The sequence below is a fragment of the Malania oleifera genome, chromosome 1 (genome assembly GCF_029873635.1).
Source record: "Malania oleifera isolate guangnan ecotype guangnan chromosome 1, ASM2987363v1, whole genome shotgun sequence".
NCBI lineage: Eukaryota > Viridiplantae > Streptophyta > Magnoliopsida > Santalales > Ximeniaceae > Malania > Malania oleifera.
In genome coordinates, this window is record NC_080417.1 from 46233309 (window position 1) to 46305397 (window position 72089).

Here is a 72089-nt window from a genome sequence, read left to right on the forward strand (position 1 = left end):
AGCCTAGTATGGAATCGCAGAGTTCCGTCATTAGATATGCTGAACTCCTCACCCTAACCATCACATACTCTAGCCATCACTGCTGACAACTCTGTGTCATCACCCTGAGCTGCTTTAATTCTCTCGTATAGTGTAGGATGAACCACTAGACTGGCAATAACTGCCTGAGGACTCTCCTCCACTAATTCTATACTGAGCCTCTCCAAATCTACCAGAATTGAGTGCTGAATCTCCATAGTTGCCAGTACGGATCCCCTCGATTTCCTACTCAGAGCATCTACCACTACATTTGCTTTTCCTGGGTGGTAATTAATCGTGCAATCGTAATCTTTAATAAGTTCTGGCCACCTTCTTTGCCTCATTTTCAACTCTTTCTGAGTAAAGAAATATTTCAAACTCTTATGATCCGTGAAAATCTCGCACTTTGCACCATATAAATAATGCCTCCTGATTTTGAGAGCATACACCACTGCAGCAAGCTCTAAATCATGGATAGGATAATTCTTCTCATATTCTTTAAGTTGCCTAGATGCATATGCGATAACACTGCCATGCTGCATCAACACGCATCCAAGACCCTTCAAAGAGGCATCACTGTATATTACAAAACCATCCTCCCCTGATGGAATAGCCAGTACTAGAGCTGAAACTAACCGATGCTTTAACTCTTGGAAACTTTGCTCACAATCATCAGTTCATTCAAATTTTATATTTTTCCTCGTAAGTCGTGTTAATGGACCTAATAGCCTGGAGAAACCATCCACAAAATGTCAATAATAACCTACTAATCCCAGACAACTCCTGACTTCCTGAACATTTCCCGGCCTCTCCCAATTCACAACTGCCGCTATTTTACTTGGATCAACTGATACTCCTGCTTCTAAGATCACATGCCCGAGAAAAGTAACCTGCCTTAACCAGAATTCTCATTTCTTGAATTTTGCATATAATTTCCCTTCTCTCAATATCTGCAATACCAGCCTCAAATGATCTCCTAAAAACTCCTCGAATAGACCAGTATATCATCAATAAACACAACCACAAACTGGTCCAAATATTGGTGGAACACCCTATTCATCAAACCCATGAAAACCGCTGGTGCATTAGTCAACCCAAATGGCATCACTAAAAACTCATAGTGCCCATACTTGGTATGAAATGCGGTCTTCGAAATATCTTTTGGTTTAACTTTCACTTGGTGGTAACCTGACCGCAGATCAATCTTAAAGTAAACCTGGGTCCCCTGGAGCTGATCAAATAAATCATCGATCCTAGGGAGAGGATATTTATTCTTAACTATTAGTTTATTTATCTCCCTATAATCAATGCATAATCTCATGGTTCCATCTTTCTTTCTCACGAACAAAATTGGCGCACCCCAAGGCGACACACTAGGCCTGATAAAACCTTTATCCAAAAATTCTTATAACTGTTCTTTCAATTCTTTTAACTCTACTAGGGCCATACGGTATGGTGCTTTCGATATTGGTGCAGATCCCGACAAAAAATCTATAGTGAACTCGATCTCATGATCTGGTGGCAAACCAGACAATTCTTTTGGAAATACATCTGGGAATTCCCTCACTACTGGTATGTCAGCTTGTCTTAATTCTTCTTTTGACAATTTTTTTATGTATGCGACATACCCTAGCAACCACCCAGTAACAATCTACTCACCTGAATAGCCGACACTAGCTGTAGTGAGGCACGTACACGTGAACCCACAAATCTAAACTCTGACTCGCCCGAGGGTCTAAAGATTACTTCCTTCACATGATAATCAATACTTGTGTGATAATTTGCTAACCAATCCATGCCCAGTATCACGTCAAACCCCTACATATCTAGGACCACAAGATTGGCTAACAGCACTCTCTCCTGAATACCTACTGGAAAATTTCGAAGTACCCTCCTGCATCTAACCACAGATCGCATCGGCGTACCCATAGATAGTTCTACATCTAGTAGCTAAGTCTCTACCCCAGTTATTCTGACATACCCCGCCGATATAAAGGAATGGGTGACACCTGTATCAAAAAAAATAACAAATGTATATGGAAAAGTAGTAAGGGTACCTGTGACCACGTTTCCAGCCATCTCAGCATCTCCAGGTGTCAATGCGTAAACGCTTGCCAGCGCGGTATTTCTATGCTGACCTCCGTGGGATGCCTGGTATCCTCCCCGAAATGGCCTAAGACCCGGTACATAACCTGGTGTCATCTGAAAGGATTGAGCCATATGACCGGGACTCCCGCAACAGTAGCAAACATTCTCCCCTAAACGACATTCACCCAGGTGTCTCCGTCCACATCTGGCACAAGTGGCGGGAGACTGACTGCCCTAGAATCCACCCTGCTCTACTATCTATCTCTTATCTCCACCAGATCTACCTCCCCTCCAAGGGCCTCCGCTGGGACCCACCTGAAAGCTCGAGGGTGTGGTCCTCTTCTTCTAACTCTGTGTCTCAATCTCTTTCGGTAAACTTTCCTCTGCTATAATGGCACTGTCAACCAACTTCGTAAAATCCTGGATCCTCAGTACCACCACCTACCTGTAGATATCTCACCTCAGATTCCTCTCGAACATTCAAGCTTTCTTTACTTCATCGGGGACGATATATGGGTAGAAACGCGAGAGTTCAATAAATTTCATCACGTACTACTAGACTATCAACGACCCCTAGGACAGGCTCAAGAACTCCTAAATTTGGGCCTCTCTGAATGAAGTAGGATAGTATCTATGAAAGAATATATCCTTGAAATGGGCCCAGGTCATCAGCACTGGAGTCGTCTTATGCTCCTCCAATAGTCTAGTGGCCGTCCATTATATCTCAACCTCCCCTGCTAGTATGTACGTAGCATACATAACTCTTTACTTGTCGGTGTAGTGAAGTACTATCAGGATCTTCTCTACTTCTTGTACCTAATTCTCAGCAACTACAAGGTCAGTCGCTCTAGAAAAAGCTGTCTGGTTCATCTTCATGAATTTCTCTATGGTACATCCCTAAGCTGAGGATGGACCTCCCTACTCTCTAGAATTCCGTGCTATCTCAGCTATAACTTGCTGAGCCACACTACGTAGCACAGCATCTAAATCCCCACCTATTGCGCCACAGGGACTAGCACCATCATTCCCGCTAACGTGAGTGCTATTGCCTTTTAGGTCCATCCTTTAAACATATAGAACACCGTTTCAGAATTCTATTTCCCTACAAACCCAAATTATTCAACTAAAACTCCAAATTCTCTATTAACCATCCCTCCTGATCCTAATCCCAAGATCCACTCCTGTAACCCAAACACATGACTCATTGACAGTTTACTATGGTTTTCCTGAAATCGTCACCCTAGGAAAGACACAGAAACAATCACGAAATCTCGTATTTAGGTCACAGAACAAAACCTCAAATCTTTTCCCTATATTCTGGTATTGTTTTTTTTTTTTTTTCCGCTGCATTCTAGAGTCTACAGAACCTAACAACCTAGGCTCTAATACCAAAAATGTAACATCATCAAATTCTATCCATTTATATATATATATATATATATATATATCCATACCTAAGCAGTGGGAACATAAATCATACAACCATTCAGATATATATACTATACAATACCAAAATCCAGTGTTTATTCACCATAGTCATACAAGACTAACCCTTTCAGTATCATCTGCCCAAAAATATACACAACTCTGTCAAAAACTTACCCTATAACCAGGGTAATCAACACTCTCTCTATCCGCGAGCCTGATCTGCTTGCCTAACTGACTCACCTGAAAAATGTTAAATTAATGGAGTGAGTCGACGCTCAATAAGTGGAAATATGCTATTACTAGTGTGTGGCAACTAAGTTAAGAGTACTTTTAAATAGTAACTGAACTGTAATGAAATGAATAATCTGTAAAGCATATCTTTCTTTCACAATTTAAAATATATTGTATCATACTGATAATACCATACTATACTTATCATATATTGTAAAACTGTATACGTATACATAACTGTGCTTTATCCCTGAGACTCTGTACATCATGGTTTAACCCCTCATGACAGGTTTGTGCAGTCCGTAGGCGGGACTTAACCTTGTCGACCCTTCAGGTAAGTCATCATACTCTATACTACCTCAGCCCGGCCAAACTGCATCCACTCCTAAGCGCGAGACTGGCTGCTACCTCGTCTAACTGGCCCCCTCAACCCAGCGTACTGGGGAGCTGCACCCACTCCGAGTATGGTTAGACGGTACCCACACATTATCTAAAATATGTGGTTGCACTCTATCTCTATATAGCAACAGTACCGTGCTCTGTAACTGTATCTGTCTGTAATCTTTCCACAGGGATTTGATACTATATATATATATATACTCTTTTACTATTTTCATCATGTTCCCCAAAATTACCATAACGTTATATTTATGTACAGTAAATACTGTAATCTCTGTATACTGTATCTGTAGCATCTTGATGCTACCTCTATATATCTATCTGTATATTGTCTATATACTCTGTATGTTATGGTAATAGGAAAAACATGGCATGCTATAACACTGTACATACTGTTCTGTATAAAACTGTAATATATATACTGATCTGAGCAAAACTGTATACATGTTTATGTGTGTATATACATATATATATATATATATATATATATATCTGCATCATGAAACTATTCGTATAACAGTTGTATATGCATGTAAATTTCTCTGTATAATCTCTGTGCATTCCGTATAGTATGATACATTATAGAAGCTGTATAAATTCTTCATCACGTGAAAATCTACTCAGGCCACACAAGCATTTAAATTCATATTCTGTAAATACTATATAATAAAATAGTATAAATATGTGTCTATGAAATCTCTAATAGCATTGTGGAAACTCCTAGCATAGCATATTTCCCTTACCTTAACCTTGAAAAGCCCCTATAAAATTCTAGCTCTATACCCACAGGGTTCCTAACTCAAAATCCTAAAAACACAATCCCCTAGAACAAAATATCAGTATTTTCTTACCTACAACATTAATTATAACTAAGGGGAAGACAAATACTGAATAAAATGTCTTACCCTGAGATTGAGACGAAATCCAAACCAACTTTTCCAACGAACAGATCCAGTAGACTTGCAAAGAACTTTTCCAGGAGCGTCGTGGTAGCCTCAGATCTTCGATCTAGCGAGAAACAGGCCCAAAAACGAAGAGAGAAGTGAGAGAGAGATGTAGAGAGAGAGAGAGAGAGAGAGAGAGGAGCTGAAAATGATAAAAATCCCGATTTTCCACTATTTATAGGGTCATATTCGTCGACGAGACACATTACCTCGTTGACGAGTCCTTCATTAAATTCGTCGACAAAACCCTGTATTCGTCGACGAAATTTAGAGTAGCCCATTCTTCGCTCGGTAGTTTCTCGTCGACGAAACCCCGTATTTGTCGACAAATTTCCTTATGCACTCGTCGATAAATCCCCTGTATTCTTCAATGGATTCTGTGCAAAATTCTGGGTTATTACAAGTTGGCCTACCAGGATAAGTCAACTGAAACCGTCAGATCAGCTGCCTCAACCTAGACTACTAGGGAGCTTGCAATCTCTCTCAAGGCACATTCAACTACTCATAAAATACACCCACTATCTTAGATATGTGATTGCACTTTGATCTGAATAGCTACGGTACCGTGCTCTAAAATTTGAACTAATCCATGAGGGTCTGATACTATATAATCTTAATTTATATTTATCTTACTGTTTTACCATGATTCTGTTCAATTGTAATAATCATAACATTGTAAAAGTTGATCTAAATAAATTGAAATTATCTGAATAAACTGAAATATATGAATGTTATGGTTCTGTAATTTGTATATTATACGGTAAATGTTGTAGAAACATATTTCAATTATATATGTTGTAAATCATAATTTTGTATTGAACTAATATTTACTCATGCCACATAATTAAATAAATAAGAAACCCATGAACTATAATCTGCATTTTCTGGTAATAATGGTAACATATAACCTGTAGAGTTTTCCCCAATAACATATAATTTCATATCCCAAAACATATATGTTTTACTGGTAAATTTTCTAAAATTACTAGCATAGCATATTTCCCTTACGTGACTGACTGGGAGGCCTAACTCTAACTCTATCCTCACGCCCATAGTGTACCACACAAAATCCTAATATATATATATATATATATATATATATATATATATATATATATATTCCAATTTCAATAATCCAAACTCAGAATAATAACTATAGTTTGTATTTTCCCCAGGCTCATATTTATCTTTTATCCATAAAATTCTGAACTACTAATTATTTATCAATGTTACTTGAGTTCCTGAGGGAACACCCGCTAGGATCCTCATCCCAAGCCTGAGGTGTTTGGAAACCCAACCCTGAAATCACAAGACCCTAGTTTAATCAATTCAAACTGTAGTATATTTCCATCTGTCCAAAATCTGGGCTCAAAAAAGCCTGATAAACATAAAAACCCTAAAATAACCTACTTACCCTGACTTTGGGATGGTGCCTAAACTTTCCAAACCAAAATTCTTCTCCAGCTATATTGTAGAGAATCTCCCCGAGATCAATGTGGTAACTTCTGATCGTCGAACCAAGGAAAAATGGGGCCAAAATCTTAGAGAGAAGGTGGGAGAATAAAAAATCTAGAGAGAGAGAGAGAGAAAGAGAAAACAAGAACTGAATTCTAGCCAAAAATATTATTTTCCTGTATTTATAGGTGGCTGGCCAAGTGGATTTGTCGACGAGACATGTGGCCTCGTCGACAAACCAAAGAAGGGAGTTCGTTGACGAAGGTGAAGAGCTCGTCGACAAACCAATGGGTTTAAATTACCCCCTCTCAATACCTCTTCATCGACGAGACACTGAAACTCATCCACGAACACTACATGGGAGTTTGTCGATGAAACCAGGGCATTCGTCGACGAACCCTGCTTTTTCCTTTTTTAATCTTCCTTTCTCTCTATTATTTAATTATTATAATTTTTGAGTATTTACATTCTCTCCTCCTTATAAAATTTCTTCCTCAAAATTTTCTAAATGTGCTATGCTCCATCCTCTGAGGAAAACTTGCTATTTATTTCATTAATTACCCTCACTTATGGCAGAGGAATACTGTGGTTACAATTAGGGTTCTTGGAGATTACAAATATACTCATAAAATAAAATTATCCCAAAACCATAACACTACCTATCCTATAGCTTAATATACAATTTATACATCAATTACCCTCTACTATATAAACGATATCAAAATAAAACTTACTTTATCTGAACTATTGTTGTTTCTTCTCTATTTAATACTGATCCCTACTGAACATATGTGAGTATTTCTATTGTATCTCCTCCTTTAGCTCCCATGAGGCTTCCTCTACCGCATAATTCCTCCATAATAATTTTACTAGTGGAATTTTATTAGTATGCAACTCCTATTCTTTTCTATCTAGGATCTGCACTGGAGTTCCTCACATGCTAAAGTATCTCTGAACTCTATTTCCTCGTAACTGATCACGTGGGAGGGATCTAGGACTTATTTCCTTAACATGGAAACATGAAATACGTCATGAATCCTGTATAGAGCTGGTGATAAAGCTAGCATGTAGACAACTGAACCCATTGTCACAAGTATCTCAAATGGGCCAATAAACCTAGGACTCAACTTAACCTTCTTCCCAAACCTCATAGCTCCCTTCACCGGTGCTACTCTCAAAAATACCTGATCTCCCACATCAAATTTCAACTTTCAGTAGTGAGTATTTGCGTAGATTTTCTGCTGACTTTGAGCTACATTGAGTCTATCTCTAATAAGTCGAACTTTATCGTACACCTGCTACACTAACTTTGGTCCTAAAACTCGCCTCTCACCCATTTCATCCCAGTATAGTGGAGAACGGCACCTTCTACCATATAATGCCTCGTATGGTGCCATCTCAATGTTGGCATGGTAACTGTTATTATACACAAACTCAACCAACAACATATACAAGGTCCAACTACCCTCGCATTACAACACACATGCTCATAGCATATCCTCAAGTATCTGGATCGTCCTCTCCGTATTCCCATTAGTTTGAGGATGAAATGTTGTGTTGAATGATAATCGAGACCCCAAAGCTTCCTGCAAACTCCTCCAAAATTTTGATGTAAATTATGGGTCTCGGTTTGAAACTATAGATACTGGCACACCATGGGATCAAACTATCTCTTATATGTATAACTCTGCCAGTATGTTCATAGAGTAGTTGACTTTAATAGGGAGAAAATGAGCAGTCTTTGTTAATCGATCCACGACCACCCAAATAGCGTTTTGCCTATGCAACGTCAGCGGTAGCCCTGTGACGAAGTCCATAGATGTATGATCCCACTTCCACTCAAGGATGTGGAGTGGCGGCAACTATCTTGCTGGTCTTTGGTGCTTAGCCTTTACCTGCTTGAACGTCAAACACTGCTCCACAAACTCAGTTATCTCCCTCTTCATGCCATTCTACCAGAAGGATTCCCGAAGGTCTCGATACATTTTAGTGCCTCCAAGATGCACTGTATATAGGGATCTGTGTGCATCCTCTAGAATAGCTCTCCTAATCTCAGCATCAGTAGGTATGCACAGTCTAGTACGAAACCTCAGAGCTCCATCATCTGAAATACTAAACTCCTCCCCCTGTCCATCATGCACTTTATCTATCAACTCTACTAATTCTAGGTCATTTCTCTGAACAACTTTAATCCTCTCCTACAGGGTAGGCTGTAACAGTTATAATGACTCAAAAAATTTTAACTATTTAAAATAATAAGAAAGATAATAAAAGGAACAATGGAAAATAGAAGAAAGGGAAAAAGAAATTTTAAAGGGTAATAAGCAGGCGCTCATCGACGAACTGGATTTTCTCGTCGACGAGCAATCTTCTAAGCCTCGTCGCCGAGTATTCATATCTCGTCGATGAGGGTTTATCGAGAGTGGTTATCACATTTATGAACTTCATCGACAAGCTCCAAGTTTCGTGTAGGAGTGGTGTTTTTTGGCCCGTTGACGAGTCTATATGTCTAGTTGACGAGGTCACGTGGCAAGTTGCCAATAAATAGGAAAAAAATCATATTTTCAGCAAAAGAATCCATTTTTTCTTCTGTTTCTCTCTCTAACCATGGCTCCTCTGCCTTCTCTTTTCGATTCTGGGTTGGATTTGACCTAATTTGACGATCCAAAACCATCATGAGGTTTGTAGGATCGCTCTCTGTAAAGTTGTGGGAACTGATCATTGATTCAAGAGGTTTAGGAAACATCCCAAAATCAAGGTAAGTGAGTTATTTTGGAGTTTTCTTAACAAATATTGTTATTTGGAGCCTAAAGAGTATTAAATTGGTATTTTTCTAAGATTTGAGAAAGTTGGAATTTTTGGAATACAGGGTCTCGTTTTGTTAATTTTAGGCCGAATTCCAAGGAACAGGTAAGGGGAAATACTTTCTAACAAATTTTTATTAATTTTTAACTAGATAATATTTGAGTATAAAATTTTATATATTTAGGTATATTATACTGAATGGTGCAGGATTGAAAATATGGTTTTAGTTACATATTATATTGGGAAAAACCGTGTGACATGAAACCAACTTTGCTAATTAAAGTACGGTGGAATGATAAATCATTGTGATTGTGAATATGGTTGGGTTGCAAATACTAGTTGATTGTGTATACTGTGGTAATTGTGTGGATGTGTTTGGATGGTCAAATTTATTATTGATTTGTGTTGTCGTTCATGTAAATTGTGATATAACGTTGGCAGTGGTATGAGGAGGTTGTTATATCATACTTGGTATGTCCATCATAGAATGTTGGTAGTGGTATGAGGAGGTCATTATATAGGTGTTTATATTGGGGGTGAACATTGGTAGTGGTATGAGAAGTTTGTTTACCTATTTACCATGAACAGCGTGGTTTGTGCTGTAATTTGTGTGATGGTTTGTCTTGTGTGGACTGTAAAACTAGTGTGCTTGATAGTCCTGTCTGGACCAGTCTTGTATGGACATGTGTGCCTTATGTATGATAGTCTTGTGTGGACATGTATTTTCTATATGGATGAGAGTTTTGTGTGGATGTTGTATTCTGTGTGTTTATGGACCCTGTGTGGGTATGATTGAAAACTGTGTGGATTTTTCTATGTGGATTGATTATAGTATGCATTTTTGTGTGAAACTCTATGAAATGATTGGCATTGATTGTGAGTAACTTTAATTAAGTATTTATGGTAAAGTAGATTACTCCACCTAAGGGCTTGTTGAGGAAAGCGAGTACTCTAGTGATTATTTGTGGATACCAAAGTAGATGGAAGCTACTTGTATGGGTGGATGGCCTTCCCAATCCTCGGTGACTTTATCTGGATACATAATTTGAGACCTTACTGAGAAAGGTGAGTGCCATAGTGTTAGCACTAGAGCTGAGGGAATCTACTTGTATAGGCAGGTAGACTTCCCGATTCTTAGGAACTATCAGTAAAAATAATTATGTATGTGGGCATGTGATTGGAAGACAGAGATGTTGACCATGGTGTGATTATGAACGTGTATACTTGGCTGCTGTTGGATTATGAATGCGTTTGTATGGATATTTTAATTATATATTAAACACCTCAGTCACACATTGTTGTAAATTATTTCTTCCTTACTGAGAGGTGTCTTACCCCGTCGAATTATTTATCTTTTCAGGTTTTCCAGGTGATCGAGCTTAGAAAGCTCCAAGGCGGGGTAATTTTGTGAGTGGACATCAAAATGGATATGCATTTAGTTTTATGCTTAATATATTTTATTCAGGTTTTGTAATATGTAGAATGTGGTTGTATCTTATGAGTTTATTTATGTGAATATAGAACTATGGTATTATGTTTGAGGTTATTTTATTATTTTCGGCTGCGTGAATGGTATCAAAGATGTGTGTATGATCTCTTAACACTCCAGGCCCCACGTGGCGGGTGGAGGGTGTTACAATTGGTATCAGAGCATAACGTTCTTGTGGACTTTAGAAGAATTAATACCAAAGTATAGGTTTGAGTGGAATAAGGGTAGGAAATGGTAGATTAGGGTGTTGATAGGAGTTTGAGTTTGTTTCATAGCTTGGAAGCAAAAATTCCTTGGCGAACTTCTATGATTTTCTAAATCAGTCAACGGTTTCAAAAAACCACAGTAAATCCATCGATGGTGATGTTTTCGAGTAGAGAGACTAAAATTTGGAATTTGAATTTGAAGGTTAATATGATTGCGAATAATTGGATGCCAGATGTTAATGGCGGATATGGATATTAAAATGATTACTTGTTATATGATTTTGTCAGATATATTAAGATGTGGAGATTCTAAATTGCATATGTTGTATACATTCAGGGATGGATCCTAGAGGCAAAGCGTGGATGAAGGAGGAGGAAGCAAAATGGGAGCTTCTCGCGGGGACAAGATTGACACCTCTCGAATGTTATGAGGAATAGCTCATCAGGTTAGGGAAGAAATGAGATGGGATTTCGGGGGATTAAGCTACCCACCGGGGCACCAGGGTTGCACAATTGATCAATTCAACCATCTGAAACCCTCATCTTTTGAGGGTGGCACTGATTCGATTAAGGTTGAGATGTGGATACAAGAAATGGAGAAGATACTGGCAGTGTTGAACTGCACCGAGAAGCAGAAGGTTCTTTTCGCCACTTTGAAACTAGCTGGAGAAGCTTAACGGTGGTGGCGTGCAATGAAACTGTTGGAGAAACAGTGAGCGGTACCTATAGCAATGACATGGAGTCGTTTCAAGTAGGTCTTCTATGACTGATACTTTCTCGCCACCACCATAAATGCGAAGGCGGAGGAATTTTTCAACTTGGCTCAGGGGCGCCTCACTGTTCAGTAGTATGCTGCTAAATTTTTAAAACTTTACCGCTTCGCACCTTCCATGGTTCTAGAAGAATACCAAAAGGCGAGGTGATTTGAAAGGGACCTAAATCAGAGAATTCACGAGTATATGGCACGTTTGAAGATTCAGGTTTTTGCGGAATTAGTGGATAAAGTTACTGTTGCAGAGTCGAGTCTGCAGAGAGGTACAGAAATATCAGAATAAAGGAAAAGGTCTGCGTCTTCTTGTTCCCAAGCAAATGTCAGACAAGAGTCGTGGAGGGGAGACAAAGGTGTTGCATGCTATAGATGAGGCAAACATGGTCACATAACTCGGGAATGTCGAGAACCGCTGAACAATGCACCAGCTTTGAATTAGAACTAGAGGAACAACCCGGCACCTCGTGGCGGTGGTGCCCCAGCATGTGTCTATATGTTAGGTACATTTGAGGAGAACAATACTAAAGGTCTAGGTAATATGTTTATGTTACCATGCATATTAATTTTGTTTAACTTTGTATGATTCGATGCTATATATGTTTGAATTGGTTGAAATGTATGAATGTGTGTAGTTAGCTCTTTGATGTGTAAATGGGTAACTAACGAATTTAGAAGAAGAAATTCTTTAAAGGAGGGGAGAACTTAACGACCTAAAAAATTTTAACTATTTAAAATAATAAGAAAGATAATAAAAGGAAAAAAGGAAAATAGAAGAAAGGGGAAAAGAAATTTTAAAGGGGAATAAGAAGGCGCTCGTCGACGAATTCGATTTTCTCGTCAACGAGCAATCTTCTGAGCCTCGTCCCCAAGTATTCATGTCTCGTCGATAAGGTTTTACTGAGAGAGGTTCTCACATTTATGAATTTCATCGACGAGCTCCTGGTTTCGTCCACGAGCGGTGTTCTTGGGCTCGTCGATAAGTCCAGATGTCTCGTTGACGATGCCACGTGGCAAGATGCCTATAAATAGGCAAAAATCAAATTTTTAGCAAAAGAATCCATTTTTTCGTCTGTTTCTCTCTCTAACTACGACTCCTTTGCATTCTCTCTTCGATTTCGGGCTAGATTTGACCCGGTTTGATGATCCAGAATCACCACGAGGTTCGTAGGATCGTTCTCTACAAAGTTGTGGGAGCTGATCGTTAATTTGAGAGGTTTGAAAACATCCCAAAATTAGGGTAAATGAGTTATTTTGGAGTTTCCTTGACAAATATTGTTATTTAGAGCCTAAAGAGTATTAAATGGGTATTTTTCTAAGATTTGAGAAAGTTGGAATTTTTGGAATGCAGGGTCTCGTTTTGTTAATTTTAGGCTGAATTCCGAGGAGCAAGTAAGGGGAAATACTTTATAACATATTTTTATTAATTTTTAACTTGATAATTTTTGGGTATAAAATTTTATATATTTAGGTATATTATACTGAATGGTGCAGGAAATGAAAATATGGTTTTGGTTATATATTATATTGGGAAAAACCGTGTGACATGAAACCAACTTTGCTAATTAAATGGTTGTGAGTATGGTGGAATGATAAATCATTGTGTTGCAAATATGGTTGGGTTGCAAATACTGGTTGATTGTGTGTACTGTGGTAATTGTGTGGATGTGTTTGTATGGTCAGATTTATTATTGATTTGTGTTGTGGTTCATGTAAATTGCGATATAACGTTGGCAGTGGTATGAGGAGGTCATTATATCGTACCTAGTATATCTATCATATAACGTTGGCAGTGATAGGAGGAGGTCATTATATGGGCGTTCATATTGGGGGGTAAACATTGGCAGTGGTATGAGGAGTTTGTTTACGTATTTACCACGAATATGGTGGTTTGTGCTATAATTTGTGTGATGGTTTGTCCTATGTGGACTGTAAAACCAGTGTGGTTGATAGTCCTGTGTGGACCAGTCCTATGTGGACATGTATGTTGTATGTATGATAGTCCTGTGTGGACATGTATTTTCTATATGGATGAGAATCCTGTGTGGACGTTGTATTCTGTGTGTTTATGGACCCCGTGTGGGTATGATTGAATACTGTGTCGATTTTCCTATGTGGATTGATTATAGTGCACATTTTTGTGTGAAACTCTATGAAATGATTGGCATTGATTATGAGTAACTTTAATCAAGTATTTATGGTAAAGTAGATTACTCCGCCCAAGGGCTTACTAAGGAAGACGAGTACTCTGGTGATTATTTGCGGATACCAGAGCAGAGGGAAGCCACTTGTATGGGCGGATGACCTTCCCTATCCTCAGTGACTTTACCTGAATGCATAACCCGAGGGCTTACTAAGAAAGGTGAGTGCCCTAGTTTTAGTACTAGAGCGGAGGGAATCTACTTGTATGGGCGGGTAGACTTTCCTATTCTCAGAAACTATCAGTAAAAATAATTATGTATGTGGGCATGTGATTGGAAGACAGAGAAGTTGACCACGGTGTGATTATAAACATGTGTACTTGGCTACTATTGGATTATGAGTGCGTTTGTATGGATATTTTAATTATATATTAAACACTTCAGCCACACACTGTTGTAAATTATTTCTTCCTTACTGAGAGGTGTCTCACCCTGTCGAATTATTAATCTTTTCAAGTTTTCTAAGTGATCGAGCTTAGAAAGCTCTAGAGCGGGGTAGTTTTGTGAGTGGATATCAAAATGGATATGCATTTAGTTTTATGCTTAATATATTTTATTCAAGCTTTGTAATATGGAGAATGTGGTTATATTTTATGAGTTTGTTTATGTGAATATAGAACTCTGGTATTATGTTTGAGCTTATTTTATTATTTTCCACTGCTTGAATGGTATCAGAGATGCGTGCATGATCTCTTACACTCTGGGCCCCACGTGGTGGGTTCAGGGTGTTACAACACTAGGTAGGAAATAAATGTCTGGTGATCATTCTCTACTAACTCTACACCATGCCTCTCCATGTCTATCTGAATCGGATGCAGAATCTCCACTATTGACAATGCTGCTTCCACTAATTTTTGGCTCAAAGCATCAACCACCACGTTTTCTTTCCTTGTGTGGTAGCTAATAGTGCAATCATAATCTTTAATAAGCTCCAATCAACTTCTCTGCCTCATATTCAATTCTTTTTGGGTGAAGAAATATTTCAAACTTTTATGGTCAGTGAAGATCTCACATCTCCCACCATAAAGATAATGCCTCTAGATCTTTAAGGCATATACCACTGCAGCTAACTCTAAATCATGTATCGAGTAATTCTTTTCATATTCCTTACGCTGCCAAGAAGCGTAAGTAATAACCCTCCCGTATTGCATCAACACACATCCAAGTCCCTTATGGGACATGTTATTTTATGTAACAAATCCATCCTCTCATGATGGAATAGATAACACTAGTGTAGTGACCAACCATTGCTTCAACTCCTGGAAGCTCTACTCACACTCATCGGTCCATTCAAACCTCACATTTTTCCTCATGAGTCATGTCAGTGGACCTCATAATCTAGAGAATCCATCCACAAAACACTGGTAGTACCCCATTAGATCTAGGAAACTCCTGACCTCCTGAACGTTCCCTAATCTCACCCAATTCACCACGGCTTCTATTTTACTCGGATCTACTAATATGTCGACCCGGAGATAACATGCCCGAGGAAAGTGACCTGTCTCATCCAGAATTCACATTTCTTGAATTTAAAATAAAGCTTCTTTTCCCTTAATACTTGCAATGCCAGTCTCAGATGATCCTCATATTCCTCAAAACTTCTCAAGTAGACTAGTATATCATCAATAAATACCATAACAAACTGGTCCAAATAATAATGGAACACCTGATTCATTAGGTTCATAAACAATGTTAGTGCATTAGTCAATCCGAATGAAATTACCAAGAACTCGTAATGCCCATATCTAGTTCAGAAAGTTGTTTTCGAAATGTCCTCTACTTTAACCTTCACCTAGTGATATCCCAATCGAAGGTCAATTTTGGAGTAGACCTGGGTTCCCTAGAGCTGATCAAATAAATCATCAATTTTGGGAAGATGATATTTATTCTTGACTATCACTTTATTTATCTCTCTACAATCAATGCACATCCTCATAGTCCCATTTTTCTTCTTCACGAACAAGACTGGCGCTCCCCAAGGCAACATGCTAGGCCTGATAAATTCTTCATCCAACAACTCGTGCAACTGGTCTTTCAGTTCCTTCAGTTCGATTGGAGCCTTTCTGTAGGGTGCTTTAGATATTGGCGCTGATCCTACTAATAAATCCACAACAAATTCAATCTCTCAATCTGGTGGTAAACCAGGTAATTCCTCTCAAAAAATGTCTGGAAATTCTCTAACCACTAGAATGTCAACTTCTTTCAATTCTCATTTGGCATTTCCTTAATATAAGCAACATACCCTTGGCAACCACCCCGAAGCAGCCTCCTTGCCTAAATAGTCGACACTAACTGTGGCGAGGCTTGTACCTGTGATCCCACGAACCTGAATTCCTGCTCGCCTAAGAATCTGATGATCACATCTTTTTTATGGCAATCAATGTTGGCATAATTAGCTTCCAGCCAATCCATACCCAGTATCACATCGAACCCCTACATGTCTAACACTACAAGATCTGCTGGTAATACTTTCTCCTGAATGCCCACTAGATAACTTTTAAGTACCCTCCTACACTTCACTACTAATCCAGTCAGCGTAGCTACTGACAACTCAACATCTAATAGCAGTTTCTTAACCTTAGATAGTTTAACATATCTCAACGACATAAAGGAATGATTCGCACCTAAGTCAAATAAAATAACAACTTTATATGGTAAAACATTAAGAGTACTTGTCACAACGTCTCTGGCTGCCTCAGCGTCTCCCAGTGTCAGTGCATAAACCCTCGCCGGAGTCGTGTTCCTCTGCTGGCCTCCCTAGGGCACTTGATAACCTCCCCAAAATGGTCTATGAGCTAGTGCATGAGTCGGCAGTCCCTAACATGATCGAGTCATATAGCCAAATCTCCCACATCGATAGTAGACGTTCTCTCCCATCCTACATTCACCCAAATGTCTCCGGCCACATCTAGGGCAGACAAGATAAGTCTGCCCACCCAAAGAACCAAAGTTCCCTGGGAAAAATTCATAAATTCCACTGCCTTAGCCTCTCTGATGATAGTAGGAAAATATCTATCAAAGAATACTTCCCTAAATCAGCTCCAAGTATAACCACTGGTATGTGCCTCTACTCCTTCAATAATCTCATAGCCATCCACCATCTCTTGGCCTCAGCTGTCAACTTATATGTAGCATAGAGGACCCTCTGCTCATCGATGCAGTGGAGCACCGTCAGTATTTTCTTGATCTCTTGCACCCAATTCTCAGAAACTGCAGGATCTGCTCCTCTTGAAAACGCTAGAGGATTCATCTTGTTAAACTTCTCTATCGTACACCCCTAGGCTGCAGACGAGCCTCCCTCCTCCCTAGAGCTCTATGCAATCTCAGTCATAACCTACTGAGCTATGCTACGCAAAATAGCATCTGAATCCCTGTCGTCCATGCTAGAAGGCCCTGCACCATCATCGCCGCTAGCGTGAGTGCTACTACCTCCAGGTTCCATCCTACAATAATACCAAATTATTCTAAGAATCCGCACCTCATAATGCTACTCTTACATTAATCTAAGATATCCTTACACCACCTATCACTAATTTAAGGTCTAGCCCTACCATATGGAAAAAGAAATAGACGATAATTTACTATGCTTTTCCTAAAATCGTCATCCTAGGAAAAACACAGAAACCATCCTGAAGTTCCTGCTTCTAGACTGCAAAATAGAACCCTAAATTCTCATCCTAATTTCCCAACATTAACTCAGTGAGATTCTATTTTATCCCAATTCCTATCCTATATTTTGGTATTGTTTTCCGCTGTACACTAGAGTCTACTGAACCTAACAACCTAGACTCTGATACCAAATTGTAACGACCCAAAATTCATTCTATTTTTTTTTTTTTTACTGTGAAAATAAAATCATAATACTCTGATACCCCTAATTTAAGCTACTATATCATACCTATGCAGTGGAAAACATAAAATCACATAACCTTTATTACGATACCAGAATTCAGTATTTTCCCAAAACATTTATACATACACATCTTCCCAAAAATCCTCCACCAGATCCCTTAAAAAATACTGATAAATGCATTTCCCCAAAAACACTTACCCTTCTGACATGGCAGTATAAATATCCCCTCTACCTCTGAGCCTGATCTGCTCGTCTAGTTGGATCACCTGAAATATGTTAAATTATCGGGATGAGACAACTCTTAGTAAGAAAAAATATGCTATTACCAGTGTATGGTAGCTGAATTTACATGAATAATATACTGATAAACAACTGAAACTGGGATAACACGTAAAATAATATACAGTATAAATCACACCTACGTGGCTTAAAATACACTGTAATATCTGAACTTTCTACTTAATCATACTTTTAATAACTATAAATATAACTGCTGTTAATCTATAAATCTGTATATATGTATATAACTGTGAAAACTTCTTTAGATGGCTGTATGTCATTAACTCGTCATGACAAGGTTGTGCGGCTCGTAGGCAGGACTTAATATTGGTTGGCCTACTAGGATAAGTCAACTGAAACACATGTCATCAGACCAGCCACCTCAACCCAGACTACTAAGGAGCATGCAATCTCTCCCAAGGCACGGTCGACTACTCATAAAATCCACACGCTATCTAAGATATGTGGTTGCACTCTAATCTGAATAGCTACGGTACCGTGCTCTGAAATCTGAACTGATCCACAAGGGTTTGATACAGTATAATACTAATTTATATTTATCTCAGTGTTTTAGCATGATTTTATTCAACTACAATAACCATAACATTGTAAAAGCTTATCTGAATAAATTGAAATTTCTGAGTTATCGTTTTGTCATCTGTATATCACGGTATACTGTAAATGCTGTAAAAACATCTTTCTATTATATATGTTGTAAATCATAATTCTGTACTAAACTAATATTTACTCATGCCACACAATTAAATAAAATAAGAAACCTATGAACTATTATCTGCATTTTCTAGTAATAAAGGTAACATATAATTTGTAGAGTTTTCCTTGATAACACATAATTTCATATCCCAAAACACATGTTTTACTGGTAAAATTTCTAAAATTACTAGCATAGCATATTTCCCTTGCCCAACTGATTGGGAGGCCAACTCCAACTATATCCTCACGCCCACAGTGTACCACACAAAATCCTATAATATATATATATATATATATATATATATATATATTTCCAATTTCAATAATCGAAACTCAAAATAATAACTATATTTTGTCTTTTCCCCAGGCTCACATTTATCTTTTATCCATAAAATTCTAAACTACTAATTATTTATCAATGTTACCTGAGTTCCCAGGTCTACTAATTATTAGACCTGCCCATTTGATGACCACAACTCATACGGCAACAAAGGAGCGAGCATGACTCACCAGAAATGGGTCATCTAATGAGCATGACTTATGAGGCACTGAAGACATTAGCTCGGATTAAGCCAAAAAATGAAGACATCTGCTCGATTTGAGCCAAGCAGTGAAGGCCAGCGTCGGCTCAGATTAAACCAAGTAATGAAGACATTCGTTCTAATTGAGCCAATAAGTGAAGACATTGACTCAAATTGAGCCTGATAATGGAAACATTGGCTCAAATTGAGCTAAATAATGTAGACCCCGGCTCGGAGGAAGAAGTCAACTTATTCTAATATTGGGTCGGATTAAGTCAAATAGTGGTGACGCCAACTTAGATTGAGCCAAATAGAGAAGACATCGGTTTGGGTTGAGCCAGACAATGAAAGCATCAACTCTAATTGAGCCAAATAGTGAAGATGTCAGCTATAATTGAACCAATAAGTGAAGATATCGACTCGAATTAAACCGCATAGTGAAGATATTAACTCAGATTGATCCGAATAGTGGAGACATCAACTCTTATAAGGCCTATAGCTTCTGTAATCTGGGTAAGCTAAGAAGCCCTGTAGCTGGCTTAGATTAAGTTGGAACGCTTAAGGACGGATTCAGATTACGTCGAAAGCTTGTATGGTGATCCTAGAAACACTCTTAAATAAAAGAAATTTATTTCAAATATTCGAGAGTAAAGGGGACAACTGATACACCCAAAATTAGTAGACATACTCATTAGGGGATATGGTTACAAAACTACCATTGATACCTCACATAACCACACTTGAGTTATCCGTAACCCCCTGATACGGTTATAAAACCACTATTGATATCCTATATAACCACCGTGAAGTTATCTATAACCTACCCTAAACATAATAACACATTTGTAAATACTAAGTTGAAGAAGGGTCTACCTCTACCACTATAAAAAGGGGATTCCAGGAGGAGGTAAGCATTTTATTCTCACTCACTCCTCACTTACTATTGATATTTGAACCTCTCATTCCCTAACTTAGACATCGAAGTGAACCCCTAGAGTGAAAGGGGAATGAACAAACACGCAGAAATTCCTAGAACACAAAACTTATAAGAAACAAGATGGAGACAAGCACACGCCAAAGAAAACAATCACACGCACGCACAAGACAATATTTACGTGGTTCGGCAATTTTGCCTACGTCCACGGAGTTGCAAGGATTTCACTATTATTAGGTAAGTATATAGAGTGCAACAATTATAGAGTTTCTCTCACTCTCAACAAGGAAGAAACAACGTGCATACACCCTAAACACCAAAGTGAACACATTTGGATCATGCACACAAGAGCTCACAACACTCACCACGTTGCTGCACATTTCTACGCCACTCTGAACACATAGACGAACACTAGAAATGTATATCTTAGGGTTTACAAGATCATAACTTTCGAAATAGTAAAGTTCTGCCAAAATCTCGCACAAAAGATCTTCTCCGTCGACCTAGTTGCACCCCTATTCCCCATGGTCGCGACCTAGTCAAGCCTCACTATAAATCATGAATCTTGACTTCAACATCCTCGACCTAGTCGCACCACTAAGTATTACTGGTTGAGATGATGGTCGAGCCTCTTAGGATTTCATCCTTCAAGATATCTCAAAATCTTGACTTGGTGGCCCTTTAGGGACTTCCTGGTCGAGCACTTGGGCAAGACTCTTAGTATTTTTGGCTAGGCCTTGGCCTTTTGCTCCATGGATTAAACATAACTAGGCTCCACAAAGCCCAACAAATCTCCCACTTGGAGACTAGTTCAATCACCAACATCAACCAAAATTCTCCGAAAGAATAATCTCTCATCCCTGCAACTCATCATCCTGTCCTCAAGCTAGAAGGCCAACTGAAGCTGCACACAGTTTCAGCTTCTCAATAGTGACACCCTTAGTCAACATATCTGCCAGGTTCTTAGATCCATAGATCTTCTCAATTATTACCAGCTTATCTTCAACAAGGTAACGAATAAAGTGGTATTTTGTCTGTATGTGCATTGAATTTGAATGAAAAGCTAAATTTTTAGCAAGAAAGATTGCACTCTGACTATCACTATATAGAATGCCTATCTTCTGCTTCTTACCCAATTCATCTAAGAAACCATGTAGTCAAATCATTTCCTTTCTAGCTTCAGTTGTTGTAACATACTCAACTTCTATAGTAGATAAAGTAATAATATTTTGTAGATTTGAAGCTCAAGATATAGCTGTACCACCTAAAGTAAATACAAAACCAGTAGTACTCTTTTTACTGTTAGTATCACCAGCAAAATCAGCATCTACATAACCCTATAGCTTCAAACTTGCACTTGTGAAGCAAATATATGTATCTGATGTACCCCTCGGATATCTTAGAATCCATTTGACTGCCTCCCAATGCTTCTTTCTGGGCCTACTCATGAATCTGCTCACAACTTCCACTGCATATGCAATGTCTGGCCTTGTACACACTATCGCATACATTAAGCTGGCAATAGCTGAGGCATAGGGCACCTTGCTCATGTGGTCTATTTATTCTTCTATCTTCGGTGACTGTTCTTTGCTTAGTTTGAAATAACTACCCAAGGGTGTGCTCACTGGTTTACCTTTATTCATGTTGAATCCGCTAAGAACTTTCTTCAGATACTCTGACTGTGAAAGCTTCAATGTACCATTAACCTTGTCTCTAATGATCTTCATTCCAAGGATTTGCTTTGCAGCTCCCAAATCCGTCATTGCAAACTACTTTGACAATTCCTTCTTCAAATTATTAATATCCTCAATGTTAGACCTTGCAATAAGCATATCATCTACATACAGCAGTAGAATGATGTAAGAATTGCCAAAGAACTTAACATAGCAATAGTGATCAACTTCACATCTCTTGAACTTAATTCTATTCATAAAATTGTCAAATTTCTTGTACCACTATCTTGGAGCTTGTTTTAGGCCATACAAGCTCTTCCTCAATTTGTAGACTAAATTCTTTTTTCCCTAGACAATGAACCCTTCTGGTTGACTCATCTAAATGTCTTCCTTCAAGTCACCATGAAGGAATGTCATCTTCACATCTAACTACTCAAGATGTAGGTTTTCAATGGCCACCATTCCCAGTACTAGTCTAATTATAGACATCTTTACAACTAGAGAAAATATTTCTGTGAAGTCAATGCCCTACTTTTGCTGAAACCCTTTGACAACTAATATAGCTTTGTAATGCTTGCTACCATCATGTTCATTCTTTATTCTGTATATCCACTTGTTGTGCAAAGCCTTCTTCCCTACTAGCGATTCAGTTAGTTCCCATGTCTGGTTCCCTAACAAGGAATCCATCTCATCCTTCATGGCTAACTCTCACTTGCTTGAATTTTCATCTTGCAAGGCTTCATCATAATACTCTGGCTCACCACCATCAATCAACAAGAGATAATTTTGAGCGGGTGAATAACGTTGTGGAGGTCTAATAGTCCTAGAAGATCTACGGTCCGTAGCTACAGGTGTACTTTGATCTACCTGTGATTCTACATTATCCTCGTCCTCTTCACCCCTTTCCTAGATAATGCTTTCAGTTAACTCATCTAAGTTAACAAACTTATATTTTTCTGATCTATATCTGGGTTATCGGACACTACAGTTAACCTATCCTTATGCATAACCTGATCATTAAATATCACATTTCTACTTCTAATTATTTTCCTGTTTTGTTCATCCCAAAATCAATAGCCAAATTTCTCATCACCATAGCCAATGAAAAAAAATATTTTAAAATTTGCATCAAGTTTACTACGAGCATCATAATCATTATAAATATAAGAAACACAACCAAAAACTTTTAAATAAGAAAACTTTACCTCTTTATCACTCCAAACCTCTCCAGGAAGTTTGAAATTCATGGGAACCGAAGGTCCTCGGTTTATCAAGTAAACTGCAGTGCTAGCAACATCAACCCAAAAAGTGTTTGGTAGTCCAACATGCAACCTCATACTCCTAGCACGTTCATTGAGAAATCTGTTCATGTGCTTGGACACGCCATTTTGCTGTGGTGTCTCAGAAATGGCCTTCTCCATTTTGATTCCATGTGCAACACAGTACTCTCTAAACCCTCCATTTATGTATTCTCCTCCACTGTCTGACCTTAAACATTTTACTTTCAAACTTGTCTCACTCTCAACCATAGTCTTCCACTTCTTAAAAGTGTCAAATACATCAGATTTGTTTTTCAGAAAATAAACTCATACCTTTATAGTTGAGTCATCAATGAAAGTAATGTAATACCTTGAACCTCCAAGGGATGCAACCGGAGAAGGCCCCCACAAATCAGTGTGTACTAATTCCAATTTTTTAGCCTTCGGTGTCTTATTGATTTTTAAGAAGCTCGCCCTTTTCAGCTTCTCTAAAATGCAGCTTTCGCACAAGTCAAAATCAACATACTTCAAATCTGGTAGCTTCCCTTTTAACAGCAGTGTTTTCATCCCTTTCTCACTCATGTGACCAAGTATGTAGTACCATAAACTTGTATCAGTACTCGCTTTAGCAACTGCAACTGTCTCTTGGACTTGAGGTCATATATAGAGTACCAGCCTTCTTTCCATGATCTAATACTCTTGCTCCCTTTGTAATCTTCCAAGTGCCACCAGCAAACAACATCGCATGTCATTCATCATCAAGTTGTTCGACAGAAATCAAATTCCATCTCAAGTCAATAATATGTCGTAACTTCTCTAGTAACCAAACAAACCCATTGGGCAACGACATTCAGACGTTTTACATACCCATAACATCCAAGGTTGTGCCATCAGCCAAATACACTTTACTGAAATCACCTGCAACGTAGTTCTATATGATTTCTTGGTGTGAAGTAGTATGAAACGAAACTCCTGAGTCCAAAACCAAATGGTTGACCGTATAGGTCATTCCCAGTTTTGATAATGACAAATACTCTTTGTATTTGATGTTTGTTAAGTTTATGTGTAGGTTTATATTATCAGATCATATGCTGGCACATGAGAAGACTTGAAGACTAAAGACCCTGAAGACTCATTGTAATTTATATTTTGTGTAATTTGGGTCTGTAATAGTAATATAGGAACGGTCTGTAATAATTAATGCATGGCATGCATGTATGAACTAAAGCTCAGGACCGTAGTTTGACCTTAGGGATCACCTTTCGGTCGACCAGCGCCAAATTTTTTCGGCCAAGTAAAATGACCTTAGATTGACCCCTAGGTCCTTGCACAACACTTAGCATAGTCCCCAACATCACTTAGTATATCTAGGGAATAAAAAAAGGCAAAATTGGACTTAAAATGAAAAACACTGTGAGAGGTCAGGCGACCGAACCCTTGGTGTTCAAAACATCTTGGGCGCTCGAACCGCTGAGAAGTGAACGAGTTGACCAGGTTTCAGGCGAGCAAACCTGTAATGAACATATCTCCCTCAGGCGACCAAACCCATGTTAGAGTGCTTTTCACCAACCCAGGAGCCCAAACATTCGCATTCAAAAAAAGCCTCGGGCGATCGAAGTGGACCGTTCAATTAACCGAACTTAGTTTCGAGCAGCCGAACCTCGGACAGAATACTTTTGACTTTTGTTCAGCCAACTGACCCTGACTTCGGGCACCCGAACCTTTAAAAATTGATTTTTTGACTGAGTCTATTTGGACACTGGAACCTCAGACCGGGCACCCGAATCTCTCGAGATAAATTAATTTTTACCGAGGTTAAAATTAAGTAAATTGGGTTAATTTTCTTAATGTGTGTTAAAACTTTCTTAATAATACCCAACATGTCCTAAATGGTCATAATTTGACCTTGGTCTATATATATGAGTTCATTTGTGAGGATTAGTAATTAGATTAGAAAAATCATTAGCAAAAAATCCTCTCTATTTCAAAATCCTTTTTGCCCCAAATACTCTCATTTCTTCATTCCATTGATACATCTTAGCATTGTGCGAGCTTATTGATTGTTCTAGTGCTTATTAGAGGTTGCTATACTCCCATTGCTTTTACTTGAATGATTGATTTATTTTGGAGAGTTTAGCAAAATTTATCCCACAAATTTGAACATAATAAATCTTATGTTGGGATAAACTCATAAGCTTAAGGATTCTTGCATTGTCGTTGCAATATTCCTAGAGCTATATTTTTGTTGTGCAAATATTTTTTACAAGCAATAATATTTTCAAACTGCTCTTGTACTTATTTCATTGAAGGAAAATATTTTGAGTTAGTTTGAATATTTGATTAGCATCTTTGAAATGCTGATTTGTTATTGAGATTTGATATACTTTGGTTTCAAAGATTAGCTTGTAAAACTCTCTTGTACTTGATAGACTATAGACATAACCATGAGTATTGATTGCACACGTAGAGCACCAAACTTATAGTTCATACATTCTTGAGGTGCATCGATTATATTGTGTGTATATAGTACATAGTCTGCTTAGTTGAGAATCACATTTCCGCATACGTAAATTTAAGTTTGTTGTATTCCACGCGTGGGCCTGAAGAGGGAGACTAGCCCTGTTGAATAGTCTCGGATTGGCTTAGACCCTGTTAGGAAAGTTAGGTACACCATTTTGGTAAGGTGTAGGTTGAGATCAGCCCCATTAATTGACCTAGTTGTAAACGATACCGCTCCACCCATTAAGTGATCTTATAGTGTAATCATTGTGTTAGTGTGCCAAGACAGGGACGTAGGCACAGTTGGCCGAACCCTAATAACATTTCTTGTGCGTGCTTTTAATTTCTACATTTTAAATTCTAGCACATGAATGTTTGTATTTTACTATAGTGAATGATTAGGTTTATAATTGCATAGACAAACCCTAGGTTGAGTAATACTGTTGTTAAACCGGTTGACCTAGGCAATAATTTTTAAATGCCCAATTCACCCCTCCTCTTGGCAATACACCAAAGCTAACACCAATCATCAAGTGGACTGGCTACTGCAAAAAGTAATGCATCATGTACCTCTTCTGTTATGGCAGTAGTAAAGTCATCTTCATTCTTCTTCTTGAGACTTTTGCATTGCCTCCTGAAGTGACATGTTTTCCCACAGTTCCAGCATTGTCCTTTTTGGCCAAATCTCGATTTGCTTCTGTTTCTATTAGAATTTCTAGATTTTGATCTACCCTGATTTGAATTTCTATCATTACCTCTACCTCTTATTTTAAGGTTTAGGGCAGAACTAGATCCTAAGGTTTCACCAACATCCTTTATGCAAATCTCCTCAGCCAAAACTAAATCTCGTATGTCATTATACTTTAGTTTTTCTTTTCCCGTGGAGTTACTTACAACCATCCTCATGGCCTCCCAATTGTTTGGCAATGAAGCCAAAACGATTAGTGCACGTATCTCATCATCAAATTCAATTTCTACAGACGACAATTGATTTGTGATTGTGTTAAAATCATTCAAATGTTGTGCAACCAATGCATTCTCAGCCATCTTTAAATTAAATAGTTTCTTCATCAAATGTACCTTGTTATTTGCAGATGACATTTCATGCATACCTAACAAAGCCTTCATTAGATCTGCTGTGGTCTTCTCCTTTACAACATTATGTGCAACAGACCTAGACAAAGTTAATCTGATAACTCCAAGTATCTGTCTGTCAAGGAGAGTCCATTCCTCATCCTTCATGGTCGCAGGTTTTTCTCCTAGAAGCGGTAGATGCAATTTCTTCCCATAGAGATAATCCTCGATTTGCATCCTCCAGAATCTAAAGTCTGTTCCATTGAACTTTGTTATCCCAAGCACCTTTCCTGCTTCCTCAGCCATTGCTCCCACTCAAGCCTAACCTTAGGCTCTGATACCAGTTGAAAGGGGAATGAACAAACACGCAAAAATTCCCACAACACAAAACCTGTGATAAATAATATGGACACAAGCACACGCCAAAGAAAATAATCACACATACGCACAAGACAATATTTACGTGGTTTAGCAATTTTTCCTACGTCCACGGAGTTGAAGGGATTTCACTATTATTAGGGAAGTATACAGAGTGCAGCAATTATAGAGTTTCTCTTACTCTCAACAAGGAAGAAACAACGTGCACACACTCTAAACACCAAAGAAAACACCTTTCGATCGTGCACACAAGAGCTCACAACACTCACCACACTACTGCACACTTCTACGCCACTTTGAACACATAGACAAACACTATAAATATATATATTAGGGTTTACAAGATCATAACTTTCGAAATAGGAATGTTCTACCGAAATCTCGCATAGGAGATAGTCATCGTCGACCTAGTCGCACCCTTGTTCCCCATCGTTGCGACCTAGTTGAGCCTTGCGGGAAATCAGGAATCTTGAACTTCAGTATCCTTGACCTAGTCACACCATTAAGTCTTTTTGGTCGAGATGACGGTCGAGCCTCTCAAGATTTCGTCCTTCAGGATATCTTAGAATCTCGACTTGGTCTCCCTTCACGGACTTCCTGGTCGAGCACTTGGGCGAGACTCTCAGTATTTTTGGCTAGGTCTAGGCCTGTTCGCTCCATGGATTAAACATAACAAGGCTCCACAATGCCCAACATGAAGTACACCTCGAGTCCTCCAAGTCATTCTTGTTTGATTCCTTTTCAGATGGTTGCGGTCGAAGGATGATTTAACAAAAGTCATACAATTTTTGGCAGCAACAAGAACCAAATGCACTCTAATTTTATATATATATATATATATATATATATATATATATATATATATATATAAATTATGCGTCAAAGTTTTAGATAGAAGCAAAATGAGGGGAGGGCAATTGAGCCAGAAAAAGAATTGAAGTACATGTCAAAATTTTCAGTTTACTCCAGGGTCTGCATACCCTTGAGTTGCTTTACAAGACTTTTTATTGTCACATTATTCAAATCATAGGGCCTATTATTGGTGGAAAAAAGAAATTTTTAATTATAGAAGTGAAATCTTTTCATTATTTTGTGCATAGAAAGTTAAAAATTTTTTAAACTATTTTCCAATTTTCTTATATAAAAATTTAAAACCTAAAAAATAAAAAAATTGCACTTATTTGAAAAATAAATAATATTTTTTTTATTTACTCCTAATATTTAATAAACATATATACATATTTACATATGCATATATATAGTACCTATATGTCAAATTAAAGAATAGGAACATGAGTATATATAGTACCTATGTGTCAAATTAAAGGATAGAAACAAAAGTATATATAGTACCTATATGTCAAATTAAAGGATAAGAAGATAAGTAGATAGTCCCTATCCACTTATTAAATAAATTATATGTCATAATTTTAGATAGGTGCAAAAGGGGAATAGGAGTAGGAACTTCTCTCCCCATTAAAATATGCAACAAAAAATGGCCTTTTCAAAGTCTTAAATTTTTTTTTTTTATCTACATATAAATATTAAAACTTTTTTAAAATACGTATATGGGGATCTAAATGCTTTTACCATTATATATACATTAGATAAACTAGTGGCAAGACAAAAGAACTAGCCTTTCTAACTTTGTATTCACCTTATTTTAATATATTTTTTTTATTCCTTTAATAGATTTTTCTTCATTCTTTCTTGTCCTTCTAACCTATTTACAAGTTACACCAATTTACACATTATAAAGAAAAAATTAAAATTAAGTTTGGTTCGCGAAATGTCTATTTCTTGGAATAGATTAATTTTAATTGATTAGTTACAATAATACAAAAAATCATATTATTATTATAAAATAAATAACTATAGGAAATATTTTATGAGTCGATAATAAAAAAAAGATAAGGAATAACTATTTACGAATTTCATCAGGAAGATGTTTATTTCTTTCTTATTACATGTTGAATAAAATAATTAATATATATATATATATATATATATATAATAACTATTCCCTTAATTCTTAAAATATATTTGATCCTATTCTGAAGAATAGATATCTAGAACCCAACAAGTCGAAAATTTAAAGTACGTAAACTTTAATTTTATTTTTCTTTTACATCTAGTTATTACCATAAGAGTCTTTCATTTCTATCCCTCTAATCACAAAACAATAGCTTTGTTCCTAATTTTAAATACATTGAAAAAAATATTTCATGAAAAAAATTGTGACAATATACTATTGGTAAACTTTGGGTCCTTCAAGCCATTTTATTTGTTTCTTCTTAGGTGGCCAAATCGAAGAACGAAACAGTTGAGATAGTGTGATTCCTAATAGTCATGGTTTTAAATAAAGGATGCGACCGTTATGTAACGCCGTTATGTAACCTTTTTTAGAGTTACCGATACCCTTACACACTACAAAGTCAGTGGGAAGAAAAATCATGGTCATAGCGACGATTACGGACTGCAACCATTATGTAAAGGCCGCTACGACCATCATGTAACTGCTAAAAGACTGTTACACCAAAAAAATATTTTATTTTTTACTTTTTTCTTCTCACTTTTTCCCTCTCTTTCATATATCATTCTCAATATGTCAAGTGGCAAGAGAGGGAAAAGATTATAAAGAGGATGACAATGATACAAAATTTACTACTTCTTTAAATACTCACAGTAGATGCATTAATTAAAATGTTGAAAAAACTAACTTCTTAGGAAAATATTTTATTTTGATAATATTAGTAATGTGATATTTATGATCTATATTTGCCAACTTCAACCTTCTTTCTTTTCTAACTATTTTATATTGGTATTATTCGTATGTCTTATGTGTCTAATAGATTAATTAAGTATATAATATATTTTGTTTTATTAATTAATTTAGCACGCATAAGAATTTATCATACATAAGAACAATGAATTATCAATGGTGGTTTAAAACAAATGTAAACTTGTTGCTCTTACCAAATAACTTAGTTACTCGAACTAAATGATCCAAAATACACTAAAACTCTTTTTCTAAAAAGCGCTAAAAACTTAAAAATACAAGTACGCTCATACGCACAAGGTTGTACATGCTTCAAAATAATTCACGGCCGTTACACTCGCTTCCCGTTACACCCGTTACCGTCACGTTACACTACTCGCTACCGCCATTTAAAACCATGCTAACAGTAACAATTATTATTATTTTTATTATTATTATTATAGTAATCAAAGCAATGTCTCCCCAAAACTCAAGAAGTAAAAGTGGTTGGGTAAACTGTGGGATGATTATGTCTGTCCAAAGCATCATTGGGTAAAAGCAAAGGAATTTGAATATGCAACGTGGCCATACAACTGCAACGCACTCAACCAACTTGGGTTACCCATGAGGGCGACTCAATGAACACACTTCTAAATCACTCTTTATTTGTCTACTCATTATGAAGCATTCCTACTCCATTTTTTTTTTATTTTTAGTTGCTTAGAAATTATTTCAACTATTCAAATTTCTGTATTAAAAAATTTACAATTCTTTCAAGTATATTTAAAGTATATATTTTAGATTTGAATTTGTTGAATTCATACAAATATAAAGGGGATTTTCCTATTCTGTGTGATCCTTCTAAAACCTAAACTAAATCTCATATAAAATATTTTTTTTTTTCGTTTGTTAAAAAAATAAACGCTTAAGGGTATAAATGTAAAAAAAAATATTATAATCAACGTTTAATCATTTATAAAAAAATATTAGTAGGTTTCATTTCCCTTTAATCTCTTCATTCCGTTTTTAAAATATTCCTATAATTCACGCTTAATCATTCCTAAAAAATTGAAAAGTAATTTTCATTCCCCTTTAATTAACCTCATTTTCAAAATCATCTCATATTATTTAACTCTATATTATCTCTAACTTTTAATATTCTTGAAATATCTTTATGATTATCCATAAATTTTTTAAAAAAGTTCTTATAACTGTCCATATAAATTTTCAAAGAAATTCCTATTGCTATCTATCTATATATATTTAAAAATATTCCCGTAACTATCCATAAATATTTCAAAAAAATATACCTAATTATTCATGATTTTTTTATAATATATTTTTTATTAAAAAATTATTTTATTATAAGTATCATGACTAAACGGGTGTGATAGCTTGTATATATAAACTTAATTAAAATTTAAAATAGTTTTATATTAAAATTAATCCAAATTCGCGCAGAAATATATATATATATATATATATATATATATATATATATATATTCACATTAAAAGGTTCCTCCTCCTTCAAATAATCTATTTTCTTTAGAAAAGTGCAGTGGAGATTTTGAATTGAGAAATGTTCACATATGCATCTCCCAAACAAGAAACAAAAATCAAAACAAAAGAAGAGGAAATTGTATCAACATCATACATGTTGCACAGTTTAACTACTCTGTTTTTATTGAATTTCTTTTTCGATATAGTTTACTCGTTACAAGAAAGCCTCACGCCTGTGACTCTTGAGTGATTAGGATTGCCACTCACTTACTCCCTTCAGACCCATCAAGATCATACATGGTTGCATATGTCAACTCAACTTCCCACTTTTCCTGCTTCATTATCAAATCTATTTTGATTTTCCATTGAATCTCTTCCTCTCACCGTCCCAATTTAAATTTTACACACAACAATCGATAAAAGATTATAAAGAAGAAAGCATGATTTTCCACCAGTGAGAGAGAGAGAGAGATGGAACATCCATAACGAATTGAATTTTCAATCGTTAAGCGAAATTCTAAGAAGATCATCGTTGAAATTTTCGTATTAATAATTAATTATTACACCGGAATATCTAAAACACTCCGCTCAGTAATTTTTTTTTTTCAAAAAAAAAAAACATTACTAATTTGTTACTCCGGATTGAATCCCGAACCTGGCGTGGTCGCACGTCTATCGGAAAATCATCCCCAACGAGGCATGGAACTCACTGGCATACCGTTTACATGATCGTTAATCATCATGCGGTAAGACTGGACCGACGGCTCTGATTGCCCGATCGCAGGGAGTGTTTCTTCATTCGCTGGTCAGTACTTCGTGTAATATACAAACAGACATGGATCCCAATATATACAGATATTTAATCTATTTCCTCCGCTTTCATCGATCTCGAAGAAATTTTAAAAACAAATTATAGTAATTAATCCAGATTAGCTCCAAATTCCAGGTCAAGAACGTGAGGAACCGATCGAGTTAATAAACTACCAGCACTGATCTGTCTCCCAGTTCCGGCGAGGGTAGCCGGAAAACGACGAAACCGTCACCGGCGAAGCTGAAATGCCGGCGAAAGATCCGAACGGCCGGTGCTGCCTGAAAAGCTCCCGATCGTAATCGGCGCGCTTCTCTGGATCCGAGAGTGTTGAGTACGCGGTGTGGATCTTCAAGAACTCGTTTGCTGACGAGTCTTTCCGGCCGACGGCGGCCACGTCGGGATGGCAGATTCTAGCCAGTCGTCGGTACGCCGCTTTGATCTCCTGCCCGGTGGCCCCCATCGGGAGCCCTAAAATCTCGTACAGCGAAGAGCACGAGGAAGCCAGTTTGGGAGGACAGAAGCAAGAGGACGACGTGGTTCTCTCAGCGGCTGCCGCAGCGGCGACAGGTGGCCGGAATCTGATGGTAGTCGGCACCGGAGGTGAAGGCCTGGCAGAAATTTTGGCGCCGGAGATCTGCGGAGACAGTCGGAGAATTGACGGGGACGGAGACGCAGCGAGCATGGTAGGGAGGGGTAGGGGTGCAGTTGTGAGTTGCGGTGGGGGCTGCTAGGGCGTTGGGGTTTATATAACAGAAATGAAGACGGAGTGACGGAGGGTTAAAGTGGGGTAAATTTTGAACTAGGGTTAAGGGGGTGGAGTTAAAATGGAAGGAATGGGGTTAACCGCGGTTGGGTTGGGGTAAGAGGCTGAGTCAGCAAATTGTTTATCCATTTCCTTTTGCGGTGGGCAAATCCTATTAACGTGGTGGATATGATGTGGCCCATGTTGCGGGGTGTCCTAAGCTGTCCTCCTGTTTTTTGGGTTTTGGCTCAGTGCTGACTCAGCTCTTGTCTCTATCCTTTTTTCTCCACTTCGATCCATTATGCACACTTTATTTAAGTACTTAAAAAAAAAAAAAATTATCTTTATAATTGTTATATGAAAAAATTGGTGATGACCTGCGACCGTCGTTTTCCGACTTTCGATAATCTAAAAAAGATGGAAATACAATAGACATTGAGGACTCGGGGTGTACTTCGAGCAGGGTCGACTCAACATTTAGGCAATTGAGGTGCTTGCCTAGGTTCCCAAAATTTTTTTTTTAATATAATAATGTTAATATTATTTATGAAATTTTGTTTGATAAAATTAATTTTAAATAAAATTAAAAATTAAATAAAATATAAAGGACTCTTAATTAAATCATTGTGTTTGGTGGAATTAATTTTAAATAAAAATAAAAATTAAACAAAATATTAAGGATCTCTAATTAAATTATTTGCCTAGGGTTCCATATTATGAAGAGCTGCTCCTGACTCCGAGGGATCACTCCAATACCTAAGTAAGAGAACGCTTCAAAAAGGTCGAATACAGCAATAAAATGGGTTAAGAGTGAGTTACTTTGACTTGTTTGCATCACCCTTCTTTATAGTGGCAAGGTTTGACTTTTGGGATGATCCGTCATTATGACGCGGGGGAGTGGATCACTCTGGAGGTTTAAAGTGCCAGCGTGGATCTCTCCCTTTATTATTGGATTAAAGTTAATTACTCTTACCAGAGGATTTGACTTGGGTAGTGATTGCTGGATTTTGACTTGTTTTTATAAGTTTATATATTTAGGGCAAATTAATAATTTAATAGTTTATTATAAGAAGGTAATTTTGAACTAAAAGACCTAAAATATGTTTTTGAATTTTTAAAAAATTTAATTTTTAAATCAAATTGTGACTAGAGCTATGTGTTTTACTTTACAAAAATGCAATTTAAATATCTTTTCATCCCTTCATATCTATGCTACTATAAACGCAAACATAATTCTTATACTAATCTCCAAACATCTATTCCCTTGCCTCCCTCTTTTAAAATTTTCTCAATCATTTAATCGGAATTGACTATTCGACGACCTGCTCTTAGAAATTGCAAAGAGGTAAAGAGATGCTTCCATTGGCTTGCTCTTAAATCTAAGAGTGCATTCGAGTTGAGTTCAGTTGACATAGCATGATATTCAAACTCGACTCAACTCGAAAATGTTACGAAACTCAATTCAAACTTGATCAATCTCAAAAGTGTTGAATTCGAACTCAATTTGATTATAGATTAATATTAATATGCCTAAAAACTATCCATAATGCTAAGTATATGCATAAAATATATATTAGATACTTATAAAATTACACTCACAAGTAGTATTATAAAACTCGAATTCAACTTATTAAACTACTCAAGTAGCTTGAATTCGAGTAAAATTGAGTTAAGTCAAGTCACAGAGCAAGTCGAATTCTAGTAGCTCCCAGATAAGCTTGATTTACTTATACCCTACTTAAATCTACTCAAAATCATAAGCAAGAACCCTTCATGTATGTTGTTGTCTTTCTTATTTTTCTTTCCCTCATTTGAGATGCATGGTTGAACTTCCATAACTTTGATCTTTAATCTTCTAGACATTTATATAAGATACAAACACTTAATACTCACTATGGCTAAATATAAATATTTATTTAGTTATTGATTTAAATAAAAGATACCGTCGTATTCAATTCTTTGTTTGCCACCAATTGTTAGTGCGATGGAATCCAAACTTTGGGTGCGTTGACTGGAGTGGGGGTAGCATTGGAGTCATGTTTTCTTGTTAAGATGGAGCACAGTAGCAGATTAACCTCTAGCGGTATTTGGCCTACAACAAATTTAATTATTTTAGAATCACACATACACGCATATGAGAGATGGATTTTAGTGTGTAGGAGTCTTGAATTTTGATTGTAGTGTTTTTAGTTAGACTAAACTTTAGATTAAAAAAATTCAAAAATATTATGAAAGTCCACAACAAAGCCAACAAATGAAAGAAAGAAATGTGAGAAATAAAATTGAATCAACATACACAACACACAAATTTATGAAGTTTGGCGATTTGCCCATGTCAGAGATGCTGACGTCAATGAAATCGTGGCCATCCACGCTGATCCAAATCAAACGACCGCAATTAAACATGCCAGAGATGCTGACGTTGACAGAATTGCGGCCATCCAGGCCAACCCAGATCGAACGGGGTGGATATGTTGTCAAAGTGGCTCCATCTGGTGCGTTTAAAACAAAAACATAACGAACAATCAGGATTTGGTCATGCACAAATCATCTAAAACCCTAGAGTCTGAAATTCTTTTTCTCCCCAATTTCGAATTAACCTAGCTCTTTCTCTCTGATCCTCAAACTTTCCTCTCTCTCTTTCTCTCTCTCTCTCTCTCTCTCTCTGTTGACCTTATAGGTCATGCCCGGTTTTGATTATGAAAAATACTCATAATATCTAATAGGTATTTGAGATTATATGCAGTAACCTCAATTGTCTAGATCAAGATGCACGTGAAAGCAAATAAAGCTTGAAGACCAATTCATGTTTTTAATTGTAATATATATTCAGTTGTGTAATTGGTTTGTAATAATAATTAGGGCTTTCTGTGTGTAATAATCAAACACATCACATGTGTGGTCAAATACGTAAGCTCAAAATGAAAATGACCTTAGAATGACCTTAGGGTTTATCCTTCGGTCGACTTTCGATTAACCGACACCGGATTTATTCGATGTCTTGAAAAAGGCTTAAAAGAGACCCTAGGACACTCACACACTCACTTGTATATGTCATACTTTCGTTTAGAATGTTTGTTGCATGATAAAGGACCAAATTGCACAAAATATGCACTTTCGGTCGACCGACCTTGGCAGTTCATTCTGCCTCGGTCTACCAAATCCGGTTTGGGTCAACAATTTGACCTCAACCCATTTGACCGAAACATTGTAGTTCAAAACCCCCGATCGACCAAAACCTCCTGAGGTCAACATTTTGACCACCGAGTCGATCGAACCCAATTTGTATTGCACCAACCTGGTCGATCGAGGGTCCTTGGGAGAAATCTCAACTATCTGGTTGACCGAATCACCCAGTTCAAAATAGTCTGGTTGACCGAACATCGGTATAATTGAAAAATCACCTCGGACATACACTTTCAGTCGACTAAGTCCCAAGTTCAAAAATGTCCTGGTTGACTAAAGCATATGAACTTTGGTCGACCGAAAATGTTTCTAGTCGACCAAACCTCTCAGGTTGCCCTAATTTTTTACCGTGGTTAAAATATTTTGAACATGATTAAATTTGCTAAAACGTCATTAACTTTTCCTAATAATTCCTAGTAGGTACCCAACGGTTATATTTCATGGTGTGTCTATAAATACCCCCTCATTTGGGATTATTAGCCATAGATTAGCATATTTGATTAGGGAAAATTCTCTGAAAATCCAAAAACCTATAATACTTATTTTCATACTAAAAACACTCATACTTACCTTCTCCTACTACTCATACTCTTTGTAAGTTGAATGAGTGATTATTCCCAAAGGTTTGCTCTCCTTATTTATTTGATTGAAACTATTTTCTTGAGAACTAAACCTAAGTGTTCTTAATGGGTTTTGTTCATAAGTCTATCCTAAGAAGACTTGCTTAAGCTTCTGAGTGTTGCATTTGGGTTGTAATATCTTAGGAAGCTTGTATTTGTATTTAGGTTGCAAAATCATTTTCAAAAATATTCAAATATCTTGTGTGATTTATATTTGATATACTTGTGAGGAGATATTTGTGTTTGTGATATTAATTTTTGTGCAATAGTTATTCACTCACATATTACTTGTTGAATACAAAGATTACACATCTTTTACAAACTAAGCATATATATTATCTAATAGTCACATGATTGAGATATCCTGCTGATTGATATCCTCGAGGCTTGCTTGACATCTTTGTGTGAATTTGATTGATTGAATATCTTGACAAACAAAGATTGCTTATTGACACTCTCACGCACTCATTACACTGATAGAAAATATTTTGAGAGTTGAAATATTAGACCACACTAAGCTTTCATATTAAATCATCTTGTGGTGTATATGACTGAGCGCATCCGGGTACATATCTGTTTTGCACGAAAGCACAATCACTATACATATATTATTTGATTGCAAATAGTATTGTATTTCTAGGCACGGGCCTGAAGAGAGAGACTAACCCTTTGAAATAATCCCAGACTGGCTTAGACCCGATTAGAAAAGCTAGATGCGCCATCCCGGTAAGGCTTGTAGGTTGAGGTCAGCCCCTCTAATTGACCTGGTTAAGGTTGAGGTCAGCCCTATGGTAATTGACCTAGTTGTAATCGGTGCCGCTCCACCCATAAGTGAGCTACTAGTGGAATCCTCGGGCTTGCGAGTTAGAGGCAGGAACGTAGGCACAATTGGCCGAACCCCAATAACATATCGTGTGTTTGTTTATATTTCCGCACTCTATATTTACCACACGTGTATGTTATGGTGTGAATGATGCGCATGATTTAAATTTCCGTACATTATATCTACTTGCGCATTTGGGATTGTATAGAAAGACCCTAGGTAGTTAAATTATATTGATTTTTTATTTAACCTAGAATAAAAGTTTAAAATTCTAATTCACCCCTCCTCTTGGGAATACATCAATTATAACATACTCTCTCTCTCTCTCTCTCAAGTGCTCTCTTTTGCTCCTCTTTCAAACCAGATTCAAAGACCCCCCCTTTCTTAAATCTGAGAACTTTCTCCTATTTTGATAATGGCCGAAAACCAGACTCATGTTGTGTGATCCCCCTTTCCACAAAGGTAAAGGTTCATGGTTCAGATTCAATCTGCGCACTCGAAGAAGATTGCAGACCCCAAATGAGGATCCTCGAACCTAGGATCTATTGGAGCAAGTGCATCCCTCAAAGAAAAATATTTTTATAATTAATTTTTTTTTTATTTTCCATTTTTTTTTCTTTACTGCTGTGGTGCTTGGGATTTTGAATGTGGTGACTGGTTCAAATTTGGGTAAATCGTACTTAGATTCAGACGGGTAAATCGTACTCAGATTCAGACGGTTGCTCAGATCAGTGTTTTGGGTTTTCCTGGTTGAGAGGGAGGGGAAGACGAGTTAACTCGTCCTTGAATCAATGGGTGAGGCTCAATTTGACTTGTGCGAGTCAACCCGGGTGTGTGTGTGTGGGCTAGTTTAGTTAAACGGGCTAGATTTGAGTTTGATGAAATGGGTTGAGTTAGTTTTTTTTTTTACTTGGGCTGGCTCAATCACATTTTAAAACAAGGCTTGGGTGGTTTTTTTAAAAGTGGGCCAGCCCATTTTCATCTTAAAACCGGGCTTGATTTTGAAAGCTGAAATTGGGTTGGGCAATTTTAAAACTTTTAGTGGGCTTGGATATTTTTTTAAAAAAATAAATGAGGGTAAGGCCTAGTTAGCTTTTTAAAACAAATGGGCTTTAAAGACAGACCCATGATTCTTATTTGAAAGTGGTTTGGGTTCTGGGACTTTATTTAGAATGATGGGTTGAGTTGTTCGGGTTTAGAGAGTTTGGGGCTCGGGTTTGGTGGGTACCGAGGGTTCTAACCCAAACTCCTATTCAGGTCTAGGAGATTGGGGGGACTTGTTTTCGAAACCTGAACCCCCATTCGAGTTCGGGCAATTTCTTGGGGCTGGTTCAAACCCAACTTTAGACTCGAGTTTGAGCTAGAAAATCGAGAGATCCAAAGCATTGACCCTCCACCTATTTATAAGGGAATGGGGGCCTTCTTTGCACTAATTTTGATCTCTTCTAACAGAATCCCCCTCCACCTATTTATAAGGGACTGGGCGCCTTCTTGGCGCTAATTCTGATCTCCTCTAACAGAATTCCCCTCCACCTATTTATAAGGGACTAGGGGCCTTCTTGGTGCTAATCCTGATATCCTCTAATAGAATTCCCCTGCACCTATTTATAAGGGACTGGGGGCCTTCTTGGTACTACTTCTGATCTCCTCTAACAAAATTCCCCTCCACCTATTTATAAGGGACTGAGGGCCTTCTTGGCTCTAATTCTGATCTTCTCTAACAGAATTCCCCTCCACCTATTTATAAGGGATTGGGGGCCTTCTTGGCACTAATTCTAATATCCTCTGACAGAATTCCCCTTCACCTTGCAGGGAATAATTCCCTTTAACAACTTACACATGTACTTTTTGTATTTCATTTCTTATTATTTTGAATTACAATTAACTGATTTTGTGCTTCCCGTGCACAGGTGAACCTGGTGATCTAGGTGGCAGCTAGGGGATGAAGGGCATGGCATCCTATTATGTTATTTTTATTTTTGCATTTTTCTTTCTATTATATTGTGATGTACCCCCAAGTTGCTTTACCCTGCAACTATAATTTGTACAACTTTTATTTTCATTTCCCTGTGCTTGGCACTTTACTTTATTTTTGTATACTATGTATGTACCCCTATGCAGCTTTCCCCTGCAACTATAATTTGCACAACTTTTTTTCTTTTATAAGTACTTTCTCCCTTGCATGTTCAAACACCCACGTGTGCGTGTGTACACACGTGTTCTCTTTCCTGAATAAATGATGTATGCACTTATTGATTATGACTCCAGTGTTGACCAATTTTGACCAAACAAACACGATTAATAGAATATGACCTTGATTCCCGAACAAAACCGGTTCTAAAATTAAGACTTAATTTAAAACCAAAACCTCATTTTGAATGACCTTAATTAAAAAATCCCTATACTTAAAAAAAAGATAACAGAACTTGGTTTTCTAAAATTAATTAGAAGACTTGATTGGTGAAATTTTGAAAAACTCAAAATAATCCTAATCTTAAACTAGAGTACTCAATTTTCAACCTAATCCAAATAAAAGGACTGAATCTTTGGAAAACCAAGAATTTAACTAAAAACTCAGAGAAATTATTTTTAAGATTGAAACTACGGACTCCAATTTTGATTTCAAGACTTCACCCGATACCTAGCCTAAATAAGATTGTTACGGAGGTCTCAACTAAGGGACCACTAAAGGAGACAAGAATCAAGAAGACTTAATCTCTCCAAAACGATTTTGAGAGACTATATTTTTGGGAAAATTTTCAACGAACTAAACTAATTAAAAGGACTCGAATTTTTTTTGGAAGTCATGGATACGCAGGGTCTTAATTTTAAAACTCAAAGTCATTTAGGACTCAAAGTTAAATTTTATTTCACTCGGCTTCTTTGGGGTGACCTGGTTAAAATTGGGGTGTCAATAATATACATTATCAAAATCTTATTTTTTGAAAATAAAAAAAAAAAATTGCACCCAATTTGTTACAACTTTATAGCTAATTATGTGCATCGCATTTTCAAAAATGTTTTAAAAATCTAAAAAATTAAACCCTAAACCCTACCAAGTATTTCATACAATAGTTGTGCTAGAAACAGTAAGATTATTGGGCGTGGGTCTGCAGGGCAGGCCCATTGCCTCAGTCCCAAAATAATAATAATAATAATAATAATAATAATAATAATAATAATAATAATAAAAGAAGAAGAAGAAGGCAATGAAAAATAGGAGGAAGAAGACGAATGGGGCTTGCTTCATCCCATTAATTGAAACTCTATTCTTATGCATTTGGCTTTCTTGCCGGAGGAAGAGGTGGAATTAAAAGGAATTCAAAAAGGGTGTGGAGACAAATTCTACGATCTAGGAGTATATGAACCAATCCCATGATTCAAGGAATTTAGATTATGGTAGACAAATTCCACAATTTTAGGGGATTTAGATTTGAATGCAAATTTTTTTTGTCTAGCGATGCTTGTTGCATGGTGCACATATATTTTTTTTTCAGATTGCTAAGTTGATACTAGACTGACGGGTCAAGATTTGTTACTCAGGTCTATACTATATTAAATAGTCGTTGTACTTTCATATGATTCCAAAATCTAAATCTATTTTTTTTTTTTTGTAGAATTTTAAATTTTTTTAAAATATTTTAGTAAATTATGATTGGTTGATTTTTCAACTCCTAAAGTTGTATTAATGATTCATTATACAATTAATTAATTTCTTTCATCAAATGGTTCACTCTCTCTCAAGTGTTTCACTATAAATGTAGAACATTAAAAGCATAAAGCACACATAATTTACAATGCATCTCTTGTTCTAATTTATATATCTCGTGTATTGAATTGCTCTTTTTTTTGGTAACTTTATTATTATTATTATTATTATTATTAATTTTTTTTTTCATTTTTGAAAGTGAAATTCCTCCTCCTTTGTTATATCTTTTTCATGATTTTTCATTTTTATGGTGCAAATATTATAAATCAAACTCCCTAAAGAGGAGTTCTGCTTATGATTTCGTGTTTTTTATTTTTTTGAAAATTAATTTTTAGATTTTAATAATAAATTCATAATCTTCTCACGCTCATAATTTATCAATGATTTTATACCAAAAATAAGGATTTCTATTTATATTAGTTTCGGGTTTTTATAATAATTAGACTTACAAATTCTTTACTTTTACAATTTATGATGAATACTATGATGATTGAGATGAAAAATTGAGCATCGAAACCTCGCCTACATCAAAGATAGAAGCAAGTACAAAAATGAAGAGCCACCACAGGCATGGCGCGGTGGAATGACATTAGCACGTAAGAAGGAGTATCGGGAGTTCAATGTCAGGTAGATACACTCACGGTGTGAGCCAACGACGACCATGGATGGTGAGAGTTCGCTCTGTGAGCCAGCGAGGACCGTGGATGGTAATGGAGATGTGTCACGGGGGTCGGGTTGGCCGAACGTCTAACTGATGCACGGAAGCCGTGTCCGCATTCCGAACTTTACCTGATCAACGAGACCTAGGGGGAGGATACTAATCCGTAGGTTTGGTGCCGCACCAGGGGATCCGAAAGGCTTATTGGTGGCTGGAGTTCCTATGTAATAAAAAAAAAAAAAAAAAAGTACAAAAATGAAGATGCTAACAATTGATTTTTAATGGATCCCTGCAAGGTTTTCAAGAGTCATGTTATTATTTTTAAGTTAAAATGCATTTATTCTAGATTTTAAAAGAAATGAGGTGCTTCCAGATCCTAACCAAACAACACCTAAATTGAGCATTCAAGGCTTTTATCCTTTCATTTCCTTCATTCTATCCAAAGTCCAAGGAAAGATTTAGTTTACTCCAATTTTCTAGGCAAGTTCAATATATATATGTGTGTGTGTATGTATGTATGCAGATTAGTATATTAATATAAGAAACCACTTTACCCACAGGTAGAGTGGAAATTGTACAAACAAAAAGCCCAAGAGGGGGAAATTTAACAAAATCATTCGGACTTGCCAGAGTAGATCTAGCACAATAATCCATAAGAGAATTAAAATACCGAACTAGAAAAGTGAAAATACAAGAAATGTGTCTACAAATTTCCAGAATATCGTCAAAGATGGAAGAAGCCCAACTGGAACATTTTTCTTGCTGTAAATCATCCAAAACTCCTTCGGCGTCTGAAAGGATCAGAAGGGAACTCCAATGTTGATGTTTGGCTGTAAATAGAGCTCCTCTAATAGCCCAAGCTTTTGCTTAAATTGAAGAGGCTTGACATTTGCAACCACTAAGAAACCTAAACTCAAAAAGATGGTTTCAGCAAACCAAGCCTGCAGCTGCAAGTGAGTTAGATTTTAATGCTAGCTGCATCACAACAAATAATAGCATCAAAAGAATTAGTCCCTAACAAATCAGCCTTGAAAATGTGAATTAAGAAAATGCATCTTGTAATCAATCAAATTTAGAGTCAGATTCTGCTTGAAGTTGCTGTATAGAGCCTGTTGGCTTTCAGTTCTGCACTCCTTGCAGTGTTTATTACATTTTACTTGTTAAATAGGGCCTTTGTTGCAAATTTGAAGCCATATAAATGAATCATTAAGCTTCAACAACAGCCCAACTGGAAAAACTCTTGGGGGATATATATTTGCAATAAGTTATAAAACAAGTTTCATACTAAATTATAAGTGTACACCAAACAAGAGCAATGACATTTGACAATAACATTTTTAAAGAAAGAATATTGTAGCAATAGAATTCCAAGGTGCTTCAAACAAATTAGTATATTCTTCAACACAACTCATCTTAGGTTCAAAATTAATTCTAGGTTCCTTAACTAAAAGTCCTATTTTTTTGTCTAAGGATAATTACCTGCTTCAAACAAATCATTTGCGGATTCCTATGTGATGAGCATGGGGAGCCTTCTGCATATCTCATTTATTCAAATATTTTTATTTCACTTTCTTTCTCTTAGACCATAGAAACCAAGTAAAAAATGCATCAAGTCAATACTAAATTAAAATAACAAAATCAGCAGTTATGAATTAGGCTTACTGGGATATAAGGGTGATCGTGAGTGCACAGATAGATATTTTGGGTGAATTTGCTTCCATAGAGTAGAATTCTAACTTTATGCTACAGAAAAACCAGATTAATATTACGTCAATAGTACATATTTGCACGGGAATGGAAGATTTAGAACCTAAGAAAGCCTAAATTTGGGCCTTGTGAATAAAGCAAACAATGGAACTAATTTGAAAAAACTAGGCAAAGGCATATCAATATGGACCATATGATAATAATTGCATAGGACAATATTTTATCAGGGTGAATTGGCAAGCTTTGAGCATACAAATTCGATTACTTCAAATAAACTAAGCCAATAGAGTCTTAAATTTTAGCTTTACAGAGTTTAAATTCTTTCATGGTCCAAGACCCAACTCAAACTATTTGGAAATGTTTGGACTTACTGGTTAAAGAGGCTGACTCAACGAAACATTCCTTTCATATATACAAGTGGTTAAATTTTTTTAACCATAATTTGCTAATTGAATACAACTTAAGTCTACAACCTAACATATGTCTGCCTCATCTCATTGAAAAAGAAGACTAAACCGAGACCTTCCATACAAATGCATTCGCCTCTATTCTAACTCATTCACCTTTAGAGAGCTGGTATTTCAGAGATGCATCATTGCAATACTTGCCTCAGCGTAGTTTTCAATTCTTCCTTATTTTAGGCATAGCCTGCTGTTCATCAGAGCTTAGGATCTGCCTTCTATATTAATTGGCTAACACGTTACTGTCATCCACTAATTTTTCGTGATAACTTACCATGATTTTTAACAGAAATCTTGGACTCTATACTTAGCAATACAGTGTCAACATATGTCATGTAGTTGAGAAGCTCACCTTTCATTTGATTTCTTTGTTTATTGCCCAGAATAGGATCTATTAGAATTAGTAGTAGTTCATTCCATGGAACTCTGCAGCATTTTGTTCAGCAAACTTTGCATAAGATCTTCAAAGGAAACATTTCCGGTTTATTTGCTGATCTAAGCTTAACAAGCTTGTGTTAATTGTAGTCCTCGGATAAATTGTTCTAGCTCACTAGGTAGACAACTAAGTGTAGCACCCAGAAATTTGTAAATCCCAAAGTAACATAGGCTGGAGATTCCATAACAAGTGTGACATGTTTTGATAGATGAACAAAATCCAGTGAATTACAAATTGAAGGAAATAGTTTTGACCACATGGAAGTTGCTGCCTGGGGGATCATGGAAGCTGAATACAAATGACAAAATGTCAAGATTCCACATGGAGGTATGAAGGTGTTGCAAGACTATACAAACAACCCGCAGAAGCGCTGAATCAAGGTTCTATTTTTTTTTTTTTTTGGCGAGGGCGGGGGTTTGAAATAGAAAGTCATTTGAAGAGTCATGATTCTATTTTAACTCAAATACAGGAGGGCAAAAAGGAATTTTCAGAGTTTTAATTATGAGGTTTTCAAAACTCACGGTGGATCGATTTGATGATAGAAAAAAATGAGTTTTCTTAACCTTAAACTTGATTTAATTTTATTTAGAGTACTCACTGAAAAGAAAAATCAAAATTTTCTCAATCAAAACAAAAAAATTTCAATCCAAACAACAAGTGGCATCAAGTGGTTTCAAGTGATTTCAACTGTTTTTTAAAATATCATCATTATGTTTTCTAAGAAATTTTTTGAAAATATTTTGATATTCTATAGGTGGCTTGATTCTTCCATGAAGGATATGTAGGCAATCTACATTTGTAAATTCAAACATAACGCTAAAAAACACAGTTCCTTTTGTTCTTTTCTCTTTCTCTTTTATTTTTTCTATTATGATTATTTGAGGCTTTTGGAAGGGTATAAAAGTAGTAGAGTTTTCATGGGGCAAGTCCTTGTGCGAGCTGATCTATGAAAGCCAACCTTTTCAAAAGGGGTTGAAGGGTCAAAATTTTTTTTGTAAAAAATAAAACAAGAAAGGGAAAACAATAGTATGTTGTGACTAACACTCTGGAGATACTCGACTTGGAAATTGCTACAAGTTGATTTTTTTTTCCCTATTTTCTCAAAAATTTTCTTAGAAAAAGAGGAAAAGAAAAGAACTTAAAAGTGGGAGACACACACTTACATAAGGTAAGTATGATTACTATTAATAGGATGGGTATTTTAGGGTGTTAGATTTTTGAACTTTATTAAAAAAAAAAAAAAAGGCTTAAAGGTCTACCTTCTCTATTCATACCAATACTCAAATAAAAATATCTTAAAAGGTTTTTCTTTGTTTTTACCTTTTCAAAAGTTAAAATGAAATGATGACTCTACACTACAAAATAATGGTCTTTTTAGTGAAGAAAGCATTAGCGACGAAACAAAAATCATCACTAATAATGTGATATTACTACAAAAAATAAGATTATTAGTGATGGTTTAGTCATTATTAGTGATTGTTTTAAATTAGTCACTAAAACGGTGGTGACAACTACTTATTAGTGACGAATTTTAAAATCGTCACTAATAATGGAGTATTGGTGACAGTTTTATTCCGTCACTAAAAGTCTAAGACTATCACTATAAATTCTACATTTTCTCGGCTGAAAATCATCACTAAAGACCAATTATTAGTGCTGATTTTCAAACCATCACTAAAATTGGTACTATTAGTGACGGTTTTCAAATGTTCACTAATGCATACTTGTGGTTCTATTAGTGACAGTTTGAAAACCGTCACTAATACTTTGTAGGGTACCACTATTAATGACGGTTTTGAAAATCATCACTGATACTCTGTTGTGGTACTATTAGTGACGGTTTGACAACTGTGATTAATACTTTAAAATAAATATATTTTTTTGATTCATTCATTAATTCCTATAAAAACCTGTAATTACATTTTAACATACATAATATTGAACAAGAATTACTAAAAAATTCATAAATTATTCAAAATTCAAATAAAAATTGTTCAAAATTAATAAATTCTTCAAAACTTAAATACACATAGAAATTAAAATTCAAATACAAAAATTCATTCTGTTCAGATAACAAAAATATAGAAAAAGTCAAAATTTGCATCTGACTATAGTGCTTGGCATCGTCCTGATGTTGTGATAGCTCGCAAACCCCATAAAATAATGATTATACAAAAAAATTAGTATACGATTTTTGAATATATATGTACGAACTATAAGTAAAAATGATTTGATAGCAAAATGATTGGATATAGTTAAAAAAATGATACAATTTCCAATAGTTACGTTTGATTAGTCGAAATTGACCCCACTCAGTTTGTATCTTGTATGCCCAAATTGGACACGTGAGTGCTTAAAATCAACTAAGTTTACTAATTTCGCCTCTAAATGCACAAACTAAAATCAAGGAGAGGTTTTTGGGCACCATCAGCTTTGGCACGTCAAGCTAAATGTTACAGACGTGTCGAGACTGACCCCACTCGATTTGGTGCTTGTATGCCTGATTTGAAAACCAAAGTGTTAAAATCCACTAACTTTGTTAAGTTTGTTTGTATTCTAATTTTACTTCTACGTGCACAAAAAAACCCTTCGGAAGGAGTTTTTGGGCATCATCCCCTTCGGCACGTCCAACTCAATGTGATGGACATGTCAGGACTGACCCCACTTAGTTTGGACCTCGTCTACTTGAAATGGACACCTGAATGCTTAAAATCAATACACTTTACTAAGTTCGTATCTAAGCACATACGTTTCAATTGGGGAGGAGTTTTTGGGCACCGTTAGCTTCGATACGTTCAACTTAATGTGACAGACATGTCGAGACTGACCTGACTCGGTTTGGACCTTATATGCCTGACTTAGACACCTAAGTGCTAAAATCCACAAAGTTTGTTAAGTTTGTTTATATTATAACTTTACTTCTACGTGGGCAAAAAGCTCTCGGCGATGAATTTTTGGACACCGTCTGCTCCGGCACATCCACCTCATTGTGACAGATGGGTTAGGACTGACCCAACTTAGTTTGGACCTCGTATCCCTGAATTGGACACCTGAGTGCTTAGAATCAACTAAGTTTATTAAGTTTGCCTGTAAGTGCATAATTTTCAATTGGGGAGGAGTTTTTGTGCACCGTCAGTTCTGGCACATCCAAATCAATGTCACGGACATGTAGGGATTGACCCCACTTGGTTTGGACCTCATATGCCTAATTTGGACACTTGGGTTCTAAAATCCACTAAGTTTGCTAAATTTGTTTGTATTAAAACTTTCCTTCTAAGTGCACAAAAAGCTCTTCGGGAAGAGCTTTTGGGCACCGTCAGCTCTGGCATGTCCCGCTCAATGTGACGGACGTGTCGGGACTGACCTCACTTAGTTTGGACCTTGTATACCCAAATTGGACACCTAAGTGCTTAAAATAAACTAAGTTTACTAAGTGAACATGTTGCTAGTTTTTCATCACTAAAAAATTGTCATGACACCCCACTATACACTAAGAAAATACAAGTAGAGACCCTCTCGAAATATGTAATGACAATAAATAAAGTGTGAACGATGACAACAATGTAAATTCAACTTCCTAAACTATCTACATTGGACAATTCAAGAATGATTGAGATACAAACATCACTAATTGTAAATGAAACAAATAAATAACATGTTCAATTGATTATTAATCTACATACTATGACTAATAATTAATCAATTGAATATTAATTGATTTGTCTCACATGTACAATAAAAAATGAATGTATAGTAACCATTCTTGAACAAGTCTAAGCTTCAATGACACATGCATATAATGAATGACTAAAGAGAACAATGAAATGACATTAATTAATTTCGTGTTCTAATCTCATTTAAGATGAAATTGGTTACTGGCAACTTTGTGAATATACATTTATCATTATCTCACCATCTACTCCCAATTCACTCTCATATTAAGTTTTCCCACTTGATTTCCCCTTTCCTATACTTCAGGTTTATAACGTTGCCGAGATCCCTATTTCTAATCCTTTAATATTTGTATATATCTAGGATACTAGTTGAATACTTGAGTAAAGATCAAATGCTTGTAGTTGTGTGCACATCCTATACACTCTACATGTGCTCATGAGAAGTATGAACAAAATAGAAAAGTAGATCATGATCTAGCACTTCATGCAATTGCAACTGAATTAGGAAGATACATAAGTGATTAGTTTCTTGTTATATGTCTTGAGGATATAAAGTAAAATAGAGAGTTTGATGGGTCTAGCTAAACATTTTGGAATTCTCAGATGAAAACCTGCATTCAATTGGTTGATGAAGAAGCGTGGAAAAACATTCTCAAGGGACCTAAGATTAAATAAGGGTTTGTTCATTGTAGAATAAAATGTTTATATATATATATTAGTGTACTCCCACTACATAGTTGAGACTCAATAAATTTGACATTAAAAAATAAAAAAATAAGGGCTTATTCATTGCACAAAACAATTTTTTGTTTTTTTTTTTAATTTTTAGCTTCATAAAGAATACAAAAATTCAATTTATTTCTCAGTTTTTTGATATTTTTAGTGATAAAACTAGAAAACTATTAAAAGTTTTGGCACTATGCTTGCTTATAAAAAAATAATTTTATTATATATTTTGAATTTTATAATAATTATAAAAATGTCACCTTATTTTCAATTTTTATAATTCATAATTAGTTATAATATATTTATAATTCGCAATTAGACGATTCTGGAATTGAGTCGTTAACAAGCAAAAGGGTATTTTCGTTTGAGAGGCTTCTTTCTCCTATTGAGGTGACTCTTCCTAGTGAAGAAAAGAGGCTAAGCCACATAAGTAAAGGAGAGAGAGGTGACTCTTCCTAGTGAAGAAAAGAGGCTAAGCCACATAAGTAAAGGAGAGAGACAACTCCACCCTAAGTAAAGGAGAGAGACTACTCCGCCTATTGAAGGAGGGTTTGTAAAAGACGTCTCCGCTTACTAAAAGAGAGAGACTTCTCTGCCTACTGAAGGAGGGATAGTGAAATCCTCAGCGGGTTGCTTGAGGCAAGGACGTAGGCATAGATCGCCGAACCTTGTAAAAATCTAGTGTCATTCTCTTTTCCTTATCTCTTTCATATTTGAGCATATTGATATTGATTTTTATCTGCTGTGAATTTTATATTCATTGTGTTGTTTAATCACTTGTTGGAATCATAAGTGAACATTATTCTATAGTTATGCATATTGATATTTATTTGCCGTGAATATTGTAATTATTGTGCAGTTTGATCACATACTGAATCATAGCATAAATCATTTCATATTAAAGGATATCTATATTGGTATATTTATTTGTTAAAAATTCTATGGTTATTGAAGTAGTTAGATCACTTGTGAAAATCATATTAAAAACTCATTAAACTTTCACCTAATTTTTTTAAATACCCAATTTACCCCTTCTTGGGATCACACCTCAACTTACAACGAGGTTTAAACCAAGTGGAGTCAGTTTTGACACGTTTGTAGCGTTGAGCCGGACATTTTGAAGCTAATGGTGTCCAAAAACTCTTCCCAAACTGAAAACTATGCACTTAGAAGCAAACTCAGAAATTAAGCAAGTAGATCTATACTTCATTAATTTAAGCACTCAAGTGTCCAAGTTAGGCATACAAGGTCCAAACTGAGTAGGGTCAGTTCCAACACGTCTATGACATTGAACTAGACATGCTATAGTTGATGGTGCTTGAAAACCTTTCCCCGACTAAAAACTATGTGCTTAGAAGCAAACTTAGAATACAATAAAGTAGATATATATATATATGTTGATTTAAGTACTCAGGTATCCAAGTCGGGTATATGAGGTCCAAACCAAGTGGATCAGTTTCGACAGGTCCATTACGTTGAGCTGGACATGCCAAAGCTTATGGTGCCCAAAAATGCCTTCCCGACTGAAAACTATGGGCTATAAGCAAGTAGATCAATGCTTAGTTGATTTAATCACTCAGGTGTCCAACTCGGGCATAAGAGGTCCAAACCGAGTGGAATCAGTTCCGACATGTCTATGACATTGAGTTTGTTGACTTTTTGAGTTTGGTCCCTATTTTGATTATGAAAAACCATGGCATCTCATGTGTGCATTTAGTCTTTGAACAGATTTATAGTGCAGAAGACAAAAACGAGAGATGTAATATGGAAGCCTTGAATGCATACCAACGATCATATTCCAAGGCATATTCCATGGACAATCAGAGGAGCAGAAGACTTGAAGACTTTATTTATTATTTTCTAAGTTGTAATAATTATTTAGGTTTAGTATATGCATGCATATCATATGATCTAAATTGAAGCTCAACTAAGACCTTAGATTGACCATAGGACCTCCAAGTAACATGAAAAAACTTTTTTTTTTTTTTTGATAAAATGCTTAACTTATACAAAGGTTTTAAATGGTTTTGAAGTTAAAAGAAGGCAAAACTAATTTTTACAAAGGGGTTGGTCGATCGGCTAGCCGACCGGATAGTAGAAATGAGCGTTTGTCTCTATCCATAACTTCTTATCTTAAAAATTAAGAAAAAACTAGTTTTTACAAAGGGGTCGGTCGACCGGCCAGTCGACCAGACAGTAGAAATGAGCGTTTGTCTCTATCCATAACTTCTTATCTTAAAAATTGTTCAACATGAAAGTTATAGAATTTTCTCTTAGCTTTCTGTTGATACCAAGAATGTTCAATTTGCAGCCATACAGAAAATGTTATGTCCAAAACACTGATAGGTGTCCGTAGTAGAAAAATTCCCTTCATGTTTCTTCCGTCTCGATGATGGGCATTTTTCTTAATCTATAACTTCTTCTGTTAAAATGTGTTCAACATAAAAGTTATGTTTTGTTTTATTAGCTTTTTTTTTTTTTTATACCAATAATGTTCAATTTGGAGTTATATAGAAAAATTTATGGCCAAAAAATCGAAGGGTGTCTGTGCAGAAAGCTCCCCAATGGCTGAAAAATGGCTAGTTTTCAAATTAAATCATATTTTAATACCCCAACGGTCATAAACGACTAGTTTTGGTTTTTTCTATAAATAGAAGCCAAAGACACTTGAAAAATCAAGGAGAGACATCTTAAGAGCATATCTACACATTTTTTGTTTCTCCTTCATTTTTCATACCCCATTTGTGCATTAAATTTCATATTTCTCTTACTCTTTCACTTTGAAAATTCTTTTTGAGAGAAAATATTGTGGGTTATTAAAGGAAGCTTGGAGCATATATCCACTTGTATATTTCTACTTCAAAGGAGGCTTCTTTTTCTTGAGGTAATTTTGAAAAGGCTTGAGCATATATTCAATTTTATATATATTGCTTGAAGGCCTCTACTTTTTATTCTTATTGTTTTTCAAAGATCAAACTTATCCTACTCTTCTTGAAAATATTTTTGGAGAAAAATATTTTGTAGGTTTTATTTAGAAAGGCTTGAGCTTACATTCAAGTTTATATATAGCTTGATAGCCTTTTTATCATCATGTTCTTCAAAGATCAAATTTCTCCCATACTTTTTGTTTGAAAATATTTTGGAGAAATTTATTTTAAAATTGTCTTGAAGGTTTAAGCATATATTTAAGCTCATACATATATTGCTAGAAAGCCTTATTGAATTTGTTTTTATAAAGGTCAATCATTTTAAATAAAAACCCTAACTTCTCCCATTTATTTATTTGGAAATATTTTTATTGGAGAAAATCTATGGGTTAGTTCAAGAATGCTTTGAGAATATATATTCATTGATATATATATATATATATATATATATATATATATATATATATATTGTGCTTGAGAAGCTTCTTGTCAATGACTTGAGCTAATATTCACTTTCATATATTTTGCTCGGAAGTCTTATTTAAATTAAAATTTTAAAATGTCATTTTCATAAAGAAAATCATTTTCCATACTCTCATTGGTTTACTAAAAACATATTTTGAGAGGAATGCCATACTCTACTTAGCTTCATTTTAATATTATATGAGAGTACATTTTAATGCTTTATATTGTACATCCTCTGCTTAGTATAGAAGCACTTTTATTGTACACAAAATTTATTTATCTATTTTATTCCCAGCGTGTGGTCGGAAGAGGATTGCACTCTACTGTAAAGTGCACCGAAGTAGCTCAGGCTTGATTAGGAGAGCTAGGAACATCATCCTGTAAGGTATGGTTGTAGATTGTGGCTCAGTCCCAAAATTTGAGCTGGGGAGACTCCGCCCCATAAGGAGATGTGTAACCGGCTTCTGCTCTGCCCATTTAAGTGAGCAGGTTAGTGGAATCCTTGAGGGTATGCCCAAGGCGGGGACGTAGACAGGATTGACCAAACCTCAATAACAAATCTTCTCTCTCTCTCTCTCTCTCTCTCATCTCTCTCTCTCTCTCTCTCTCTCTCTCTCTCTCTCCCTCTCTCTCTCTCTCTCATTTAAATTCCACACTTTATCTTCTTCATGTGTATAAATGTTTATTTATTGTCATTCTTATTATGAATTTTCATACATGCTTTAATTTTTAAATGAGATTTAATGTGGTGAATAGGTGAAGTTTAAATTAGCAAAATATTTTTTAATTCCCAATTCATCCCCTTTTGGGATCACACCATAACTCTCAGAGTCAGACGTGCCGAAGCTTATGGTGCATAAACCCCCCCCCCCACCACTCGGCTGAAAACTATGTGCTTAGAAGCAAACTTAGAATACAGGCAAGTAGATCTATATATACTTAGTTGATTCAAAAAATCACTGAGTGCGGTTAGTTTCAACACGTCCATGACATTAAGCTAGACGTGCTAGAGCTGATAGTGCCCAAAAACCCCTTTCTAGCTGAAAACTATGCGCTTAGAAGCAAACTTAGAGTATAAACAAGTAGATCTATACTTAGTGTATTTAAGCACTCAAGTGTCCAAGTTAGGCATACGTGGTCCAAATTGAGTGGGGTCAGTTCTGACATGTCCGTCACATTTAGCTAGATGTGTTAGAGTTGAAGGTGCTAAAAAATTCCTTCTTGGTAGAAAAATATGCGCATAGAAGAAAACTTAGAATACAAACATGCAAGTAGATCTATACTTAGTTCATTTAAGCACTCAGGTATCCAAGTCAGGCATATAAGATACAAACCAAGTTGGGTCAGTTTCGACACGTCTATGACATTGAGTAGGATATGTGGGAGTTGACGGTGTCCAAAAACTCATCCCCGGTTGAAAAATATGCGCTTAGAAGCAAACTTAGAATATAAGCAAGTGTATCTATATATACTTAGTCGATTTAAGCACTTAGGTATTCAAGTCTAGCATACGAGGTCCAAACTAATTAGGTTCAGTACTGACATGTCCATGACATTAAGCTGGACATGCAAGAGTTAATGGTGCCTAAAAGCTCTTCCCTAGCTAAAAACTATGTGCTTAGAAGCAAACTTAGAATAAAAGCAAGTAAATCTACATATACTTGGTTGATTTAAGAACTTAGGTGTCCAAGTCAGGCATATGAGGTCCAAATTGAGTGGAGTTAGTTTTGATGTGTCCATGACATTAAGTTGGAGGTTGGACATGCTGGAGCTAACAGTCCAAAAAAACTCCTTTTCGACTCAAAACTACGCGCTTAGAAGCAAACTTAGAGTACAAGCATGTAGATCTATACTTAGTTGATTTAAGCACTCAATTGTCCATGTTGGGCATACGAGGTCCAAACTGAGTGGAGTCAGTTCTGACACATCTATGACATTGAGCTAGATGTGCTGGAGCTGACGCTGCCCAAAAACTCCGACTCAGCTGAAAACTATGCACTTAGAAGTAAACTTAGAATACATGCATGTAGATCTATACTTAGTTAATTGAAGCACTCAAGTGTCCAAGTTAGGCATACAAGGTCCAAACTGAGTGTAGTTAGTTATGTACTCGTTTGTGACATTGAACTGGATGTGTCGAAGTTGACGGGGCCCAAAAACTTCTCCTCAATTGAAAACTATGCGCTTAGAAGTAAACTTAGAATACAAGCAAGTAGATCTATATATACTTAGTTGATTGAAACACTTAGGTGTCTAAGTTGGGTATACAAGGTCCAAGCTGAGTGGAGTTAGTTCAGACACATTCGTGACATTGAGTTGGGTGTGCTAGACTTGATAGTGCCCAAAAATGCCTCCTCAATTGAAAATTATGCACTTAAAAGCTAACTTAGAATACAAGAAAATAGATCTATACTTTATTTATTTAAGTCCTCAAGTGTCCAAGTCAGGCATACGAGTTTCAAATTGAGTGGGGTCATATCCAACACATCCATGACATTGAGCTGGGTGTGCTGGAGCTGACAATGGTCCAAGTCAGGCATACGAGGTCAAAAATAAGTGGATTTAGTTCCAATGCGTCCATGACATTAAGTTGGAGGTTGGATGTGCTAGAGCTAATGGTGCAAAAAAACTCCTTTCCGACTCAAAAGTACGTTCTTAGAAGAAAACTTAGTGTACAAGCATGTAGATCTATACTTAGTTGATTTAAGCACTCAAGTGTCCATGTTTGGCATACGAGGTCCAAACTGAGTGGAGTCAGTTTTGTCACGTCTGTGACATTGAGTTGGATGTGCCAGAGTTGATGGTGCCCAAAAACTCTTTATCAACTGAAAGCTATGCACTTAGAAGTAAACTTAGAATACAAACATGTAGATCTATACTTAGTTGATTTAAGCACTCAAGTGTCCACGTTAGGCATATGAGGTCCAAACTGAGTGAAGTTAGTTCTGACACGTCTGTGACATTGATCTGGATGTGCCAAAGCTGACAGTGCCCAAAAACTTCTACTCAGCTGAAAACAATGTGCCTAGAAGCGAAATTAGAATACATGCAAGTGGATTTATATATACTTAGTTGGTTGAAGCACTTAGGTGTCTAAGTCGGGTATACAAGATCCAAACTGAGTGGGGTTAGTTCAGACGCATCCGTGACATTGAGTTGGGCGTGCCAGACTTGATGGTGCCCAAAAATGCCTCCTCGGCTAAAAACTATGTGCTTAAAAGAAAACTTAGAGTATAAGAAAATAGATCTATACTTAGTTGATTTAAGCCCTCAGGCGTCCGAGTTGGGCATACGAGTTTCAAACCGAGTGGGGTTAGTTCCGACACATCCATGACATAGAGCTAGGCGTGTTGGAGCTAATGATGCTTAAAAACTTCTCCTAGGTTGATCAAACTTAAAAAGTTAAAATTGTATCATTTGTTCTTTAACTATAAATAATCATTCTTGCTATCAAATAATTGGTACATATAGTACGTATATGTATTCAAAACTTTTATACTAATTTTGTGTATAATTATTGCTTTCTAGGGTTCGTAGCCTACCGAATGATGATGATGACAAGGATGAGCGTAATGATAATATTAATGGTGTAGAATATTTTAATTTTAATTTTTATTATGTGAACATATCATGTATATATATAATGCATACACATTGTTGATTTCTTAAGTTCGATCTCTATTTTGATTATGTCAAACCACAACATCTCATTAGTGTGCTTAGTGTATGAACATGTTTATCTTTTTGAAAGCATATATGATGATGCAATATGGAAGCAAAGAAGCACTTAAAGCTCACATCAAATTGGCCTACTCCATGAATTTGTAGAGACTAGAAGACCAAAGACGTTACCTTTTCAAGTTGTAATACTAATTAGGTTTCAATTGTGCATGCCTTCCATATGGTTTATATTGAAGCTCAATCCTGACCATAGATTGACCTTAGGAACTCAAAATTTTTATAAAAACCTTTTATACTCAAAGTTAAACATCTACCAAAGGTTTGAAATCAATTTAAGGCCAAAAACTCATTTTTGTTAAGGCCCAGTCGATCAAGGTTTAAGACCCAGTCAATCGGAGTGTGCATAATGCCAAAAAATAAGGTTTTACAAAGGGCCAATCGACCAGATGGTTCATCTTGGTCGACCGGAATGAAGGCATGGTCATTTTATTAAGGGCCTAGTCGATCGTCTTCTCGAAAGCTTATTTGGCCTAGTCGACTGACGTTTATACGAAGGTTGATCCGGTAGACCAGATCATAAGACCTGGCAAACTGAAGCTCTCAAAAAGGAAAATTGTTCTTTGGTCGGTCGACCGAAGCTTGAGCCGATTGACCGGATCTCTCGGGTTGAAGCATTTTAAGCTTCCATATGGTTGGAAAAATTCGAATTGAATTATTATTTTAATGCCCAACGGTCATATAATGGCCATATTTTGAAATTGTCTTTAAATACTTGGCCAAAACTCTTTGAAAATGTTAGATAAATATTTTGAAAGCTTTATTGATTATTCATTGATTCTATCTTATACTTTATAGTCATTTCGAAGATCAAATTCATTTTTCTCCTACTTTCTTTTGAAAATATTTTTGGAGAAAATATTTTGAGTTATTCAAAAGGCTAGATCATATATCTAAACTCATATATGTATATGTATATATTACTTGAAAGCCTTCTAGATTTAGATTTCTTAAAGGTCAATCTTTTTGGAAGAAAACCCTAGTTTCTCCTATTCTTATCTTTGAATATATTTTTGGGAGAAAATCTTTTGGGGTTATTCAAGAGAGCTTTGAGCGTATATCAATTTCATATACACTTTCTTGAAAGGATTCTCTCTTTTTATTATACAAAAGGTCAATCATTGAGGAAAATCATTTTCCATACTGTCGGTTTTTACTTGAAAAATACTTTGAGAGAAAAAAAAATCTAACTCTATCGAGCTTCATTTTTAAAATTATTTGAGAGTGCATATAGTTTTTCAAATTGTACACATCAACTCTTGAAGGAGTATTTCGTTGTACGAAAAATCTTTTCAAAACAAGCTCTTCACGGTTCAGGTTGTGAACCATGGCCAAGTGAGGGTACATCACTTGAAGATAGGGACTCTACCTTGTAAGGAGTTGTTTATGGTTCAGGTATAGAACCAAGCCAATTGTAGGGTATCATTTGGAGAGGGGGGCTCTACCCTAATGAAGGAGAGCCAAGCATGGGGTACTGCTTGGAGAGGTTGGTCCACCTAAAAGGACCGGTGTAGTATGGTGGAATCATTGGGGGTTTTACCAAGACAAGGATGTAGGCGGGATTTGCCAAACCTTGTTAAAAATCTTTGTGTCATTTTCTCTGTCCCTTATCCTTTTAATTTTTCGCTCGTGTATGTTTATATATTTATTGTTTTGATTGTTTTACATACGCATTTAATTTTGATTGGGATATTTTTTGGTGAATCGGTTAGATTATTTTCGCAAAAGTTTTTAAAATCCAATTCACCCACCTCTTGGGATTACACCATTCCCCTTAGTTGGTATCCGAGCCTAGTTGTAATAGACTTAGCCATTTTTGCATAAAGATTGCAATGACTCATGTTGGTGTAGCCCAGCTTAGTAAGGGTCAATCTTTCTCAAGACCTCTATTGTTTTGTGGTAAAAATTATAATGTTTGGAAACAAAAAATTATTATTTTTATTCAAACTGTTAATTGGAGGGCTTTGAAAAGTAATTGATCAAGGGAACTATATCCCAATGAAAGTTATTAAAAATGTAGAGTTTCCTAAACTTGAAAATGAAATGAATAAGCAGATTTCAATTTATTGAAAATTAATTCTAGTGCTATGAACATGCTCTATTGTGCTGTAGTTTCTAATGTTTTTAAAGAAATCATACCTTGTCAGAATGCTAAGGACATTTGGGATAAACTCAAAAAGAGGTATGGAGAGACCGAGAAAAAGAAGGCTATCACTCCGGATGCCTTGAGCTCAAATGTTCAAGAAGGAGACAATCAATGCTTTATAGCACTAACTAATGAAGAGGTATATCCCTCTCCTTCTACTTCATCTATAAATGATTCATGCAATGATTTTTGTGTTAAATCTTGTGATAATTCTAGTAATGAATCATATGATAGTTCTTGTGATGAAAGCATGACAACTTATAAGGAATTGCGTAAAGAATATATTAAGACTCACAAATTTCTTATTAAACTGAATAAACGATAAACTGCTTTGAAAAACAAGAATGACGCATCAATGAAAGAATTAGAATCTAAAATTCTTATTGAAAATGAAAAAGATTTGGAAATTAAGAAATTAGTAAGTAAGAGTGAAAACATGATGAAAGAGAAAATTTAAGATCCCATGTTTCTATTGAAAATGAAAAGGATCTTTGTATTTGTGAACTTAATGGTAAAATCAACAAAATGGCTAAAGAGCTTGTAAGATTACAAGCAAATTGTAAGGGCATAAAAATGTTTAGCCTAGAAAGAAAGAAAGAGTACCAAGCTAAGATCATCTATGCATTTACTAGGGGCAAAGAAAATTTTGATAAGCTCATAGGTTCACAGAAGATGACATTAGATAAAGAGGGCATAGGTTTTAATGGCATTGAAAACAAGAAGAGAAAAGACCTCTATATGGGGTACTTTGTAAAAGCCTTAAAATTTTATGCCAATACCTCCTCCGGTCCATATACTCACACCACTTGCTTTTTTGTGAAAAAAGAAGGGCAATATCAAATTTGATTGCACATTCCAGAGAAAAGGTGTGAACCCAAACAAGTCTCGAGAGTCAACAAAACACTAGGTTCTAACCAGCCAAGACTCAAAGAAAATTGTGCCCTTCACATGCTTCAAATACAAAAGCTTATTTTATTGAAGGAACATAAGTTGAAAAATGTGGTCAATTTAGCTTAAGCATAAAATGCCAAATATTTCTAATTCAAAACATAATTCTATTAGCTTAAAGAATTAAATGCAAAAAAGGATGAAAATAAGGTCAAAATATTAAAATTTGTGAAGCCCAGTCGATCGGGACATCAAGCCCAATTGACCGGACCCTCCTATGGCACTGTCATTTCACAGCCCCAATCGACTAGACCAATCCCAGTTGACCAAAGACTCTCTATTTGCCCTTTGATAGCCTATCTGGTCGCTTGTCAGTCGACTAGACCATAAGCCGGATGTTTCTATTTGTGCCCCAGTTGACCGGTCATATGCCTAGTTGACCGAATAGAAGAATTTGAACCGTTTGAGAAGCGCCAATCAATAAAACCCTTCCCTAGTTGACCAAACAGAAACAAATATGCTCCATTTTATTGCATGCCCAGTCGACCGGGACTGTCCCCAGTCAACCGAACTGTCAAGGTATATAAGATCATTTTCGTACGAAGAGCATCACTTTTCATCCATCCTTGAGAGAAAAGTTCTCTCATCTCCCATTTTTCAATTCTCTCCTCAAATCCTTGCACTCCCTAACCAAATCCTTCACTCAAATCATCATTTCATCATGCCTAGGGCTGATAAAAGAAAAGCTGCTTAAGAGACCAGAGAGACTTTTGGTAAATGGTTTATTTTGTCAGTGGAGAGGAAGCATTACGAAACACACTTCAAGTTGAAAAATGCTCTAATGGATAAGATCTCATTTATGGAGCAATATTTTAGAAATATTTTAGAGTTCTTTAGGTACCAAGGGTGGTGCCCATTTATTGCCTTTTAGTCTAGGGGAGTATACATGACCCTTGTACAACTCTTTTATTCAAATCTAGGGCACGATGATTGTGGGTATTACTCTAGGGTCCTAGAACAATCCATCAGGTTTGATGCCGACCTCCTTGCAGAGACCTTCGAAATCTAGCCGGGAGAGTTTACTTGTCCTAACCCAGGGACCACATGGATAAATGAGCAGGGCTTCATAGTCGAAGCCTTTGTTAATAGGGTCCAGGAACACCCAGTTGTAAACCTTAACCATACCCTGACATACAATGCATTTACCTTAGAAGCCAATATCACACACCACTTTACTTCATACAACATTTTGTCAAAGAGTGGGTCTAGGGTATATGTGCCATATCTGGATTGTTTTATAATGTGGTGTCTTATCATAAGGAAAAAGGTAGAACTGCCCAGTCTGATTATAAAGTGGATGTTCATAAAGACCACTGGGAACATGATTATTATGTCCCATGGAGGAATATTGAATAGGGTCTTCTTTAGGTTAAGGGTCACAAAGATGGGGTAGTCACTACTAGTGAAGAGGAAGACCACATACATACTCTCATCTACTACAGTCAAATGGATGGGGTACGAGCTAGTAGGGAATATTTGGTTACCTTAGGTCGCTCTTCAGAGGAGGATGGGAGATTAGCTAGGAGATCCACAGGACCAGCCCCTACAGCCTTCATAGCCGACGAATGCAGAGATTATGGTAGCCATTAAGAGACTCTCCACGTCTTTCAATGAGTTTAGGGAATCCATTGTGGCATTCATGGAATCCATAGACACGCGCCTCACCTCCATATAGAGAGAATTTAAGGAACTTGTAGTTGCCACTGAAAATAGATTCATTGACATTTAGAATGACTACACTAAACTGTAAGACATCATACAATCCAACTTCACTGTGATGAATGATTGCTTCAATGAAGTGGACAACAATGATGATCAGGAAGAGAAAAAGTCGATGGACATCAGCAGCGATGAGGCAAGATCATCTGATGAGGGACACGATGGAGAGGCATGGGCTACACATAAGAGGGGGAGCAACTACTGGTGTTTGTTTTCAGCTATTGATCATTTTAAAATATTTGGGCTATTAAAACACTTTTATATTGGGTCTGTACTTACTGACATACATTTGCTTTTCTTGTTTTATTTTTCTTATACACTACTGAACACCTACTATCCATTTTTCTTATTAGTTATATCATTTGATGGATGGATATTTTTTTTTTAGCATGAACTGTTGTCTTTTAAGCTACTGAATTTCATGTTTGGATTGATACCATTTGTAAATTGCATGCTGGTAGCTAATTTAGGTTGTTGCATGCTTGAACTGAATGCCATCTGCATGGTTGATGTAGAATCATTGTGAATTGCATGTTGTTGAATCATCTAGGCTATTTGGTGCATGCTTTTGTGTGGATAGCCATGTTGGCCTAATAAGGCTTAAATCTTGTTTTGATGATAACAAATCAAGGATACTTAACATGTTTGTTTAAGTATAATTCAGGGCTTAAATGCTTTCATGTGATCAAGATCAAGTATTGGAAGAACTTTAATAAAGCTTGAGTTAAACGCCACAAGGAATGATGAAGTTGAAAAATATCGAAGATGACATTTCAAGCTGGATATAAAGAGTAAGCCAAAGCATGAAGACTTAGTTCTTAAGATAGCATTATCGTATATAAGTCTCATGTAAGTACTTCACAAATTCAATATTGATGCACGAAGCTCTTAGGACACATTATTGACTTAAAGACTTGCTCTTTAAATCATGGAAAGTGTTTTCATAAAGTCCCACTTACCTTTTCCAAGATCAAAGTTAAAGTTTTGAAATCAATTTTTTGAAAAACATGTAAGTTGTAATCAGGACAGGCAACTGATGAATTATCATCAGGCAACTAACATATTATTTTGATGAATTATGAGCAAACAGAGTCGAGACAGGCGACTAACCTATAAATCCTTATCAACCAACTCTTCACTGTGTTTTCAAAATACATTGAACTTAAAAAGCTCAGGCGACTGGCCCTCGGGGCATAGTCGACTAAGGTTCATGTTTTGATTTTTAAACAGTGTTGAGAAAGTTTCCAAAATTGATTTCTTGGGCTCCAAACTTAGAGCAAACTTAGGGAAAATGAAAAGATACTTTATTACTTTATAAATACTTGATATTTTCGCAGCTTATACATATATCAACGCATATACAAATCAAAAACTTCAGAGTTATCTGACTGAAATACTTTCTGAAATACTACCGTGATATTGCTGATACAATCCATGAATTTCTTGTCTATATTACTGAGATTTTCAAAACTAAATCAGAACACTGGTGATATTCTTTTGAGCTTCATTTTCTATATTGTTTATTGATTGAAGTATACTGAATTTCAATTGTACAAATCTACTTTAACTGAGAGAGTTTCTTGTACAAACAAAGTTGTTTCATGGTTTCTTGTTTATTTGACGATTTAGGATTGTTAGATCATTGCCTAGCAAAAGGGGATTCTCGTTAAATAGGCAAACTCCACCTTTTAGGGAGAGAGGTTGTAACTTCACCTGGTAACGAAGTTGGGAAAAGGAAAATCCTCACAGTGTGTTGCTTGGGGCAAGGACGTAGACCATTGGCCAAACCTTGTAAAAAAATATGGTCTTCATCTCTTCTTCCCTTAATCTCTTTACTTTAATGTAAGCATATAATTTGCATGTATGATTATTTGGTTGTTTAGAATTTGATGCATATTGGAAGTTTTGATGAAATATTGATTTTGTTCATATTTGAAATTAAGAAACTATATTGGTTGATTTGATTGGATAAATTTTGAATATTGAAATTTGAGAACACAGTTGGGATAAACATTGTATATAAAATACAGAGCATTTAAGATCAAACTTCTGAAAGTCAATCTTGATATTTTTTTTATTGAAATATACAACTGATTTTACATATCGTTTATCTATAGAAGAATTGATATTAGAAGTTGGGTTGTGATATTATGGGTATTGTGATTGTAATCAAGTTAACTTGAAAAGGGATTGTGTGTTTATCATCATACTAAATTGAAAAGGGTTATACTTAATGAAAGAGTTTATAAATAAATTTTTGAAAACCCAACTCACCCCCCGTCTTGGGAAGTACACCTTTAAACTCAAACTAAATGGAAAATGAACTAGTTACAAATGGCATGCTACCTAAATTTTTTTTTGTTAAAACTGAATTTTCCTAATTGATCTAAATTACACATATTCTATGTTTTTGGGAAAATCAAGTCCTATGGACTCATCTGAATCATAATTGTTTTTGTTTTTGAGTCCTAAGGCTTCTTCTAATTACCTTGAACATCATTCCGTTTTTTTTTTAAGTCATAATTTGATATGGATTGTTCTTGGGGCATATGAACACCTAACAAGACTTAACTATTAACTTTCTAGTGCATGTGTGTTCTACAAAAAATTTACTGTTGGATAAAATGCCTTAATCATTGTCCAGTAAAATTAGATTAAAAATTCAAAATCGGTTATTCACACTAGTTGACACATTTCAGCACTCAAATGTATCTAAGCTTGGATTCAAATCAAAACGGGAAGCCTTTTAAAATTAAGTTCAATATTTTTATGCTCACCCACAATTCAACTTAGTTTAGAAGTGTATTGTGGCATGGTTATTTAAGTATAATGATTTTCCTGAAAATATTATATGAAAATACATTGCTTAGCTGCACATCTATGGCTCAGCCATATGATCTTGCATTTAGTATCAATATGGTTGCTTTTTCTAGTTGATATATGAATTGTTCTTAAATTGCTTACTAGAAAAATATAGTTTGCTTGTCCCTTTGTGTTACAATTTCTTTTTCAGCAAGCATAATCCCTAAGACTTAATTAGTAATAGGGGAGATTTTTTAAATTCATGACTTATGCTACTTGTAATTTTCTTAAAATCAATCTTGTCATGAAATTCAAAAACTTAAGGGCTCTGTGAGTTTAAATAATCTTTTTAACTAAAGAAATTTCTTAACTCTTTTGCTGATGACAAAAGGGAGAGAAGATTTATGAGAAAAATTCTTAATTCTTTTCTTATAAAAAGGGGAAAAAGGTTATTAAGTAAAATTATTAATTTCTTTTTAATTGGTATCCTCCCACCCTTTTGTTATTTGGAAAATGATACAACATGATACTGATTACAAAAATGAAATCATTTACGTATCATGTATCTTTGCGCTTAATTGAATATTTTCTTCAAAGACAAGCTTCAATACAAAATGCACATTGAACTGAACTGTACTTGTTGGACGTCCTAACTTGGGAGTATATAGTCCAAAGAGAGTGAATGGACTCTTTTCGCGGAATACGTATTTTTCTATAAAACAAAAGCTCTTGGCAAAATACAAAAATTTATATCACAATATAAATATAAATTTTGCACAAGATAAAATAAAGAGTGAAAGGGGAGAAAGCTTAACACCGGAGATTTAATGTAGTTCGGTACTAAGCATATGTCCATACCTTAGTACCAAACCAAGGATTCCACAATCCACTATGAATACTGACTCACTATAAAAATGAGTAGTTCGGAAGTTATCCCAAGTATAAGAGTTTAGTCGCGTAATACTTAACCCAAAGGTTAGATCGTCTCTTCAGGGAATGTAGTCTAATTCTAAATTTTGCGTATTTCTAAAAGAAAATAAGAAACTAAGGTTTACTGAGTACAATTTAGATTTGGGTTTTGAGGCGTTTGAGATTTTTTTGACGAATTAAAACAACGTGAAATTTAAATTATGAATCCTAACACGCACTAAATTAACAATGAAAAACGGGAAAGAACACAATAAAACAGATGATGACATGATTAAATACCAACAACAATCCTATTTTTAATCACTCTAAAACCTCAATCAAACACAAAAAAATAAACTTTAACACAATCAAGAACTGAACTTAACTTTTTAACAACTTAAACAATAAACTAAAACATGATAAAGACTCCGACTTTAATTAAACTAAGCTTAAATTAAATAGAACCCAATAAAGTTCAAATCTAAAAGAATTTTTTTTTTAAGAGACGAAACCAAATTTTAACAAAAAAAAAAAAAAAAACCAACCAAAGTTCACTCTAATAATGATATTAAATAAGAAGAGATAAAAAAAATTAAATTGAATCTAATAATAATAACCCAACAAAAATTTAAAAGTCTAAGACTTTAATTGAAATTCAACTGAAAATTAATAATATTCAACCAAGTATTTAATTGCAAGAAAAAAAAAAAAAAACTAAAGAAAAAGAGAAGAAAGAAAAAGAAAGAGAAAAAGAAAGAAAGAGAGAGATAAGAGAGAGTAAGGCAAGCCGTATGGTTGGAGGGGAGTTTGGCCGTGGCAACAACACAACACAACCACTGTAAAGTATCGGGTTCTCCTCCCCGTAGCAGCAACAGGGCAGCACCGCGGCAGGGCCTCAGGTTTAGGGGATTGCAGCAGCAGTTCGCAGCAGCAGCACGGTGGCACTGGACAACAACAGCAACAGTTCGCAGCAGCAGGAAGCAACAGCAGACTGAGGAGACTGAGGAGAACGGAGGCTGGGGGAGAAACAGAGAAAAGAAGAGAGAAAAAGAGAGAGGCCGAGAGGGTTGAGAGTTGAGAGAAAAGAGAAGAGAGGAGGCAGAGAGTTGAGAGAAGAGAGGAAGAGAAGGGAAGAGAACTGAGATTTGAGACTGAAAAAGGGCGAGAATAAGAGACAGGAGGACAGAAGCGCTGGATTAAGAAAATAAAAGAACAAAACTCCCCCAAGGGAGCCTTACTACTGCCTCTTTTCATAAGCCCAGCCGCATGCCTTCATGGCTGGGTCACATCACATTTGTATGGGCCTCTTGTTTCCAAGCCCACAGATCTCCTTGTGCTTCTTCACTCAACGCATGCCTCAAGTCCCCAGCGCATGGCATTCGGGTCTTCACGTGTTTGCACGCACGTGCTTCTCATGGGTCTTCTAAACCCAGCGTGCTCACTAATTCTCTTGCACGCCCAGCCCATTGAAGATGCGATGCATGCATACGGCCCATTACATATTTTTATATTCATTTTTTTCTTTCTTTTTCATGGGTTCAATTTTCTTGCATTCATGTGCATGGCTTTACGGTTTCCTTTCGCTCACACACATGGCCACTCGGACACAAGTTCGATCACGTGGCCTTTTAGAATTTTTTTTTCTTCGACTTTAATGTCTGCAATTTATCCTAGAACAATAGAGCATAAATATCCATAAATTATCGAATAAAATTCTAATTATTACAAATTGAGTTCAATATTAAAATATTGAACATAATTAGGCATTTAATTAAAAATATAATCGTAATGCATGATTTTAAATTCCTAATTACGCAATTTAGGTACGTAATCAAATGCTCCTTCACCAGCGGAGCAGGCCTTAGAACTTGGGTACCAAACCCTACACTCAGGAACAAATCCCTAGTGCGCTCACAAAGAGCCACAAGGATCACCTAGATACCTTGCACATTTGGTTCACAAAGAACTTTCACCAAATGGTTTACAAAAAACCTTACAAGAGATGATGGAAAAACAAAGAGATTCTCCTCAAAAAGCTAATTTGAAATACAAATCAGACTCTCATTATTCTCTCAAGGATTGAATCACACAAGATTAATAAGCAAGAGAGAATGAGCACTTATGAATGAAAGACTAATATGCAAAGTGCAAAGTGTTAGGTTTTGTAATCCAAAGATATGGTTGACTAAGATGATCAAAAACCCTTGTTAGACAAGTTTAAGAACTTGTATTTATAGCCAAAACACCCAACTAGCTGTTATTGGATCGTTGGGAGCAATTCCCAAACAAAACTAGCCGTTTTTACCCGTTAGCATCATTTTGTCGATTGGGCTCATTGACTAGTCCCCTGTAGTCATCGACTAGTGCCCTACACTCATCGATGAGTGCCTGGAATCAGAAAAGTCATCAACATGAAAGTTGTGAGATTTTTTCTTAACTTTTCAAAGACACTAAGATCGCCATTTTTAGACCTATCTAGCAAAAGTTATGCCCCAAATACTAAAGTGTATTCAGGACTCAGGGCTGCACTACGTTAGTTGACAATTGCTCTATTTTTCCTTCTCAAAAAGTCTTTTAATGACTTAAAAACATTCTTGGAAAAAATTGTATGAAATATATTAATTATAATGAAGATTAAAACTTATCTAAGTGAGTTTTCCCATGAATATAAGATATCTTGTTAATAAAAACACATTTGAAAAGTCATTTTGATATCTTATATGCAAAGTATGTCCTTTATGAAAGTATACTTGACTTTCTTGAGTCTTTAGGACATAAAGCTCATTTTGACACAATTGGGACCAAGTATGAAAATGTTTATAAAATCAAGATGTTTGAAAACTTGTCCCTTTAGAAAACATATTTGAGTTTAGAATTCATTTGACAAACTCTTAAGTTTAACTTTGAAAAACATGAAAGTTGAGTTTGTGATTTCATTATAATCCTATAAACTTATGTGTCCTAATATGCATGTGCAATTGCTTAACTCTTACTTAGAAATCATGTAAGAAACAAAACTCAAGAATTACAATATAAACTACCTCAAACACTCCCCCAAATACATATTAGACTACATTTAAGCTTACTTTGGTCGTGCTTGGGTTCTTCCAAGTTCGTGTCCATTTGATTTTTTTATTTGAACGTCAACTCGGTTCGATCTTTGCCTTTTGACCAATACTTCATGTATTTAGTCCTTGAACCTGTACTAAACATGACATGCAAAGATGGAAAATAGTAGGAACAACATATAGGTTAATATCATCAAAACATATAAATCATGATTATGTAGCCTACCAAGGCTAACAATCTCTCCCTTTTTTGATGATGTCTAACCTATTAAGAATTAACTTAATCTTTGCATTTGTATTTATACTAACCATGACTTGATATTCAAAGATAAGTTTACCTAAAACCATTAATGGGCTGTTATCATCAAAACAAGACAAATAAGCTCACGTAACCACCAAGGCTAACACTCTCCCCCTTTTTGATGATGGCAAACGGTTGGCCTAATATGACCTTTGAATCTTGTTTTGATGATAACAAATAAAGGTTAAATTAACAAGCTATAGTTTAAGTGATGATATTTCAAGAAACCAAGTATGACAAGTTCAAAAGGTTCAAGAATTGAAAGTCCAAAGATCACAAGTACCATAAAGCTATACTTCATTCACAAGGTTATCAAATGAAAGCTCAAAGAGGTCCAAGATGGTCAAGACATATGAAGCTTAAAGAATACTCAAGCTCAAGGAAAAGATGAGTCAAAGTAAAGATATACATGAAGACTTCAAGTTTAGAGAGTTTTAAAGTCTTTAGGAAGTCTTATGTAAGTACTTCACATTAAATATCATTTTGAATGTTTTGAAGCCTACTAGGGGTTAATATGGACTTAGAGACCTTACTTTGAAAATCCTCAAAAATACTCTTTAAATGTTTCAAAGCAAGATGGCTAAGAGTTTTGGAAACAAACTTTGAAAATTGTTTTTTTTTTTAATCTGTTCAGGCGACTGACCTGTGCTTGGTCGGGTGACTGATAAATTTCTCGAATTGAATTTGAACATGCAGTGAAGGATCAGGCAACTGACCCTCGGCACCTCAAGCGACTGACCCTATTTTGAACTAAAAAATTACACAGTGTTCAAAGGTCAAGTGACTGGCCTCGAAGGGCTCAGGTGACTGACCCTCGTAATGGCTTTTTAAAATTGTTCTTAAAGTTCAACTTTGAGTTACTTGTGCCCCAAAATTTCTAAAAACTTGGGAAACACTCCAAGTAACTTGGGAAACATAAATTTATACCTTTTTTAGCCTATAAATACATGGTTTCTCAAATCAAATCACACACCAAGAATTGGAAATCAGTTTTCAAGCTATATTGCACATACTCTCTCAAAGCCCTCTTGCACACATATTCTTGCTGAGAATTTTATAAGATATACTGAGTCTTTGCTCACTGATCTTAGAGCAAATCTTCTGAGGTTTGATTCAAATCAAAGGAAGAACCCCGTTGACACATTCTTTGAGCTTCAAATTCATTCTTATTTGATATTTACTTTGAAGTATTAGTTGTGCTTAATCTTGTACGAACCATCTTTATCTGAGAGCATCTCTTGTACACAAGAATTCTTTCTTGTTTCTTTGTTTTCTTGACGGTTCAGTATTATTGGATCGTTGTACCGAGCATGGGGTATCGCTTGGAGAGGGGGCTTCACCCTAATTGAAGGAGGGATTGTAACGGTTTGCTTCGCCCGTAAAGAAGCATTATAGTGGAATCCTTAGATGGTCTTGCCTAAGGCAATGACGTAGGCTGGTATAAGTCGAACCTCGTAAAAACTCGGTCTCACTTTCTGCCTTTACTCTTTAATTTTTCAACATATATAAATTGTGTGGTTGTGTATCTAAGTGCAGGAAGCTGAAATATTGAGATTGAGAAAACTTTTAATTTAAGGAAATAAGTTGATTGATTTTTTGCAAAAACCTTAAAGGGAGTACGTTGATTAATTGTTTGTGGAAACCTTGGTTAAAAGGAAGTGCATAAAATCCATAAATACAGGGCTTTTGTCAAACTCTACGTTGAGTTATACAAACGCCGAATCAAAGAAGTGCTGCTACAAGTTTTGTGTTGGTAACCTGCGATCAGTAAATTGGTTGATTGGTTGATTGATCGACATTATTGAAAGTATTTCATTAAGAATCATTAGCTTGTGTTGATATTGAGTGTGGATTGTGGTTGGTTTAATTAAGCATTAAAAATCAAATCATTCTTGTGTGTTTGCTAAATTTATAAAAGGTTGTGAATTTGTAAAAAGATTTAAAAGAAACTTTTAAAAACCCAATTCACCCCCCTCTTGGAACTTCATCTTGGTTTTTCAAATGGTATCAGAGTGTGGTTATAACAAATCTTAATTTTAAGCTGTATAAAGATCTAAATGGCACACATAGGCGTAGCTCCCTTTGGAGAGGGTCAATCCTTAACCAGACCTTCAATCTTTTGTGGACTTAACTACACATTTTGAAAACAAAGAATGAGAATCTACCTTTAAACTATGGGCTGGAAAGCATGGAGGGTTATCACACATGGTAATCTTATCCCTACTAAACTTGTAGATGGAAAAAAGTACCTAAAGAAAAAAAAGACATGACCAAAATTGACCATAAGATGTTGCAACTTAACTCAAGTGCTATAAATGTTTTATACTATACTCTTGACATAAATGAATTCAATAGGGTCATTGTTGACTTTTTGAGTCCGATCCCTATTTTGATAATGACAAACCACAATATCCCACTTGTGTAACTGAGTGTGAACAAGTTTATATTTTTGTAAGTACAAGTGATGAATGCAAAATGGAAGCTGTAAAGAGCACTGAGAAGAACACCAATCGGCATATTCCATGGAGCATTGAGGAGCAGAAGACATGAAGACTTTATCTATTTTCTGGGTTGTAATAGTAATTAGGGTTGAATGTGCATGCATTTTACATGATTTAAAATTAAAGCTCTACTTGATCTTAGATTGACTATAGGACGTCCAAATAACATAAAAAACTCTTTCATAAAATGTCTAACTTATACAAAGGTTTTTAAATGGTTTTAAAGTTAAAAGAATGCCAAAACTAAATTTTTCAAAGGGGTCGGTCAACCGGCCAGTCGACCGAATGTTAGAAATGAGCAATTTTATCACTCAATTTGATCTCATCTCAAACTATGTTCAACATGAAAATTGTGGCATGTTAACTAAGGTGTAATCCTAAGAGGGGGGTGAATTGGATATAAAAAAATAATTCACTTAATTTTCTTTTACAAACTTCTTATAAGTTTACCAACTACTTCTAGTTGCTCAATTATGTGTGAGTATGGCAATCCTATCTATGCATGCAATATACTTAATTTAAATATAACGCAAAAAATAAAGAGTAAAAGGAAGAGAGAAGACAAACGCGATTTTACGAGGTTCAGCCGACTTGGCCTACGTTCTCGCCTTGAGCAACCACTCAAGGATTCACTAAAAACCCTGCTCCTTAAAGTGGGACGAAGCTTCCCTTACAAACCGCTGCTTACAAGAGGTATAACTCCCTCCTTATCCGCTGCTCACAAGAGGTACAGCTTCCTCCTCACACCCAGTTCACAACCCAAATCGTGTTTACAATGAAATCTGAAAATAACACTCAAAACAATGCTTCTAACAAAAGCTTGTGAGTACAATTCAATTTCCTAGTACATTAACAAATGATATAACTTGAAGCTCAAGAATGTATGAAAAACGATACAATCGTTTGATGTATGATATGTGTCAACTCACAAATTCGTATTTAATCAAAACTCCCAAGTGAAAATATATTTGGAATGCTTTGGAGTCTACTAGGGTTCTTGATTCACTTTGTAAAGATGCTCAAGAATATTTGAAGTGAGCTATTTAACAAAAATTTGACTTGAATACAACTCAATCAAAAATCACAAAGTTTTCCTTCAAGTTCCAATACGTTAATCAAAGTAGGTTTTTCAATAAGAAGCCCAATGAACAATATATATGAATATGTGTTTATGTACTTCTTGAATTTCAAATCAATCAACCAAGCTAACAAGTTTTTCTCAAAACATGATCTTCCCGAAAATCAGTTTTTATATGTGAATACACACTCAAGATCAAAACCTCTTTCTAATGATAAACACGTAAAGAGATGAAAGGTTCTTGAAAAGTAATAACTTGACAGATCAAACCTTAATACTGGATCAAAGTTTAGTTGGATAAATGAATGCCCTTTTGATTTTAGTAGAGATTTTCCCAAACGAAGATGGTAGAAGATTGAAGTGCAGAAAACCAACTCTAGGGTTCAAATCTTGCAATAAGAAGTATATTTTTCTTGTTGTGTCCCTTAGCTTATGTTCTAGGGTTTAGATATTCATAATA

General features: G+C 35.9%; 1 protein-coding gene across 1 annotated transcript; it reads right to left on the reverse strand.

The window, feature by feature from the left end:
* Window positions 1-31989: 31989 nt before the first annotated feature.
* LOC131151756 (chaperone protein dnaJ 11, chloroplastic) lies at window positions 31990-33169 on the reverse strand. The gene has a single exon (XM_058103159.1). The coding sequence runs from the start codon at window positions 32965-32967 to the stop codon at window positions 32455-32457; it is 513 nt and encodes a 170-aa protein (XP_057959142.1). The 5' UTR covers window positions 32968-33169; the 3' UTR covers window positions 31990-32454.
* Between the last annotated feature and the right edge of the window lie 38920 nt (window positions 33170-72089).

Bases quoted from the DNA above. Each gene is read 5' to 3' on its own strand.
- LOC131151756 (XM_058103159.1), bottom strand. From the start codon at position 32,967: ATGCTCGCTGCGTCTCCGTCCCCGTCAATTCTCCGACTGTCTCCGCAG.